The 72089-nt window shown below is 41.1% G+C and overlaps 1 protein-coding gene and 1 long non-coding RNA gene across 3 annotated transcripts; both read left to right on the forward strand.

The window, feature by feature from the left end:
* Positions 1 to 7690: 7690 nt before the first annotated feature.
* Positions 7691 to 47122, forward strand: LOC150046046 (uncharacterized). Of its 2 annotated transcripts, none has more exons than XR_016532672.1 (4): positions 7691 to 7858; positions 8203 to 8317; positions 8967 to 9048; positions 47057 to 47122. It is a non-coding gene; the product is annotated as an uncharacterized LOC150046046 (long non-coding RNA). The 2 variants fall into 2 exon arrangements; XR_016532671.1 differs by lacking the exon at positions 47057 to 47122 and adding an exon at positions 9475 to 9556.
* LOC150046047 (centriolar and ciliogenesis-associated protein HYLS1-like) lies at positions 25354 to 26713 on the forward strand. The gene has a single exon (XM_090318690.1). The coding sequence runs from the start codon at positions 25466 to 25468 to the stop codon at positions 26423 to 26425; it is 960 nt and encodes a 319-aa protein (XP_090174816.1). The 5' UTR covers positions 25354 to 25465; the 3' UTR covers positions 26426 to 26713.
* Positions 47123 to 72089: the final 24967 nt, after the last annotated feature.

The raw sequence follows: 72089 nt of genomic DNA on the forward strand, positions 1-72089 counted from the left end.
CCCTCCCTCCAATACTGCAGCTTCTTCTGGGAAGATGGATGGTCAGCCTGAATGTCAGGGGGCTGGTTAGGAAAATAGCTGGGAAATCAGCAATGGAGTTCTTCATGTTTCTTCTGATAAGCAGAGGCCATCAAGTTCCCAAAGCCCAGCAATGGAGCTGGTGTGCCCAGAGCTGGGGCTCTGGTTTTGGTTCCCTATACCTGTGGGAAAAGTCCAGCATGCTAACCAGCAGCTGATTGGTAGCAGATGAAGAGGAGAGTGGTAAGGGTGGCAGCGAGCGCTTCCTGCAGTTCTCTGTCTCCTGTGTGCCCCACCCAGGCCACTGGAAGACACTTTGACTGTCTCATGGAAAAGGCATAAGAGTGACAAGCCAACTCTGCCTCAGAAACAGGCCAGCAAGCCCAGTGTGATCAGGGGGTCAGGACCACATTGGTGCGAGAGGGAAGGTTGGGAAAGAAGGGTGAGGAGGCTGCTGATGAGGTGCTCCAGATCTGAGCCCAGTCTTCCTGACGACACTCCCAAACTCCTGCATTGCCAGGTCTGATCTCAACCCCACAAGGCCGAGGTTGGGAAAGCCAGGGCCTGGGGGACTCCTGCTGCATCTGAGCCAGCATTATCCCACCTCACCAGGGGAGAGACTGTAGGCTCTCCAAGCTCAAGCCTGCCCTGCCACCTCACCAGCCACAGCCTGAGCCACCAAGCAGCGGGGGAGACAGGAACCACCATGAAAACAAGAGCCACAAGTCCAGCTGTGGGGCCTGTGAACAGCGAGGCTGCCAAACCCAGCCAGCTAGGAGACAGCCTCAAAAAGCCTGCGCCCTCATCTATGCCAAAGCCACAGTCAGCCACAAAGTCACCAGGAACCTCCCCGCCCCCACCAGCTCAGACCCTGTACCCCAAGCCCTGCCAGCACCCGCCTTTGCACTGGCAGGAGACCCATCCTCTTTCTCCACCTTCATCCCCAGCGAGACCAGCAGGTCTCTTTGGAAGATGTGTCAGCTCCTGGAGTATTGACCAGTGGCCCAGGGCTGTTCTGGAGGCCAGCCAGGAATGCTACCCAGTCTGTATGAGCTATGTGGATTCCATCCAGAGGCCATCAACAAACTGAGGAACTATCTCCGGGAATTGCAGATCTGTCCAACCACAGCAGGGAGCTGCCCAGAAGCCGAGGGAGACCTCAGCAAGCTTTTCAACTCTGGGAAGATCAGTGCCATCATGCAGAGGTAACAGAAGCCAGGGGCCATATGCCAGCCAGAGCTTGCCTGAATCCCACAATGGTGGATGACAAAGTCCAGGCTTCCTCAGAGTCTATCTACTACCTATGCTGTACAGCCGTGGTCCTGCATTTCTCCTCCTCCACACTTCCTGTGTTGTATCTGTGGAGTACCAGCTCATTGTGTGGGCTGTGGCATCCATGAAGGGCTCACCAGGCTATATTAGGAGCTCCACATTAAGCTCTCAAGCCATCTGGGAATGGCTTGTCCTTTCCTGTTCCTCTCTGAAGCTTCTCCTTTGGCCTTGCCTTTGTGTCACCAGGTTTTGTGCATGGTGACTCATCCATCTTGTGTTGAAGGTCTAGCATCTTCCACCTTAAAGTTCCACCCTGGGAAGGGTATGTATGGGGCATCATACTGGCTATATTCCTTCCAGTGAAGGACAGCTGTAAATCTCAGTGGTCACTGCATGCTAAAACCAATCAGCGTGCCAGGTATGGTGGCTCACACCTGTAATCCTAGCTACTCAGGAGGCTGAGATGTGAGGATCATGGTTCCAAGCCAGTCCAGGTACTAAAGTCTATGAGACTCTTATCTCCAAGTAATCACTAGCAAAGGGGCAGTGGGGCTGTGGCTCAAGGGCTTGGGCAGTAGCTTTGAGCTGAAGCACTCAGGGACAGTGCCTCGGCCCAGATTTCAAGCCCCATGACACCATCCCCCCCCCCCCAACACACACAAATCCAGCCTAGGGCAGGGGCGCATCTGAATCCTGGATAGAAAGCTTGAGGCCTGGTGGGTGCTGGCTGAGGTCACTTGGGTGCCAGGAACCCTTCCTTGTACACACCTAAGTGCTCAGAAAGGTCTGGATTTTTGACCTGTCTTCTCTCTTCCTATACTGCAAGATAAAGTGGATTTCTGCAATGCCCCAAACTGTTCAGAACATAGCACAAAGGAGGGCTGGATTGCTGGCTCTTGGCCTCTGCCCCTGTGCAGCACATAGGAGGTAGCAGCACTGAGCCTCGTGTTTCTGTGGCGGTCATTAGAGTATGTTGGGAAAACCACCAACACAGGAAGCCCCAGGAAGTATTCAGATAAGCCTTGGTGTATCTGCCTTGGACTGGCCAGGACAAGTGCTGAGGGCAAGACTGACACATGGACCTGTTTGCCTGGAACCGAGAGCAGGACCCCAAGAAGGCAAATGGGCCTAGGAGATGTCCTCCCATTCTCAGGGCCTCTGTGTCACCTCCTCCGGTGGGCCTGTCTTTATGCCAGTTTGCATTTGTACTTTGGTTTTGCACTCTTGGCGGACTGGCTCTTTTATCAATGACATGTAAATGGTGTCCCACTGTGCACTCTTCTGGAATGTGACAATGTCATTTTTTCTTTTCTTGGTGCAGTACAACTTGTTCCTGCATGTGACTTTTTTTAAAATTCAAATCAGTAGTATTTTTAAAATAAATGTTTACAGAATTAAAATTAAAAAAAAAGCTAATAGCTCAATGACCAGTATCTTTTTTTTTTTTTTTTGCCAGTCCTGGGCTTGAGCTCAGGGCCTGAGCACTGTCCTTGGACTTTTCTCAAGGCTAGAGTTCTACCACTTGAGCCTCAGCACCACTTCTGGCTTTTTTTTCTATGTATGTGGTACCAAGGAATCGAACCCGAGCCTTCGTGCATGCTAGGCAAGCACTCTACCACTAGGCCAAACTCCTGGCCCTCAATGACCTGTCTAAAGGCAAGGGTGAAAGGCATGGTGGGATGTTTTGTCTTTTCTCATTCTACCATGAAGTGTAAGAAAGATCAGCCTAACTATCTCATTTCCTTTAAATGGACTAAGGCACTTTCAATGAATGAGTGGAACACCATTTGCTAGCCCTGGTATTTGATACTGGTCAGATCCATTAGACTTGTTGGGTTTAATGTCCTAAATATCACCCCTTTTTCTTCTAGTCTTAAGTATTGTCTTATCTCGTTGGAGGAAGGAACCAGACCTCATTGAATGCATCTGAGATCCCCAGACAAAAGTTTCATCTGTCTCAGGGTTTCTGGGGAAAAGGGGATTCATTAATCTCTCAGTGTATAAAATGAGCAATACTTTTCTTTTTCTCCCCAATTTTCTGCTGTTTCCTTCTGCAAGCTGAAACTATCAGCCATTTTTTTTTCGCCTCAAATCTCTTCTTTTCCTAAGATCAACCGCATTCTGTGGGCCTGACATTAAATCATTAGCCATCAAGGCTCTTTGACCACCTCCCCATTCCCTGCTGTTTTCCTAAGTTTCTTAAGTCTTGATCTCTGCTACTTCTACACAGACACAAAAATCTTGCTAAAGTTTTTTTTTTCTTTAATTTTCTGGAGACATCAGAACATATTTTTACATTGGAGTTACTTCAAGTAGAGACTTTCAGTGAAAGCTGCTTTTACAAAACTTCAGTTACAGGGTTGAAACAGAACTGTTAACTGTTTTGCTGTCTTATTCTTACCGTGATCCATTCAAGTTTCTCAGAATCTCCATCTTTAGTAGTCCTAGTGGAATGTAGATTCCCAGACTTGTGTAAAAACAAGAAAAAAACTATGTAAAGGCACTCTTCTTATAACTTTTTTTTTTTTTTTGGCCAGTCCTGGGCTTGAGCTCAGGGCCTGAGCACTGTCCTTGGACTTTCTCAAGACTAGAGCTCTACCACTTGAGCCTCAGCACCACTTCTGACTTTTTTTTTTCTGTGTATGTGGTACTGAGGATTTGTGCATGCTAGGCAAGCACTCTACCACTAGGCCAAACTCCCGGCCCCTGTAAAGGCACTGTTAAAAAATCTAAGCAGTAATGAAGTTTGTATAATATTTGTGGCCAAATAATGATGTAAAAGAAAAAATAAAACAGTAAGTGGGAGATGAGGAAATATAAAATAGGTTATAAAAATAAAATGTGCTCTAAAAACTTCCCTTTAAACCCCAATTAAAATTCCTGCTATCATACTTTGGAGCTGTAACTTGGATACCAGATATAACTATTTTCTCACATATATCTTCACCTGCGGGACTCTAACAAGTCTGTTCCTTGAGGGGTTATGCATTAGTTGCCCTCCTCTTATTGGGTCAGACGGGACAGTTTGCTCTGTTCTGCCTTAGTTCCCAGTAGAGTTGGCTTTGTTTCTTATTATAAAAATGGTTCAAATGTTCCCCAAATGTAGACTTTCAGGATTTTTCCCTCCCTCCCTCCCTCCCTCCCTCCCTCCCTCCCTTCTCTCTCTCTCTCCTTTCATTTCTTTCTTTCCTTCCTTCCTTCCTTCCTTCCTTCCTTCCTTCCTTCCTTCCTTCCTTCCTTTCTTTCTTTCTTTCTTTCTTTCTTTCTTTCTTTCTTTCTTTCTTTCTTTCTTTCTTTCTTTCTTTCTTTCTTTCTTTCTTTCTTTCTTTGTTGTCAGTCGTGTGGCTTGAACTTGGGGCCTGGGCACTGTCCCTGAACTCTTCAGCTCATGGCTAGTGTTCTACCACTTGAAGCCACAGCTTCACCTCTGGTTTTCTAGTGGTTAAGAGATAAGAGTCTCTTGGGGGTCCCATAACTAGTTTGCATGCCAGAGTCCCATTTGTTTTCGAAATTAACCAGAAAAATCCCTCCACCAACTAAGAATGGCCGTGCACCTTAATGTACTATGTTATCTCTCATCTCCTTTGCTGTCCATTGGTTATCTCATATTGTTACAGTATTTTACCTTGTTATCTGATATATTATATATATGCTTATTTGGTTATTTGAAATAGGTTAAGGAAGGGGGGAAAGCAAGATGAGGGGTGAGGGTGGGGGAGAGAAATAGGGACCAAGACATGAGAAAGGGTATCAATGTATGTGAAGTAATGTGAATATAATGTAACCCTTCTATTAATTACAATAAAAATATATGAAAAAAGAGATGAGTCTCATGGGCTTTTGCTGGTTTTCTAGTGCTTAATTGGAGAGAAGAGTCTCATGGACTTTTATGTCCTGGCTGCAATCCTCAGACCATAGCCTCCTAAGTAGGTAGGATAACAGGTGTGAGCCACCACACTCAGCTTATTCTCCTTTCTATGGACCTCTTCTTTTCTGCTGCTTCTGTATGATTCTTCTGGACAGTTTTGGACTTCTTCCTTCCTTACTGGCTTATTGCTTGGTTTTTCAAGAGTTTCCCTTTGTTCTATCATCAATTCAATTAGAGGGTACTCTTCATGCCATGAGAGATACTCAGAGAGGGAGGATGGCAGATTTAAGGTCTCATTAAAAAAAAATTAGACCCTGTTTTGGTAGTCAGTACTGGCCAAGTCAGTAAGCCCTAATGTGTCTGACATGCCAGCATGCTCTCTTGTGGTTGTACACAGGAGAGGAGGAAAGGTTGGGGTGGAGGGAGGACTTAACATTGCACTCAGAACGAAAGGCACAGGCATAATTGCCTAAGGCAGTATTGTTGCTTGATCCACCAGGCTTTAAAATGATTTGAGGTTACCTGTGTCCAGGTCTTGTTCTCCTTGAAAGAATTAGACCTCTGGAAGGGATTCCAGATGTGCTGGGCCTGCCTGTTCAGGACATTCTAGGTGATGGTCAACTTTCTTCTGTTCCATGCTGCCTTGACGTTTCTACCAAACATCATATAGGAAGAGCCTTTCCATCACTCATCCAAGAGTGGCTCATGATCTCTTTCTAGGGAGATCTCCTGTGTAAGACTCCACGAAGGACAACACATCCTCTATTCTTCCTGAGGAACGAAACTCTTCTTGTTTTACTCCTTTAATCTTTGGACAAATTTTATTCTTCCATACTTACTCAGCCTCCAGAAAGAAATCTTTCATTGATTTGTGGGCTAATGATTCAAGTTCAAATCTGTCTTTCTTGCTCTTCAAAAAATGCAAGTTCTTCTTAGTGAGAGAGAGCACTTTAACTTGATATCACTCAAGGGGCCCAAACAAACAAGCAAATAAACAAACACAATGTCAGCTTGTTTGTCTATTCTTTGTTGCTTCTGTGCTTGTAAGTTGTGTATAACAAGGCTGTAGCTTGGGGAGGGGGCACCATATGATCATGAACTTTCTAGAAAAGACAGAAACGTGTCACCACCACGACAGGGCCATCAGACATTCGGTGATAGCCAACTTGTCCATTGCCATGACAGTGCCAGCAGAGCAGACAAATGGGCAAATGACATCATTCCTGCATCCAGACTCTCAGAACCACACACCACAGAAGTGAATTTCATTTTATGCTAACTCAGAGGAGTCAGCCAGCGTGGACTGAATTTACCGATGAGGCTAGAGAAAGTTCCCATTCAGCTTACTTTGGGAAAAAATGTTGGCAGTGCACATTTTAAATCCAAAGGGGGAAAACCCCTCTGTACAGAAATACCGTCCTCTAGTTGGTAAGGGTGTTGCCAATAGGAACAAGGATTAGCAATTCAGAAAAATGACTTTATGTGTAAACAAGGGTTGAATAACTGAGCAAATAAATGGTAGATAATTAGGACCAGATTTTACATGTTCAGTGGGAGAAGTTGCAAAGAAGTAGAAAAGGGGATTTGAATATGTCCCATGGTGTTGCACTAGAATCAGACATTAACATCTAACGCTTTAATTTTAGATATAAGCATGTGTTTGTAGCACTGTATATACGTTCATTATTAAATTATATCTTCTAAAAGACCTAGAAATAGTGACAATTGTGTGACAGTGAGCACCATCATTTTCCAATCATGGAGACTGATACTTTTTGGGAAACTGGCTAGTTGGAGGACTAGGGTAGTGAAAATGCAAACTCTTTCGACAATAAGCTCATCTTGTCCATGTAAGAAAATAAGGAAGTACTTAAAAAAAGAGAACAATGGGGCTGGTGGAGTGTCACACATATCAAAGGGAAAGAAGAACCAAGAGGAAGAAACTCCCGATGGCCAGAGCTGAGACAATATGAGCCACAAGATAAATAGCTACACGGTCAGGTTATAACACAAACAACAAAATGTCTATGAGCTCATATTGCTAGAACTGAGTGTTAGAATAAAGAGATTTATGAGGAGAAGAGATAAGTCTTACTGGAGAATTCTAAGTAAGCTCCATTTCCTAGAGTGGAGGCCATGCTTAGTCATTCATTCCCAATAGACCCAGAAAATGGAAAGTAGTGCCATGATCCTATAGGGGCCAAGGTTGAAGTAGGTTATGGCCATAGATGAGTTATTGTTGTGTATACCTCAAGCGATGTGAGCAATGTGAAGAAGGCACTTCTCTTCTGTAGTTTTCCTCCCTAATATCCATAATTATCATCCAGTAAAAATGCCTGAGCAGCTCTATCTCTTCACTTGTATCAAGGATGTGAGAAGTGAGACTAGAAATGATTTATAGCCTGGCGGTAGGATGACTAAATGCAATGTGGTCCTTGCAGGGGACATTGAAAGACAGAAAAACATTATGAAAACTGGTGCAATGAGAAAAGAAGCCTGTAGACAACATTTGACATCTGTGATGATAATGCTAGTAATGACAAGTGTACTGTCATTGTGTGACACTGGGAAAGGAAGGGAGGGGGAAAGGAAAGGAGGGAATGTGTAACCCCTGTTCAAATTCTCTATACCTTAAGAGACTTCAAAAGATATTCATCTGCTAGTAAGTAGATTACCTGCTGCCAATTTACTACAGACAAGGTGAGCACATTTCAAATATTTGATATTATTAGATAAAAGTGATTCATCTCTATGCTTAGCAACCCTGTTAACTATTTTACCTGGGAACAACCCAGCAATCTGATGGCACAGAAGATTTTCAAGGTCACTCTCTCATTACAACCTATTGTGAGGAGTCTGCTACTTTGGCAAAACTGTGAGCTGTAATCAACCTCTCTTCTTTATGAACTGATTAGCTTGGGGATTTGTTATAGTAATGGAAAAATAGCATTGTTATTATTATTATTCATCCTGTTTGCATAGTCTGAGCCTACTTCATTTTTGTATAAAATAAAAACCGTGTTGGTGATATTCTGTATTTTCAGAACTGACAGATAGTGCCATGAGTTATAAGAAATAAATGAACATATTATCCTCAACCGAATTATCTGGCAAGCCACAAAAAGTAAGTTGAGGCCACAGGAATCACATAGCACAGAGGTAAGAATATTCAAGGAGTTAAAACAACTCTCACATTTACCTACATGATACAACCAAGGCAGAGACCCTAGACAAATCAAACATAGACTTGGTCATATTAATGGTGATAGAGTGACACTGGCTTGAAATGCACAGACACATATCATGGTAAGATATGTATATATATATATAATATTTGCTATTTTTATCATTTGAAAGTGTACATTCACAATGTTGTGCATCCATCACTAATATGCAGTGGCCGAGGGGAAACCCTGTTTTCAAGGAGCCAGTACTTTCCATCCTTGGTAATTAACTCTTCTGCCTTTCTTGATTTACCTGTTCTGAACATTTCCTTAAATGCATTTATAGTATTTTTTTTGCCAGTCCTGGGCTTGAACTCAGGTCCTGAGCACTGTCCTTGGACTTTCTCAAGGCTAAAGCTCTACCACTTGAGCCTTTGCACCACTTCTGGCTTTTTTTCTGTGTATGTGGTACCGAGGAATCGAACCCGGGTCTCTGTGCATGCTAGGCAAACACTCTACCACTAGGCCAAACTCCCAGCTCCATTTATAATATTTTTAACCAGAGTTTTTTTGTTTTTTTTCTAAATTGTGGCTTTCATCACCGGCCTGGGAAATGTGTTCACATGACATTTTCTTCCTCTCAGTCTACAGGACCAAAATTAAGGGTGGAAGATAAAGAATCATGGCTTTGGCATGTTCCCAGGAGGCTGTAATGTCTGCTGAAGGGTGAGAACATCTAAGCTTGATTTTCTTGTCTTATCTTAATACAGATGATGCACATGGAACATTTATCCTGGGCTCAGCTGGACAATATGACAGAATAATTTATGCTTGACAATCACTGAAGTTGGCTGATTAGGTAACTTCTCCAAAGAACTTCCATATAGTCTTTTCTTGGCATCCACTGGGATTTAGAGGCAGGAATACACATAATACTCAAGTCTGCCAATGCTCAAGTCTTAAGGGGTTCAGTGTTTGCATGAAACCTGTGTTTACCTTCCTGAATACTTCAAATGCTCTCTGGCTGATTGAGAACACCTTTATGTAATGGGAAATAGTAATTATACTGCATCATTTAGAGGGAAACCAATGGCTAAAGTGGCTGCACACAGTACAAATGCAGTTGCAATGTATTACAATATTTTTTTTCAGTGCACAGTTGGTTGAGTTCATGGGTGTGGAATCTGCAAATATGGAGGGCTGACAGTAATTGCTGAGACGTCTTGAAACACTTCTACCAAACTGTTCTTCAAACAGTTTGGACTTCAAAAGTCCAGGGAGATACCTGGACAGCAAATCCTTACCTAACTCCATGGAAAGCTAGACAGACCCACATCCATCTTCCTGGTCATCTAACTAGCTCTACTTTTGGCAGGGAAAGACAATATAGAAGAATCAGGGCTCAACAGAATTTGGGCTTTGAATCAGATCTGGTTTCGTATATGCTTGAACACAAAAGGACATAATAAAGAGCCTAAGCCAACACCTTCCACACTCAGGAGGTTTCTGAGACTGTCTTAACTCCACAGGGAGCCCTGTCACTATCTGAATGTCTGAAGTGCCTTAGTCTGAGTCATCTAGGAGAATGTAAGTTGATGGTTCACGTCCTTGGTTTTAGGAACTACAGGTGATGAATCTCTAAGTCAAGTGGATAGGTTAAGTTCCCTGGGGAGAAAAATAGAGTGACAAGATAAACACAGGATGAGCTTCATAGGACACTGAGAGATGGAACTTTAGGACATCAAACCTCAGTTGTATGATGCAGCCCTTTTACCCTCCCACTAGAGATATTCTGGTATCATCCACTATTTCAGTCTTCTACAATGGATGTTATAACCACCATGTAAGCTTATGACAAATACACAAACCCTGAAACAAGACAAATTCTATCACAACAAAAAGGTTACTCTTGCCCAGAAGTTGGATCCAAATGAACATTTGTGATGTTTCTCCATTGCTCAGCTAAAACTCACCCACAGATCCTGATTTCCTTTCTAGATGTTTATAGGGCTTCAGGCTGTGCATTTTATGGGTGGAGATGATTTTGGAGAAACCCATCCTCACCAAATACACTTTGGTCAAAATGTTAGGGTTTCCTCTAGGATGATTTTACTTTAAAATATTTTGATTTTTAGTTATTTACTACATTGTGGTAGGTATGTGAAGTGTGAAAAGTGGATATGTGGTGTGTGTGAGATGTTGTGGTGTGTGTGGTGTGTCGTGTGGGTGGTATGTGAAGTTTGTGTGTAAGGTGCATGTGATGTGTGGGGCCTGTAATGATCAGAAATGTGAGTGTGTGATGTGTGCATGTGTGTGCATGTGTGTGCATGTGTGTGGTATGTGGGGTATGCAAATGTGGCATGCGTTGTATGTGTTGTGTATGTGTGTGCTATGTGACATATGCATGTACATGTATGGTCATTGGCATGTATGTCTGTAACACGCACATGTGTGATATGTGTTGTGTGTTATGTGTGATGTGTGTGAATGTTCAGTCACACCCACTGCATTTTTTTTCTTTTCTGTTTTTTTAAACCATGAATTTCATTTATTTATTTCTTATTGTGATTAATAGAAGGGTTACATTATATTCACCAGATAAAAGTTGCATAACTTCACAAACATTGATACCTTTCTCATGACATGGTCCCCATTTCCCTCCCACCCTGCCCCTGCATATCTTGATTTCCCCCTTCCATATCCAATTTCAAATAACCAATTAAGCACATATAAAATATATCAGATAACAGGGTGAAATATTGTAACAATATGAGATAACCAAGGGATAGCAGAAGAGATGAGAGATAACATAGCACATTAAGGACAACAATCACTCATTATATGGCTTTTGTTTCCTTATCCTGGAGGTCCTTACATTTAGTGTCATACTATTTGGCCTAATGTCTCTAGATTTTATTCTATTGTAAATCTCTGCTAGGAGAGCCCAAGGTTTCTACTGATTATGACAAATGAGGGAGACTATTGGGCCTATGTTCCTTTGAGTCTGGCTTACTTCACTTAATATGATTTTTTTCTAAGTCTTTTCATTTCCTTACAAATGGGGCAATGTTGTTCTTTCTGACAGCAGCATAGAATTCTATTGTGTATAAATACCACCTCTTTTTGATCCACTCATCAACTGAGGGACATCTGGGTTGGTTCCATGTCTTTGCTATGGTGCTGCAATGAACATCATTATGCCAGTGTATTTAGTATGCCCTCGTTTCTGGACTATTGGGTAAATGCCAAGTAGTGGAATTGCTGGGTCATAGGGGAGTTCTATGTTTAGTCTTTTGAGGAACTGCCATATTGCTTTCCATAGTGGTTGAATGAGTTTGCACTCCCACCAACAGTGTAGTAGTGATCCCTCCTGGCCACATCCCCTCCAGCATCTGTTGTTATTAGTTTTCTTGATCCTGGCCATTTTAACTGGAGTGAGGTGGAATCTTAGAGTTGTTTTGATTTGCATTTCTTTTATGACCAGAGATGTTGAGCATTTCTTCATGTGTCTATAGGCCATTTTTATTTCTTCTTCAGAGAAGACTCTCTTTAAGTCTTTGGCCCATCTTTTAATGGGATGGTTGTTACTTTGGAGATTAGTTTTGGAGTGATTCAAGTTTTTGAGCTGTAGATATAATTTAGATATGAGGCCTTTATCCCTTGTATGGTTAGTGAAGATCTTCTCCCATTCTGTAGGCTTCCTAATTAATTTACTAGCTATGTCCTTTGCCTTACAGAAGCACTGCAGTTTAATGCAGTCCCATTTATCCACCCTTTCTGTGATTTTTTGTGATTCTTGGTCCTTATTAAGAAAGTTTCGACCAGTGCCAAGGAGGCCTAGTGTATCTCCTATTCCTTCTTGTAAAGTTTTCAGTGTGTCGGCTTTTACCTGGAGGTCTTTGATTCATTTGGAGTTAATTTTAGTGCAGGGTGACAAAGAAGGATCCAACTTTAGTTTTCTGCAGGTGCTTAACAAGTTCTGCCAGCACCACTTAATAAAGCTAAAGCCATTCCCTCTAAAATCAGGAATGAGACAAGGATGCCCACTCTCTCTGCTCCTCTTTAACATAGTATTAGAATTCCTAGCCAGAGCAATAAGGCAAGAAGCAAGCATAAAGGGGATTCAAATAGAGAAAGAGGAAGTGAAACTTTCCCTCTTCCCAGATGACATAAACCCTATAGACTCCACTCCCAAGCTCCTTGAGCTGATTCAAAACTTTGGAAAGGTAGCAGGGTATAAAATTAACCCTCAAAAGTCAACTGCCTTCCTCTATGCCAACAGTGAGAGGAACGAGGCAACAATCAGGAAAGCAACTCCTTTTGCAATAGCCTCGAAGAAAATAAAGTACCTAGAAATTATCTTAACTAAGAATGTGAAGGACCTTTTTGATGAAAACTTTAAAACCCTGAAAAAGGAAATTAAAGCAGAACTGAGGAAATGGAAAAACCTCCCATGCTCCTGGATTGGAAGAATCAACATCGTGAAAATGACAATCTTGCCAAGGGCTATCTACAAATTCAACTCAATAACCATCAATATCCCAAAGTCATTCTTTAAAGAAATAGAAGAGGCAATCCAAAATTTCATATGGAATAATAAAAGATCCTGTATAGCAAAACACTTCTTAGCAGAAAGAACAGCGCAGGAGGAATTTCAATACCAAACTTTAGACTCTATTACAGAGCTATAATAATCTTTTTTTTCTTTTTTAAAAAAATCTTTGTCAGTCTTGGGGGCTTGAACTCAGGGCCTGGCCACTAGCCTTGGATACTTTTTCTTCAAGGCTAACACTCTGCCACTTGAGCCACATAGGCACTTCTGGCTTTTTCTTTGTATGTGGTACCAAGGAATCAAACCCAGGACCTTGTGCCTGCTAAGCAAGCACTCAACCACTAGGCTATGCTCCCAGCCCCACTGCAATTTTTCTACTCACCCTTCATATTCCTACTTATTCTTCTCTCTTCATGACTTTTTTATTGATAATTATTTTTTCTCTGCTAGTATCTTCATGAACCTGCTCCATTTTATTCTCATATGTAAGCCTGTCATGTTATTACAATTCATATTTTTTAGTCCAAGATAAATTGTTCAGTGGCTGAACTCTGCTTAACTTCTTGAAAGGAAAATGTCTGCGTGGCATGACTTTTTCCATTGCTCAGTCCAACTATGTATTACCAGAATCAGAAAACTTCTCATTGGAGCAGGCTTGCAATGGTCCTTTCCTAACAAAGCTGCACAGGATACAACTTGGAGCCAGTTAATAGAGGTAGATGGTGCTTTGAGCTGGGTCTTCCCTAAGAAAGTACTGTCTCTGCTGGAATCCCAGTGGCGTTCTTGTTAGCCGGCAGAAAGCAGTTTTCCGGGAATCATTCTAAGGATTCTGAGTCCCTTGGTGTCACGTAGCTATTGCATCTAAGGTCAGCAGTAGTTTGTAAGCATATGTTTAACATTCCAGCCACCATTTATCTTCCTCAGGCTGGCAGGCTCCAATGGTGAGAACAGAATTGTCGGGTGACCTTTCAAATGTATAATTTAGGTTGAGGAAAAATCGCAATAATGAGTCTGGATTCTAAAGCATACATATTAAAGACAGCTATTTATAAACAAACAATAAAACCAATGAATATGAGATTTTTTTTAAGCAGAAGGAAATCACAAACAATGTTATAGTATAGTACTTTTATTTATTAGAAGTTCAAGCTCAGACTCTTAACTGTGTTTACTTCTCATCATTTGTGCAATGCAAGGGCCTGAGCTCAGGGCCTGGGTGCTGTCTCTTGGCTCTTTCACTCAAGGTTAGTGCTCTACCACTTGGGTTGCAGCTCTACTTCCAGATTTGAGGTGGTTAATTGGAAATAGGGAGTCTCATGGTCTTTCCTCCCTGGGCTGACTTTGAACTGTGATCCTCAAATCTCAGCTTCCTGAGTAGCTAGGATTACAGGCATAATCCATGTTGTATTTTAATGTGTAGCTCAAACTGGCATTCTTTGGTCATTCAGTAAATATTTGTGATTTCTTCCTGGGTGTGGGGACACATGCCTTTAATCCTTGCACTTGGGAGGAAGATTTCTAACAGAAGCCGAACTAGGCTACAAAGTGAGAGATTGTCTCAAAAACCAAACTAAACCATATATACATTGTAAACAAATGAAGAAGAGGAGACTCTTGGTGGCTGGTGGTAATAGGACATATCTGAAGTACCGAGTCAGTAGGGCTTGGCTATGAAAACCATGAGACAGTTGCCAATGAATGCCCAGAGGCATCTCTCCCCAAAGCAGCCCTGTGATTGTCACAGACAAGCACAGCTGTCATGTTTCATTCTGAGTATGGAAATCATCGGGTACAATTCAAAAGAACAACAGATTATAGCTCTTGCCAGAACCCTGGGTACACATGAATTGGGAATTGCCCCACTCTTAACGATGGCTGGTGTTGGTTAAGTGGATCTGGATCTGTCCTGTGCTGAGGCTGTCATTTTGTTGAATGCCTCAGGCTCCCCATTCGGTGTAGTCAATAGCTCCTTGCTTCTCATACAGCCCTGAGCCTGGGTTTGCCTCTGTTTAAGGAGCCAGCAGCTTGATTTCATAAGCGACACTCACCTGGTCACCCTCATGGTCTACAGCTATGACCTGCATGTGCTTGGGGGTAGGATTTTACACTCTACACATCTTCATTTTGGTACAAGACAATGAGGTTATCAGTCTGGGTTTTTGCAATGAAAATGAGTTCATGCCAGGTTGCTTGAGCAAAGTGAAGGATCTCAGATGGCATGGCAGTTCTGCCTGCTAATGGGATGTGGTACTATTTGACATGAACGCAGACAATTCTGAAGTAAGTGTTAACACCCCGTGGATACTTCGAGTAATTTCTGATGATTTCTAAGTTCATTTGGGGGGTGTGGGGAAACTCTTGTTTCTTTAGAGTTTTCCTTGGACTTGTAGGCTGTTTTTGTAGGGCATTTAAACCTCTTTTTTTTCTTCCTTTTCTGGTTTGTGTTTAACCTATGTATATTCCTGGCCATTAGCATCCTGGCTAACAGGTAGGAAAACCAGTCTGGGGGGAAAAGAATACTTTATGGACACTTTTTCTGGGAATATTGCTTTTATTGGTTTGTTTATACCAGTCCTGGGACTTGAACTCTGGGCCTGAGCTCTGTCCCAGAACTCTCTTTTGCTCAAGGCAAGAATTCTGCCACTTAAGCTGCAGTGCCACTTCTGGCTTTTTGAATAGATTATTGGAGATTAGAGTCTGACGGTGTTTCTTGCCCTGGCTGGCTGCACCCAGCAGGTACTGCTTGAATTTAGTACTTGCTAGACAAGCACCTTATCATTTTAGCCCCACCTCTAGTCCTTTCTAGTTTTTAGTTTTCTGAAAAGAAAAAGATATGGTCCTATACCTTTTTGTCCAATCTATCTTCAGACAATTTATCCCTCTTGCCTTTACATACCTGGGATTTTTAGGCATATACCACCATAAATAGATTGTTCTTTAACATAGGGTCTCGCTAACTTTTCTTCCCCCATGTTGGTCTCAAACTTCAATCCTTTCATCTCTGTCTCTCAAGTAGTTAAAATTACAGGTGTGGGTAATCATATCCAGGCTATTATTGTGAAGGTTCATCTTGTGAAAGATTTCAAGGAGGAGATGTTAAAATGACTGGTGATGGAGGGACAACGGTGAATAAATGCTGTAGTGATTGTTATGGGGTCAAGAGGAAGGGATCCACACCCCTCCAGGTGGGGATTCCACGTCCCACCAGAGTCCACCACACAGAGACAGCCTCATATACAAAGGTGAATTTATTGGGGAAGTAGATGGAGAACTGACCGGCCAGGGACACAGTGCAGACTCGGGAGCGGACACTGTGACCTGGAGCAGTGCTCACGCAGGGTTTTTAAGGGCAAAACCCATGCGGTCCAACCTGGCTGGATACAGGTGGTTGATGGGATTGTTACATACACAGAAGGGTCACATAGCCAGCTGCAGCCACACGCAGGTAGCCAATAGGGTTACATCCTAGTGTTTGAATTTACCTATCACCTTAGTTGGAATTGGTGCGCAAATTGGAAAGGTCTCCACACAAAGCCGACCCCCTCCCCACCAAAGCGGACATCCCTCCTCATGGGGGTGGGGAGAAGGTCAAGGTTGCCCCTCCCTAGAAGGGCAAAGGCGACAGGGCTGTACCAGATATCCCTTCTCATGGGGGGGGGGTTGGGGAGGTCAAGGGTGTCTGGGCTGTACCATTGTCAACCTTCCAGAATGGGGTGGGGAACTCTTAGGGCATTCAGGATGGCGCCAGTTCCTGCTCCCCTTCACATGATATTCACCAGACACAATGTTGAAAATGAAACAACTTGGGGAGGGAGGTCTGGAGGGAAAACTGGGAGAAAATGAGGAACAGGTGACATTGTTTAAAAAGACTTACTCATTATCTGACTGTACATTACCTTTACAATAACGATAAAATATACTAATAAAGTAAAATGAGGTTTGAGGGTTTAGTGGACTTAAACTGGTTATAACTTTCTATGCCTTGCTAGGAACAAAAATCATTTGGTTTCTGATATCCAGTGACAAGTAATTCGTTTTCAGATTCTCATAGTTTGTTTTGTAGATATTTGGGCTGAGAGCAAATCTTATCCTTTATGTTTGCATGCAAGTGTGTGTGTGTGTGTGTGTGTGTGTGTGTGTGTGTGTGCGAGAGAGAGAGAGAGAGAGAGAGAGAGAGAGAGAGAGAGAGAGAGAGAGAGAGAGAGAGAGAGAGAGAGGGAGGAGAGTGTCTTGAGGCTTGAACTCAGGGCAAGGGTGCTATCCCTGAGTTTTTTTGCTCAAGGCTAGCTCTCTTCCACTTGAGACACATCTCTACCTACACCATTTTTTGCAGTTAATTGGGGAAAGGAGTCTTACAAATTTTCCTGGCTAGGTTGACCTCAAACCATGGCCCTCAGATCTCAGCCTTCTGAGGAGCTCGGTTTACAGATGTGAATCACCAGCACTCAGCATCCTTTGTGTTTTAAAACACTGTTCGTTGTAATTAACTGCACATAAAAGAGCAGGATGTGCTTTTTACCTATTTTTTTGTATGTTTTTACCTATTAAGAAATTAGTTTTAATGAGTTAGGCATAGTAGGTCATGGTTGTAATCCCAGCTAACCAACATGCTGAAAAGAGGCCAGCTCAAGCAATAAAATGCTGGGCCTGTATTCCTCACCTGTCTTCCTAATTACAAAAGAAATGTCAATAGGATCCTTGTTCAGGTTGACTTGTGAATAAATATAAGCCCCTGTTCCAAATTAATGGAATTTAAAGGGCTAGCATCCTAGCTTGCGTGTTAGAGTGCTTGCTGAGGCCTTGAGTTCAATCTTCGGAACCACCGTCAATTAACAGCAAAATTAGTACAATGTGATTTTTATTTCCCCTGAAACAAAAATATGATGACATTTCTGAAAATCAAAGTTCTCACTTTTTTCTTTTCCAAGACAAATTATGTTTAGAAATAGGTAGTGTCTAAACACACACACACACACACACACACACACACACACACACTGTCATTTTGAAGTGAAAGCTGGAGATATTTGGAAATCAAGAACTTTGCTGTATTCGGAGAGTATGAGCTTTTAGAAACGTCTTGAGAATGTTTTGAAATGCTGAACCTACTTGACTTAGAAAATTCAGGGACTAAATTTGTGTTTGGGTATCACCCTTCCCTTTCTATATTGGGGACAGTGGGAGAGGACCAGCCTCCCTCCTGAATCTGTGGGAGTCAGGCAGGCACCAAGCTTAGTTTCCATAGCCCCAGGACAAGGCAAGTGAGAGCACTGTGCCTCTGCATGTGCCCCAGAATGCAGTGTGGAAAATCAGATGTTGCCCTGTCCTCGTCCACTCAGGAATATATATGCCCTCAGGGAACATTGTCTGCCTTGGAGACTAAGCCCCAAGAGACTATTTAAAATGCCTAAAATAACCCACATATCAGTGATGCCTCTAATCCTAGCTACTCATGAAGCTAGATCTGAAGATCTAAGGTTCACAACCAGCCTGGGCAGGAAAGTCCATGGTATTTTTATCTCCAATTAACTAGCAAAAAGCCAGAAGTGATCACGTGATTCGCCGCCCTCGAGTGGGAATTGCTGAGATGGTACCTAAACCCTAAATTTAATCTCCAGTACATACACACAGACACACACAGACACACAGACACAACAGAACCTTAAAATATACCCACAAAGTCACATGCAATAAAGATAATGTGAGTGTGAACTCTTCTCTCACGTGTTTCCCTGTCCTTGCACACTACTTGGGGTTTTTCATGGGTATATAGTGAGTCTTTCCAATCTATGTTAAGAATTTGGGTTATCATATACTACCTTGTATTATAGAAGTGGCCAAGAATCCCCTAAAGGTCTGAAGTGAACATGATTCTCCCACATCCAGGGTTTTACCTGGGGGAAAGGTAAATCAGTATAGTTTGGTTGTAGTTTTGAAGTCCCAGCAGGATTGGGTATAAATGTTTTGTGACACTCTGGGCCAGGTCTGCTATTAGGCACTGGACTGAGACCCAATGTGGGTTGTTTCTATTTCAGTTTGAGCCAGCTCTTGCATTTGTCAAAGAGAAAACTATTCATATTTTTTCATGACTGCTAGCAGTAGAGAACAGATCCTGAGAGTTTTAAGGCTGGAGATCTAAGAGCCTATGTGAGAGCCAGCTAGACGCCCAGTCAGGAAAAACTCACTCTCTGCCAATCTAGGTTTATTTTTTATCTGTGTTTTATTTTAATTTGCTTAATGGACTTTAGCTAAAGATTTCCCCCAAGGTCTGAGGAAAGTCAAGTCTAATAACGCTCCCATGACTTAACTTAGCAAAGTTCAGCCTGCCTGCCTGCCTTCCCCCTCCCTCCCTCCCTCCCTCCCTCCCTCCCTCCCTTCCTTCCCTCCTTCCTTCCTCTCCACTTTCCTCTCTTTCTCTTTAATTTTTAAATTTTCTTTTTAGTTCCTTCCCCCTCCCCCCCCCGGGGGGTTTGAACTCAGGGTCTAGGCACTGTCCTTGAACAGTTTGCTCTATCACTTTGGACTGCAGTGTCACTTCCAGTTTTTCAGGTGGTTAATTGGAGATAAGAGTCTTTCAGACTTTCCATGGAGGATGGCTTCAAACTGCTATCTTGAGTAGCTAGGATTACAAAGAATGAAAAAGAAAGGAAAGAAAGAAAGGAAGGAAGGAAGAAAGACAGAAAGAAAGAAAGAAAAGAAGGGAGATAGGAAGAAAGAAAGAAAGAAAAAGAAAGAGAGGAAGAGAGGGAGGGAAAAGGGGCAAAGAGAGGGACAGGGAGTAGGGAGGGATGGGAGAGAGGGAAAGAAGGGGGGAGAGAGAGGGTGAGAGAATGGTCACATCACATGGCTATCAAGACACTTCCAACTTACCTTGCCCTGCTTGTTTCTGCCAGCTAAAGAAGCTGAAACTCCGCTGCTTCCATTCACTCTAGTGTCTCAGTGGATTATAAATGAGACTCTGAGGTGTCTGCTTCCATCAGAAGTTAGTGTTGTCATTGCCAATTAAATACTAAGAAGAAAATCAGAAGCAAATTTTGTGAAACTGGAAATGCACTTGTCATCCTCATTCTTAAAGAGGGGTTTCACTCTCTGGAAGACGGACATCTCAAATCTGACATTTCTTTACTGCTGATTTTGAATTTCAAAGAGGAACTCAAATCCATTTGCCTTCCAAATAGAACATTTCTGCCCCAAACATCCAAGAGTCTCCATTCCTTACGTTTCTCAGAAAACATGCTTTGCTTTTCTTCATATTTCCTGTAAAACTGGTAGATTGTACCCTAGCTCCAAGGAGTTTGTAAGAAGCTTAAAATTATTTTTTAAATCTCATTTTCTTGCAAATGTTTCCCAATCGTTTCTGGTGGAACTGGATATTTTGAAATATCCCTTTGAATACAAAGTACATTGTTAATTTCTATTGCTCTCTAGAGGAGAGGACTAATGAACTGGCCATCGTGTTCGTGCCCACTAGAATAGAAAGAGCAGTAACATCATGTTCTTTTCCCTACACTAGGTGTCCTTAAATTTGGAGGACATTCATTCATTCTTTTTTCTTTCTTTGTTCTTGTGGGGCTTGAACTCTGGGTCCAGGTGCTGTTCCTGAGCTCTTCACCTCAAGGCTCAAGGCTAGTTCTCTACTACTTTGAGCCACAGCACCACTTCTGGTTTTCTGGTGGTTAATTGGAGATGAGTCTCATGGACTTTAATGCCCGGGGTGGCTTTGAACCTAAAATCCTCAGATCTCAGCTTCCTGAGTAGCTAGGATTCCAGGCCTGAGCCGCCGTACCTAGCCACGTTCATCATTTCTAAGAATCAGAGAAAGAATGCATTTAGGAAAGACTATATATTCAGCTTTCTGAATGTTGAATCAGCTGCCACTTCCTGGAGGTGTTTCTTCCACAGGTGGTTTCTGCCATATTGGCTTCCAGTGGCTTCATAGCATCCTTGCTCCTTCTGCTTTCATGTTCTGCTCTAGGATCCTGTGAACTTTGGTGTTGTTCAAACTAATTTGAGTGCTCTGCTCCAAGGTCTGCTCTCTGTTCTCCATGATCAAGTTGGCACTATTTTCCTCGACTAAGTCCTTTCCAAATAAGGTGTCTACATTGTAAAATAAGACCTGTGCGCTTTAAACGTAAAGGGAAAATGGTATTGAGAATTACAGGCCTGCACTGAAGTGGGAGAGATTTTGATTATAAAAGAAATCAAATTGCTTTACATAAAGAAAGGAAAATATCCAAGGACAGGTCTGATGGTTAAGACCAACACTGAAATCAAATTTTCCTTCATCTTGATTGGAATCCAGACTAACTGTTTATCCTAGCTGATTTGCGCAGTGGGTTGAGTATTAACAGCATGGTACAGTGGTCAAAGCAGATGCAGTAAGCCCAGCACTTGTGGACAAACATCCCCTTGAAGTGAATTTTTCCTATTTTTTTTTTTGGCCAGTCCTGGGCTTGAACTCAGGGCCTGAGCACTGTCCTTAGGCTTTCTCAAGGCTGAAGCACTACCACTTGAGCCACAGCACCACTTCTGGCTTTTTTTTTTTCTATGTATGTGGTACCAAGGAATTGAACCCGGGTCTCTGTGCATACTAGGCAAGCACTCTACCACTAGGCCAAACCCCTGGCCCAATTTTTCCTATTTTTATAGACCAACATTTTCAACTTTCTGTTTTACAGGGTGACCTCTGTTGTTTTCAGTACAGAAGTAGAAGCTTCATGCCCAGCAGTGTCTAAATGGTCACACATGATAGCAAGAGATTTGGGAGCAGTGGAGAAAGAAAGATGGTCACCAACAGACATTTCTTTCTATCCCTGATTCTTGTTCTCCCTAATGTAATTTTTGTACCAGCTTTGTACAGAGACTGATTAGCAAGAAAGCCCTATTTAAAAAGTGGTATTAAAGCAGTTTGGAACAAAAAAGGATAAACCCATGAAATTATTATTTTCAAGTGTCATTAAGGAGACCGTGACTGTGCAGGTCATACAGAAAGTTCTAGAAAATTGTAGAATTTTTCATTCTGATTAAGGAAGTTTGGAAGATATTTCTTTTAGAAGTCAATAGAGAGGTCCCTCAGCCCTGAATTTCTCATTCCTTAAATGGCTCTCAAACTCTCCTACTTTATTTTATAAAAAAGAAAAAAATGTATTTTCTGGCACCTGTTATAAATCTCATTGTATGTAACTGAAGTTGAAAGGCTTCTTTTGTGGGAAATCTGTGAGTTTCCTGTTGTCTTGGTGTTTGTGAGGAAGAACTTTGTAGTATTCCCAGGCAGAAAGTCACAATTTGCATTTTGGAAATATAAACAAAATGATAATGGAGCCCAGGACTAGAGAACAAAATCAACACACACACACACACACACACACACACACACACACACACACACACACACACAGAAGGGAGTCAGGCTACATATTACACTTGGATTAATTCAACCATTTCTAATCCTTGATCGGGCCTTTGGAAATGGATTACTTGAGAGGCTGCAAGTCCTTGCCTTTCACCAGTGGATTGTATTTACTGTGCACTGCTGGTTGTGTTAAATAGAGCAAGGCAAACAGCTTCATCTCCTTCACTGCTCTGGAGATAACATGTTTCCTTCCATCAAACTACCTTGTATAACTTTGTGGGCTAAGAGAGGAACAAGAAAACTCACTGCAGTTGGAAAACCAGGCAACCACGTGTGCATCTTGTATCTAGAAGTGATGGCTTTGTTCTAATTAAGCTGCTTGTGCATATATCAATAGAAGCAAGGACAAGAACTATTTTATTTTTGGGGTGATGTACAGAGGGGTTACAGTTACATTGATTAGGTAGTGGGTACATTGCTTCTTTAACATTGTTACCCCTTCCCATGTGTGTCTCCCACTTTCCTTCCCCCATCCTCTCGCACTTATCTTGTTTTTCCCTTACTTGCCAATTTTCAAATACAGCAAACCAACATATATACAATAGAGCAAGTACCAACGTCAGATACAGTAACAACATGAGATAAACCTTAAGGGGAAAAGAAGAAAAGAGAAATATCACATTAAGGACAACAATCACAAAGATAAACTCCTTATTTCCATATCCTGGAGTTCATTTCGCTAGCCTCATCCTACGTGGACATACGTATGTAGCTTTTGAGCTATTGTGATCCTCTGTTAGGAGAAGCCTAAACATATCCTAATTGTTACAAATGAGGGAAACCATCAAGCCTATGTTTCTTTGGGTCTGGCTGACTTCACTTAATCTTGGGTATTTTCTTAAGAATCATATAAGAACTGAGTGCTCTTGACTCACACCTGAGATTTAAGGAACACAGTTCAAAGCCAGCCTAGGCAGGAAACTCCATAAAACTCTTATCTCAATTAAACACCAAAAAGGTTGGAAGTAGAGTTGTGGCTCAAGTGATAAAGCTCTAGCTTTGAGCACCATAGCTCGGGGACAGCACCCAGACCCTTGAGTTCAAGCAACTTTGTTGTACAACTATTTAAAGATTGAACATAAATAAATAAAAACAGAATCTTCTTGGTGTCATTTCTTGATTCTGCAACTCACGTTGGTTAGTGAGAAGCTGACCCAAGGAAGGAGCTAGAAGAGCTAACTCTCCACCACACAAGTTGTCTGGCCTGTGTCTTGACATCCATCTCTCTGGTAGGGGCTGGTATCCCCCATCCTGACCCTGACCCAGTACACTGTGGTCTATCAACTTCAGGATGTCTTAGTCACCTTTGAACCACAACACAACTTACTGTCCCTCTCTGGGAACTGCTCTGGGAGCTCCTGGCTGCTAGACACCCTAAGTAGGCCTCTGCTCCTGCGAGGAACCCCTCTTCCTGAGCCTGTTATTAGGGAGCCCTTCAGTGAAGGTCATTCTGCAGAAAAGCCCAGAACTGAGAACAGAATCCAGTCCACAGGGGAGACTGAAGACCAATGTCACAAAGGCAGGGTGCTAGGAGATGGATAGACACCAGAGACAGAACTCCAGAGGCAGCAAGGCTGAGATGGGAGCACATGGGGTTTCTTCAGTGTCTGAATGATAAGGAGATAAAGATCCAGGGGTCATGGTTGGTCTGTCTGTCTCTCCTGTTGCTATGTTTTTTTTTCCTTTGTCCCTTCCATTTCTGTGGCTTTTGCTCAGGACAGTCAGTTACTATTCAGTATCTTGGCTAAGTCTTGGATAACTGCTGCAGTAAGGTTAGATCTTACAAAGAGGAGAGGCCCCAAAGCTGAGAAGGGTGCATGTGTGGGTGTCTCGGGACCATTCTTAGAAACTCTTCCATGCACTTCCATCTCCAGCTTCTTGAAGATAGCCTGGAGCCATCTCAGATGCTATTCTTTGTCTTCTTCTCATGTTCTTCTTCCATCTTCATCTTTTTCTTCATTTCTGAAATGTTTATGTCTTTCTGTTTTGTGATGGTGGGGATTCTTCCTGCCTGGAAACACAGAGGCGGAAAAGAAAAGGTTGTGGCAACTGGGGGTGTGGGTTAAAAATGAGGGTGTCACAAGAATGGGAGTTCCATACAGCAGACACCTTGAGCAGCTCAACAAGGAGTGAATAAGTTGAATGTCTGAGAAGCATCAGATGGGAGGCCCAGAGGCAGGTGGACTGGGCTAGGCTGGGCTGGTTGGAGAGGAAGGACAGTGCATGGTGGCAAGTTTTCCAGCAATGCCTGCACATGGCATCCAGAAAGAGGAAATTAGGGCAGCCCTCTGGGGCTTCCAGCTCCCTTCTGGAGCCACCATATCTTGAAAGGGTCAGTGGCAGAAATGGGGTCAGCGGACAGTGTGTGGTGAGTTGTCCTGGACCTACCACGGCTTCTGATGACATTGCCTTTGCTCTCTTCCCTTGCTAATTTTTTTTTGCTAAGTTTGCCAAATAAACAGGTTTAAAAACATTGTATCCTAGGTAAGATTTCCTGGTAGGAAATCTTCATATTTGGCAAAACTAGCCACAAGCAAAAATTGAGGACAGCTCTCGTATGGAAGCTCTTGTTTATTGGTACTCAGATTAAGGTACTGGAGAGGGATCTGAGGGAGAAGGGTAGAAGAAGGCAGAAAAGTCCACAAGACTCCATTTCTGAAAAAAACCAGCAAACAAAGCAGGGGTAGGGGCGTGATTCAAGTGGTAGTGCATCAGCTGAGCAAGGAAGCCAAACAATGTAAGGTTTTAGAATATATATATATATATATGCCAATATACATATATCTTAGAAAAATATAGTAGTGTAAATATTAGAAATAATAGAAATTTTGCACCTATTCTACATTCTTCTCAGCAGTGTGTGAATCTATGTTTTTCTTAATCTGACTATTAATGTTAATTTAAATCTCTATCCATTTGGCGCCTGCGCAGCCAAAGGACCCTAACGGAAGCCCTTGGCGCTCGGCGGACCGTGCAGGCTGTGGGACTCGAGTGGCAAGCGGAGTGCGGGGACCAGGGTTTATTTATCCAGAACAACAACCAAAAAAAACCCCTCAATATTAATGCCAATCAAGGTACTATGAAATAAGAGGTGGCACAATAGAAGTGGGCCTAACTGAAGATTATACTTTACATTGGAAGTAGAACCTGGTTGGAGACAAACTGTACTTTAAGTTTTGATGGCAGAAAAAAGGCAGATCTACAGTGTAAAGGAAGCAATGGAGCAACTCACAGGGACTGATGGACAGAAATGGGCCCATGTGGGCCCAGAAGAACGAATGTTAGCAGCTGCGACAGCTTTTACCCCTATCTGTGCAGGACAGGGTGAGGGAGATATTAAGAGAGAAGCTCAGTCTGCCCAGTATGGTCCTTCCAGTAAAGCTGGGGTAACCTCAGTTAAGAGACCTGCTTTTCCTGGCCAACCGCAGGACCAACACACAGAAAGTCAGGTCACTTCAGACACAGTCTCAGAGGCCACCCCAAAGCTCCGAAAGGCAGCCATGAAGAGAAAGGTGCTACTTAGAAAACCAGGAGGGGAGGTCCAAGGGACAGATGAGTCCATTGTCAGTGAATCACAAAGTGATTCTGTGCCAGGCAGGTGCATAGACAGTGATCTGGATCGCTGGGACTTAAGACAAAAGTTGATGAATCTGCAGTTTCAGGAAGACAGGGAATCTGAAGATAGTACTTCACAAAAACTTAATCTACCAGATGAGTATGAAGGAATTTCCCAGGAACAGCTCATGTGCTATTTACAAAGAGTGGGAATGAGCCCTCCAGCTTATGAACAAGACCTGATTGCTGCCAGCAGACCTAAGTCTTTTATTCTCCCAAAGCTGGACCAGTTAAGCCGAAACCGGGGCAAGATAGACCGTGTAGCTCGATATTCTGAGTACAAAAGGGACTGGGACTCAATGCGGTTACCTGGGAAAGACCATAGGAAGGAGCTTCGCTGGGGTGTCCGAGAACAGATGCTTTCCCGAGCAAAATCGCAATCCAAGCCTCAACATGCATACGTTCCAAACAATTACTTAGTACCAACTGAGAAGAAAAGATCTGCACTTCGTTGGGGTGTGCGTTGTGATCTTGCAAAAGGTGTTATGCCCAGGAAACTTCCCTTCCCTCTTTCTCCTTCTTAAGTCTTTACCTGTCTCTGTCCACAGGATTGACTGGAATAGCCTGGTTCTTAATATCTCTTCAATTGAAACAAAACCACAGAAATATATATATATATATATATATATGTATACATATATAGGCTTCATCCACCATTGGCCTTTCTTAGCTGTATTATCACATAGATACGCGACACCATTTGTGAATTTCCATCCTCACATGCAACAATTGCAAGAGAATCATGCCAGAGAAAGAAAAGCTTCCCTGGCATTTGTATTTTGTCTAGTTCATAAGTACAATTTCTGTTGATAACCTTTATGTCATGGGCCAATGAGAACTGGGTTTCAACGTGTTTTTACGGTTGGTGGGCAGTAAGCTCATCCATTAAAGAGTTTTGCAAGTTAAAAGAAAATGCCTGTCAATTGAAGAATGTTGGGTTTTTTTTTGATTCCTGAGATTTTCTGTGGGCTTATTGTTTGTGTGCGCCTTATGCACTGCGTAGACACCTCCTCCTTCCATTTCACTGTGTGCTGTAGATACAGATGGGAACAGATGCTTATTTCACACCCGTTGATCTTTTCTTCTATGGCTTCTATTTCTGTCATGTTCCAGAAGGCCCAACTTCTCATAAAACAACTATATAGGTCATTAGCTACATTTTCTTCTTTTATGGTTTTATGTTGAGCATTTCTATTTTAGTCTATCTGCAGTTTCTTCTGTTATAAGTCATAAAGTTAATCTCTAACTTCGTATGTGTGGGAAAGGGGTTGTTCATTACACGGTGCTAGGCTCAAGGCCCTTTATAGGCTAGACCAGCACTCTGCAACTGAGCTACTATCCAGCCTTAAGCTTGGGATTTTCCAAGTCGTTGACCATGCATAATTTAGTTCTCTATGCCCAATACATGTCTACCATACATATACAAGTTAGTAAAAATCTATCTGGTCCTCTATTAGACTTATTACCTTTATTACATAATAATGTTGAACTTTGGGGGCCTTCTAAGTATTCTATCCCAGTCTGAAGCAAGTGATGTATTTGTTTCATTTCTTTAACACGTTGATTTTGTTGTGATCCAAAATATGCTACAGAATGAGTTTAAATTTTTTTTATCGTCTACATACTGTCCCTCATCGGTCTGGGTGTGTGTCTGAAGGATGGTAAGTTTAGGAAAGTTGCTTTGGAGTGGTGTGGGAACTGTGAGGAGCCCACTGACATATCATGGCTGTGAAGGTCAAGGGGACCACAGGCTCTGGAGCCTTTCCTGGACTCATGGCTATGGAGCATTTTTACCAAGTTGATACCTAAGGTGAAATCGTGGATGGTTTCAGGGAAGGTTGACCTAGAGAGTCATTAAAGTATGTGGTAAAATTGACAGTCGATCAGTAAGAACTAATGAATTCCTTCATTCCTTCTTCTGCAAATGCCATCAAAGATCTTGACTGCACAGAGGCATAGAGACACAGGCAGGACTGCACAAGACACCGAAAGTCACACACTGATGTCAGCCGCGGTCAGGCCCTAGTTCCCCCAGGATTCTTTTGCTTTAGATGAATCTCTATTTTTAGTCCAGGATGAAGGGTATTTATAGTTGCAGTTTTTCAGAGCTCAGACACAGTGCCAGGTATGTGGTTTGAACAATGGAGGACTTGCCTGATGAAGTGCCATGCCTTCTCAGGGTCCCCTGAGGCGATTTCCCTCTCACGACAAGCTCCTGGTGGCTTCCCAGATCCATTCCATCATTTTGATCCATGTGCCAAATTCCTGGGCTTGACACATGTAAAGAGATAATTCACAGGATCCCCGGCTTGTTTTGACTCTGTTTTGAAAGAAGTGCAATAAAACTTTACAGTATGACCAGTATGACTCAATGTTGTTTCTGGATTTGAAAATATTGTGGTTAGATGTGCTAATAATTTGCTTCGGAGCTGCTTTTACCAGGCAAGCCAGAGCCCTTCTTGCCAGCACATTGAAGCAAGGCTGGCAACGCATTCCCAGAGATACCCTCCTTATGCCAATGCATGCCAAGACCCAGGGAAAGTGGGTTTAGGAGTCACAACCAGGCATAGCCCCCATCTTTAGGTTCTAAACTGAAATAAGAACACTAGGTATTCTTCTGTTCTTGTTGGAAGCCATGGAAAATGCATTTTGGTGTTCTTTTTTTTTTTTTTTTGAAAAGCATCTGGTAGGATTAGAGTTTTCCAGAAATATTTAAATATCTTGCTCTTTCTCCTCAGCCATTACTTAGTATTCAATCCCTTCCTCCCTCTCTCTCTCTCTCTTTTTTTTTTTAAAGACCTCTTTTACCCCAATGGCATGCAGGGTCAAAGAGACTTAAGTTAATTGCAAGAAAATAATCTCCTTGTTTTGACAAGAAAAATCTTGGCTTCTCTGTGAGCTTTATTTTCTACAAATGATTTAGTATTCATCTCACAGAGAAAGGACCATTATAGATTGTAGGAGTCATCTTATCTCTTAAATAAAAGCTTTTATTTATGGAGTCAGCCCTGTGGCATATCTGAACTCTGCTGTTTAATTTCTTTCTCTGACTCTTCCTCCTTCTCTTCCTCTGTCTTTCTCCCTCCTTTCCTCCCTCCTCCCTCCTTTCCTTTCTTTTTTTCTTCCATCCATCCTTCCTTCTTTTTTCCTTCCTCTCTCTCTCCCTTCCTTCCTTCCTTTTCTTTTTCTCTTTTTCTTCTCCTATTTTCTCCTCTTTCTCTTCCTCTCCTTCTTTGTTTTTCCTCATATTTAAGTTCAGAGAGGAAGAATTTCCTTCAGAGCTTTAAGGATATTTGTGCAACTTGATCAGAGGCTGGTGATAGGCACAAAAAGCTGAAAATAATACTGGTGAAAGTTCCTTACCTGAAATCCTTGGCTAAGATACCACACAAGGGTCACTTATCATCCTGAGTGTTCTGTATGGTACTTCGTTGGAAATCTTTTTACTGAAATTGTTATCTTCTTTGAGTCTCTACGGCCCAGGATGGACACCTGATAGTGGGTAGTCTTAGAATGGTAGCAGTTGAATTGATGTCTTTGTGTCTGGTGTGATCTGCCCCCAGTGGGTCACAGGCACAATTTCACTAAGTGGTTTTGGGTATCTTCATGTATTGCCTTCAATCGTCTGTGGATATGCTTTTTGCTGGCAAGCTTCAGTGGGTGTGATTTATGGTATTGGGACTAAGAATCAACTTTAAGGCCTGTTACAAGGCTAGGTCGATGGTACAGTGGGGGCAACTCTGTAAACAGACATAGGGTTTCCCATTGGGGAAATTTCCTTGGCTAATAGAGAGTGGGGTCAAATGAAAAGGGTTGAGCTGCATTTGTTATGAATTCTGAATCCTTCATTGAAAACTGAAAAATCCACAACACACACACACACACACACATACACACACACACACACACACACACACGAAGGCAGTGAGTGTTTTGACAGGGTGGAGAATGAATGCATTCTAAATGGAGTATCACAGACTTTCCCAAAGTGACTGGGTGGGTATTTCATCTTTATGACCTCCACATTTTCACCCGAGAAATGCAATAAAATTTACTTCTCTACTAATTATCTATATCTATGAATATACTTAGACTCTTCTCCTTAACAGCTATTGTTGGATCTTACATCATGATTTTAATCTTATTCTCTTTATTGCAATAGCATATGTTTGTTTAACTGAAATTTCTTTCCTTTTCTGTTTTCTTGTTTTTGTGCTAGTACTGTGGATTACACTCAGAGCCTTAGTGTTTTCCACTCAAAGCTGGTGCCCTACCAACTTGAGCCACAGCTCCCATTCTGGTATTTGCTCATTCACTGGGGATGAGTGCTGATTTTTCTGCATAAAATGTCTTTGAGCTGCCATCTTCAGATCTCAGCTTCCTGAGTAGCTAAGATTACAGCCATGAGACACTAATGCCTAGCTTGTTTGCTGAAATTTCTGATGTTTCTATTTAACACACACACACACACCATTGAAATTCAATATGGTTCTGCCTGGCATCTAGAAATAGAGCCACATTATGATGGTATAAATGAGGTTAGGAAGCCCATCTGCATATCCAGAGTATGTTCATTATAATAAGTGCCTGTATAAAACGTCTTCTGTTTTTGTTTTGTTTTGTTTTGTTTTGTTTTTTAATTATGCTGGGCTTTTAGATGGCCCGGAACTGTTCACTGTTGAGACTTTCATTCTCCAGGTATTAAAGAGCTCATTGTCTTAGAGCGAGACCAATGGCTCTGAGCCTCCGTCTGTGCTGAGGAGCTGAGAAACTAGTACACCCTTGAGCTGGTGACTACCCTTCCTAGGCAGGAGACAACTTGCCCCTGAGCCATCTTGCTCTGTGGTTTGCCCCACAGCCTCTGATACTATCAGGATTCTTGTCAGAGTCTGTCTGGGTGATGGATGATTAATGAGCTGTAACTACAACTACCTTTGACAAGAAACAGTGCTGCCAGAGTTGAGGGAGGGGGGCTTGAATGGAGGATGAAGGGAACTGGTTTTATGTAGATTCTCATCCCCGTAAAAATATCTCAGGAAGTTCCCTTCGATGCAGCCAGTCTAACTGCGTGGATTTGAAATTTTCCGAGATAAAACATCTTTTTGTTTATATTTTTAACCATGGACAAGTTTTAAAGAGACTTTTAAAGGAGAAAGGCATAATTTTTTTTGTTTTCTTACACTTCTTCTCTTCCTCTTTCATCTCCTTTTTTTCTTTACCTTCCAATTTCTCATCTTCCTTTTTGATTTCCTTTTGCACTCAAGATTTCCATAGCACATGAGGCTTTTTTTTTGTTATTTTTGTTTATTAATCTTTTGTTTTGGGTTTTCTTTCTTTCTTTCTTTCCTTCTTTCTTTTTTTCTTTCTTTCCTTCTTTTCTTTTCTTTCTTTCTTTTTTTTTTGTAATTGCAGATGGTGTACTAGGATCCTGTATAAAAGAACATTCTCATGCATTTCTAACAACGGTGTCAGAAATGGTGAAAGAGGAAGCCTAGAAAAATGAAGCTTGCTTTGAAGAAGCTAATTGCAGAGATTTATTTGCTTTTTAACTTCTCCAGTGTTGGGCCCAGACAGCACATCGTTTGTTCCAATAGAGGGCTCTTCCCTATCCAATCAGATGGCAGCTCTCTTCCTTGCTGAAATTCAAGCTGGTGATATTTCTCTGCCAACATGAGCAATTACATTAGCCTTTTAATATGGACTTTTGTCCACTAAACGACTGACATAAAAGCTCTTGCGTTTGGAACAGGTTGTAAATAATCTGCCTGCCTGAGTATTTAACCTGCTGGCTGTAATTTTTCCTCAAGCGTTCAGCCTATCTACTTAAGTAGTAAGTCCAAATTATGTGCTGTATGTCCAGTTCAAGCCAAGGTTTGGCAGTGGTAATGTCTGCCTCAGATGATAACTCCAGGTGATCCCATTCCATCCCCTCTCCCCACTGTGGAGATGGTAGCATCCAGGGCAGCCAGGTGCCTTCCCCCACCCTCTCTCCTTTTCTGACATTTGCAGTGGCCATTCCTTGGCTCAGACAGACAGGGGAGGGGGCAAAGCCTGGGAAAGGGCTGATTTGCAAGGGGGCTGGGAATTCTTGTGCTTTGGCATGAACTACAAGGAGGCATTGGCATGAGCCAGAGCCAAGGTGTGATTACCACTTCCAGAGACTCTTGCCAAGAACTGATGAGAGCCAGGAGCAGCTGACTGGGACCTTGCCGTGACCTTTGACTGCACCCAGGAAAAGGAGTCATCTGTCTCTTATGTTCAGCAGATGAGAGTGGATTTCCCTCTGCTTCTCTCTCCCCACCCCCTCAACCTACCCCTGAAATGGCAAACTCACTCTCAGGATGGAAAAACCAAAGCACCACTTGAGCTGCATCTCTGTTGCATTGTAATCAGCTGCCAGATCAATAAACTGCGCCCTGAGCCTGGATTCCTCCAGACGGCGTCTGCTATAGATTCTTCCACTGGTCTCAGGCACATTGGCAGAGGCAGGCCCAGACTTGCAGCCAGCTTTTGCAGCCCAGCTCAGTCAGCCAAGCTCCAGGCCAGGCTATCCTTTTGATGGGTCAAAACCTCAAAAAAGTACATAGGGACATCTTGTTACCATCCACAAACAGAGGCAAGAAGGTTAGAAACACTAAGCAATCTTCCAAACAGGGAGGGGAGCCCCGGGCCACCATAGAAGTGAGACAGGGCCACCATCTTACATATCTACCATTCAAGCAGAGTTCTTCTACTACTGAGAAATACCCAGGATGCCCTGGCATGCATTTACTTGGCCCCTCCTCCATGTTTGATTCATAAAATGTGTTTATTAACATGTCTGGTAGGATAGTTGGCTACCCTGAGAGACATCATGACCCAGTACCCCATTTATTATGAGGGGGTTCATGTCTTATCCAGTGGCAAAGTCTTCCCTGATGACCTTAGCATTGATGCTATGCCTGGCTGTGCAGGGTGCCATATTTACTCCATTTCCTTATTTCTGAGCACCGTTCCCCCAACTTCAAGTACTTGGGCTCTTTATTTTGGCGTGATTCCTTTCCGGAGTCTCCCAACCTCTTCCACTCCTTCTCTTCTTTCCAAAACTACTATTAAACGGCTGTCCAATTGGCACAAATTTACCAGCCTCCCCTCCCCTCTGTTCCAATGCTCTCGCCTTATCTTGATTCTAATTGAAACCTCAAATTGAAATGTCCCCAGGACATGAGAATGGGATGGAATGTGGCGTGCATGCTGGAGTTAGCAGCCAAACTCCTAAAGATAATTAGCACTGATCTATGCACAACTTCTATCACTCTTGCTTTCTGGAGCCTTTGTCCTGAGTCTAAACTGGAGGAAGTTGAAAGAAACTCGTTTGCATTTTTTTTTGTTTCTCAGTTCATTCACTTATCATTAGATATGTTCTCACTACATAGTTCAGGCTGGTCTTGAACTTCAGATCCTCCTGCATCTGCCACCTCAATGCTGAGATTGCAGGTGTGGTTATTGTACCTGGCTGTTTTCGTATCGTCATTAAAAAAAATCACCACTTTGAAGCGATTTCTGCAAATGAAACACCATTCATGGTTCCGTATAGAAACTCACAGGTACTATATGTCTTCCCTCATTGAGAATTATTCACTAGACTCATTAGCACAGGGGATTCAGTATTTGAGTTTCTGTGATATTCTCACAGTAGTCACCATAGAATGGACACTTAGAGACAAATTCCATTTTGTAGCAGGAATCTTCTGATGGCCTCCTTGGAGAAATTGACTTGGAATCCAGGGTCTCCACTTACATCAAAGGGAACCCTGTGAGCAGAGGAACCTAGAACACATGTCTAATCCTTGCCTCCCCTAGGTCATGGGTCTGTATAGCCTTTCTATGAGGAGCAGTTGAGGATGATAAGAAACCATCTCCACTTTCCAATCAGGACTGTGGGCATAGATACCCTACCTCACCCTCACTGGACAGATTCATGTGGTCTATCTTTCAGAGCAATACCCTGACAAGTTCCCAATTTCACCTCTTTCTATCCTCCTTCTCTAGAGAAATGATTTTTAAAATGGCTTCTGAGAACTACGACCATATATTGGCCTTCATGATTAGACTGTATTTTGCTTACAAAGTCTCAGGGATGCATTTATATGATGAGTATCTTTTTGTCCCTGGAGGGAGCCAACCATCTTTGGAGGGAGGGACTGTGTATCTGTGGGTGTCAAGACACCCAGATAGATTTATCAGGAAACCATTAGCTCCAAGGGCTTCTGGCAGCAAGTTAAAGTTAGCTTCTGGTGCCAATAAAAGAAAATCAACAGCAACCCTAAAACTCCACTAGTAATATGGTGCTACATCCTTCATTCATCCAAACTAAAGTTTCTCATCCTCAATTTTATTGGCATCTTGGTCTGGTTAGATTTGCTGGGTGAGAGAGTAGAGGCTGTCCTGAGCATTGCAGATTTTGGAGTATCTGTACCTTCTGTCACTCGATCCCAGTCTTAACAACCCAAAGTACCTCTAGCCATTTCCAAATGTGCCCTCTGGGCTCACTGCATCTTCTTTAATTGAGAAGGGGTCTGTTTTTTAGAGTAAGGATTCATGTTTAGTCCTTTAGCCAATACTGTAAGGTCATGTCCATTTGTTTAGAGCACGCAGCACGTTTCATTCCCAAGGAATCTAATGAAAGAAATGACAATAGGTCAGTGTTGAGAATGCATCAAGTATTGATCACCACTCCCTAGTCTAAGCATAATGATTGGAGCATTTCATTAAAGGCTTATGGGTAAAAATAGAATGCCATCACACACTTTTCTATTGGATTATTTGCTGTTTTTTTTTGTATGTGTGTGTTTTCTTGTTTTAGTGTTCTGTGTTCTTTTTCTTTCTCCATTTTTTCTTTGCTATTCAAGGCTTTTCTTCATATTCTCTCTTTACATCATTAGTTTCATTCCTAGATATACTGAAGATGGCTTTTCAAATCATTCAAACCCTCCATTCCCAGAACACTTCCCTGGCAGCCCGCATGCGCAGGCGCAGGAGCAGTCCAGTCTGCTACTTGGCTCTCGCCGTTGATGGAACTTTTGATTGCCAGGCGTGTAGATGGTCAGGAGCTAGAGTTGGCAGAAAAAATGACTGTTTTTAGTGGTTTCTCTCTCCCCTGAATTACTTTTCTTTTAGAAATAACTTTTTAAGCATAAGCCCTACATTTTGTGCCAAGCCACAAAGTTGAATTTTAGCATTTTGGGGTAGGCTAGTTTAATTTATTTTTACCTTGTCTTCTTTAGTGGGCAGTCAGGAGTGCAGCACGGGGAACTTGGCATTGTGCTTTCATGATAGAGGTGAGTACAAAGAAATAAAATAGGTTAAAGTCTTTTTTGTCAAACCCAAGGCATAGTTTTCTTTACAGCACTCATGTTTATTTCAAACGGATGCTATCCCTCAAAATATATTTTAAATCATGAGTCTGTCCATAAGCTAACATAGGGAAAAGTGTAACTATCACATTGTGTGTGTGTGTGTGTGTGTGTGTGTGTGTGTGTGTGTGTGTGTGTGTAAACCAGTACTGGGGCTTGAACTCAGGGACTGAGTGTTGTCCTTTAGCTTTGTCACTCAAGGCTAACATACTCCACTTCTTGAGTTACAGCTCCATTCCAGATATTTTTTTTTAAAGTTTGGTGGTGTTTAAGTGGAGTTAGAGTCTCACAGATTTTCCTGCCTGGGCTGTCTTTGAACTGTGATCCTTAGATCTCAATCTCTTGAGTAGTTTGGATTACAGAAGTGAGCCACCAATACACAATTATCTTACCATTTTAAAAGTAAAACCCTAATATCTTCCTTGGTCACTTTTTGTACAAATACAATGATATAAATATATATATATTTAAAAAACGAGGTTTTAAAAGATCACTACAAGCGACTTAAAGAGATGAAGCAGTCTATGAAAATAATCACTTGGGGCCGGGAGTTTGGCCTAGCGGTTGAAGTGCTTGCCTAGCATGCATGAAGACCCGGGTTCGATTCCTCGGTACCACATACATAGAAAAAAGCCAGAAGTGGTGCTGAGGCTCAAGTGGTAGAGCTCTAGCCTTGAGAAAGTCCAAGGACAGTGCTCAGGCCCTGAGCTCAAGCCCAGGACTGGCAAAAAAAAAAAAAAAAAAAGAAAATAATCACTCAAGGTCCAAGAACACCATAACTAAATGCATATTTACAAATTTTATTTTAAATTACAAATCTATGGTCTTATAGATGAATTTCAAAAACCTTACAGAATCTCTTGCTATCATAGGGTCATAAGCTAGTCATTTGGTTTCTGTGTTTGTGTGTGTGTGCGCATGTTCACACTCATATGCATACACACATGCATTCGTATTGGGCTGTAACTCAGGCATTATTCCTGAACTTATTTGCTCAAGGCTGCAATTCTACCACTTGAACTGCTACTCTATTTCCGACTTGTTGCTGGTTGAAAGTCTCACAGACTTTCCTACATGAGCTGGCTTCGAACCATGATCTTCAGATCTCAGTCCCTTGATTAGGTAGTATTACAGATGTGAACAACTGGCTCCTGGCTCCAGTGAATTTCTGCCTTTCACTATTGTACTTAAAGAGAGAATCCAGAAGCAAGTCCCAAGAGAAATTGCACTGAAGAATGGTTAAGTAGATTCTCTCAGATGAAACGAGATGTCTGGAATAACATTTACATCAACACCACAGGACACTTATGGCCTTCTGGTAATCAGGAGTGACATGGAAGGATGAGTAAATTTGGGGCCATTTGACTTCTATTACTCTAGGTCCTTGTACTGCTGTCCAGGCTGTAAAGTGAACATTATGATGGAGAGAGTCCTGGAGTTATGTGGAAACAAAGGCAGCCTGGATTGTGTGAATAATTCCCTTCAGATAAGATCCCATTGACAAAGGCCGATGGTAGCCAGGGTTCTAAAGCCTGCATGGCTGGAAAACTTCCTTGTTTGAGTTTGCAGTGTCTTTGGGTTTGAAAACTACACAAGATATCTAGCTGTGAGACTTTTGTCACCATCGATTCTGATCCTGAGCGCCGTGGATCTCACAGACCGAGCTTTTAATTCTGAGTCTGCCTCTTAGCTACATATTGTTCTCAGCAGTAAAACCCAAAGAATGCTAGGGAATATTTAACAAAACTTCTAGGCAGATCCAATGTCTGAAAAGTACTGAACAGTACCACTGTTTTCTTTTGTATTTGTTTGGGACAGAATCTCTCTAGGCTGGCCTAGAACTCTCTATCCTGCCCAACTTCCTGAATGCTGAGATTACAGGCATGCCCCACCACACCCTGCAGCATTACTGTTCAAAAGAGCAACGCTTTATTATTTGTACAGGAGGATCTGCTCTTAGTGCTGTTCCCCTACTAGTTGACTTTTTCCAAGATTCTTTCAAAAGTGCATTTATTCTAATAACCTCTGTGGAACTGACAAGACCAGGGCACACAGACTACATAGCTCATGGCTTTACAGATCCAATACAGAACAGATATGGCTATCCCTGGGACTAATCCACGAATTACCAGCCTTGCCTGCAGTTAACATGGCACTGCACGAACAAAGGCAAGAGACTCGTGTGAAAATCATGCCTGAAAATCTGTTCTTTCTGTCTTCCTTAGAGGACTGTCTCTGCTGTCTGGCTATTAAATATCACAAGGGGGTTCTCAGGGAAGTAGAAGGAAGAGGTCAGCAGGGTTGGGGAGGCAGAGAATGGAAAGAAGAGACATGAAAGTGCCTTATCAACGTGTCTCATCCAGGCAGCCAGGAGATTGGCTGGAGCCATGAAACAATATTTATCTTGCATGCCACTGACCAAGTTCATTTTCCTTTGATCTATTTCTCCTCTGCAGAACTTGTCTTTATTCTTTTTTTTTTAAAGTTTTAATTCCTTCTGCCTAGAGGGCAACAAACAAGTAAGGCACTTAGTGGTGAATTTAAAAAAAAAATTAAAAAGATGAAATATGCCCACAATACTCTGAATCTCTCCATCCTTATTCCCAGATTTCTTCTTTAAATTTACTTTTTCACACTAAGCCCAGCTTGAGGCATCTCATAGGGTCCCAGTTAGTCTCCTCTCAAATCAGGAATGCATATACTAAACACACAAGGACAATCTAAATTCAGACTATGGTTCTTATTTAAAGCACTTGGTCAGATGTATGCATAAAGTCCCAGCAGTAGAGAGGCTGAGGAAGGTGGACTCGGAGCTTCTGGACAGCCTGGGCTACACACGTGGTTTTACTGTGGGCCACTGAGATGATGCACAAATCATATGATTTTGTCTCAAAAATAGTATTAAGAATACTATTAAGAATAGTATTAAGTTATGAAACCCAGTGCAAGAAAGCATCATCTCTCCATGGAATCAACATTAAATAGCCTAATATAAGAAGCAATAATCTGAACCTTTTGGGAATGTAGGTATGATAACACAAATGGGACATTTTCATACCATAAAACTTTCTTAATTAATAAAATTATTTAAAATATGATGTAGAATTGACATTGTGCTGCATGAGTAAGGCACATGCAAAACATAAATGAATTTCATCTTAAAAAAATTGTATTTTAGGGGCCGGGAGTTTGGCCTAATGGTAGAGTGCTTGCCTAGCATGCACAAAGATCCAGGCTCGATTCCTCGGTACCACATACATAGAAAAAAATATTGTGAATAGTGCAGAGATGAACATAGCTGAGCAGGTTTCCTTATCATATCTTGGGTTATGATGTTCAGGGTAGATGCCCAGAAGTGGTATGGCAGGATCGTAGGGAAGGTCTGTTTTCAGTTCTTTAAGAAACCTCCACACTGCTTTCCAGAGTGACTGAACTAGTTTACAATCCCACCAGCAGTGCAGCAGCGTTCCTTTTTCTCAACCCTGCCAGCATCTGTCATTGTCTGAGTTCAAATCTTGGCCATTCTTGTTGGGGTAAGGTGGTATCTTTTTGTTGTTTTTATTTGCATTTCCTTTATGACCATGGATGATGAACATTTTCTTACATGCTTTTCTGTCATTTTAATCTCTTCTTCTGGTAAGTCTCTCTTTAGTTCCCTTGCCCATTTAGTGAATGGTTTGTTGGGTTTGGGGGGGGATTAGTTTCTTGAGTTCCCTGTAGATACTGGATATTAAGCATTTGTCAGATGTATTGTTGGTGAATATCTTTTCCCAGTTGGTTGGTTGTCTCTCTACTTTTGTGGCTATGCATTTATCTATGCAGAAACTTTTTATTTTTAGGTACTTCCATTTATCAAGTCTCTCTCCTATCTGTTGTGACCTTGGGATTCCGTTCAGGAATCTTTTGCCTGTGCCTATGGGTTCCAGTGTCTCTCCTACTCATGTAGCAGTTTCACGGTTTCCGGTCTGACATTGAGGTCTTGGATTCACTTTGAGTTAATGCTTGTGCATGGCGAAAGGCTAAGGTCAATTTTTAGTTTTCTGCATGTGGCTGCCCAGTTTTGCCAGCACCAATAATTGATAGACTGTCTTTGTTCCACTGTATATCTTTGGCTCCTTTGTCAAATACAAGTTGACTATAGGTATGAGGTTCTATTTCTGGATCTTCTATTCTGTTCCATTGATATTCAAGTTTATTTTTGTGCCAATACCATGCTGTTTTTGTTATTATGGCTCTATAGTAGAGTTTGATGTCTGGTATTGTAATACTACCAGCATTGCTCTTTTTGCCTAGAATTGTTTTGGCTATTCTGGGTCTTTTCTTGTTCCATATGAACCTTTGGACTGTATCTTCTATTTCAGTAAAGAATGTCTTTGGGATTTTGATGGGGATTGCATTGAATTTATATATCAATTTTGACAGTATAGCCATTTTCACTATGTTGGTTCTCCCTAATCATGAGCATTTCCTAGTGTCCTCTTTAATTTCTTTTGTTACGCTTTTATAGTTTTCATTGAATAATTCCTTTACATCTGTGGTTAAGTTTATTCCTAAGTATTTTATTCTTTTGGGGGCTAGTGCGAATGGGACCATTTTCTTGATTTGGCCTTCTGTTTGTGCATTGTTGGTGTGCAAGAAGGCTACTGACTTCTGAAGGCTAATTTTGTATCCTGCCACTTTGCTAAAGTAGTTTATTAATTCTAGGAGTTTGAGAGTGGAGCTTATTGGGTCACTCAAGTAGAAAAAATATTCCAATTTTTAAAAAAATTTATTGAAGAATTGATTGATTTTTACATAATATTTCAAATGTCATGTTTAACAAACAAGTATTCAAGAGGGGAATCTCTATATACAATCACTGGCACATAGATTTTAGAACACAATTAAAATTAAGCTGAGGGTTTATATGTCATAGATACATACTAAAATTTGTAATAAAACATTATGTCTTTAGAGTACATATTAAAAACATTTTAAAATTTGGTGGGGCTGGTAGCTCACATCTATAATCCCAGATATTCAGGAGGGTAAGATCTAAGGAATGCAATTCAAAGCCATTTGGAACAAGAAAGTCTATGAGACTCTTATTGCCAATTAACTCCCTAAAAGAAGATAGAAGTGGAGCTGTGGCTCAAGTGATAGAACACTAGTCTTGAGCAAAAAGCTAAGGGACAGTGCCTAGGTTCTGAGTTCATGGTCCCAGTACTTGCACAACCAAACCAATCTATACCAAATTTTTTTTAAATCCCAAATTTTTATTTATCCTAAGTTCTTAGAATAATGGTTACTTCATCTATATGATTCTTACGTGAAGTACAATTATTTTAAATACAATACTCTACTAGTTATACGATTTACATTCTTCTGGGTGATTTTTGGTACTACACTGTTGGATTTCAGTGTGTTGTATACCCATCTTCAGCACAATTCCAGTAGCTGATTCCCCTGAATTGGCCAGGAGTTGTAACTGAACAAATGAACCTTCTGTGATTACAACCACTTCTTTCCCAAACTCACATAGCTAGGGTTTCTCAGATAAAAGTCAAGCAAATCTGTCTGTCACCTAGGTGTACACAGGTCATGAATGCTTTTTATTTTTAGGTTCCTTCAGAGATTTTTTTTTATCTCAAGAAAATGTTTTTGCTTTTCAATTCTCTAAAGGTGTTTCTTGATATTTTAGACATGGGAAAGTAGTAGAGATAGGATTTGAAAGAAAGAAAACAAAAATGTAAAGAGGATTCCTCAGCCAGTCCCTCCAAATGAGGTCATTTATGTCATGAGGAAAATGCCCAGAGGGATTGAAAGGAACATAAGGGATTCTCTGTGGGTTTAGATCACCAGCAGACTGAATCTGTTTGTTTAAAACAGGCCTAAAGCCCCTCAGAAACACAGCTCTGAATTCCTGGAGTGCTTAGACAGAAGCTGGAGATCGTCACAAACAATCTCAGAGGGACAGACTACAAGCTGGATTATAGCCAGGGCACCTGCTCGTTTGAAAATGTTTCATCTTTTTTTTTTCCTTTTTGTGCCAGTCCTGGGATCTTGAACTCATGGTCACTGCCCTTGAGTTTCTTTAATCAAGGCTAACACTCTATTACTTGGGCCACAGCTCCATTTCTTTTTGTGCTGGTTAATTGAAGAGTCTCATAGACTTTTCTGTCCAGTCTAGCTTTGAACCTCAGTCCTCAGATGTCAGTCTCCTGAGTAGCTAGGATTACAGGTGCGAGCCACCAGTGAGTGACTAGTAAATGGCCCATTTTGATGTTGCTCTGTGTATATTGTAGCTCTAACAGATGGGTCAGTGGTCAGAGCAGTGTGTCCTTTCTGGTTCAGCCACTGATTAGAATGCTGTGATTGAGTGGTAATATTATGAGAGAAACAAAGTAATGGAGCTGGAATTTGGCCCCTACTCCTAGAACAAGATCAACAAGATTACTCTAGCCCACTGTGCCTTTGACTTTTTTGTACTTGCAAAACAGATATCCCAAGACATATATCCCTTGGGCTCCTTGAGCACACGAATGAGAAAGTAGCAAGTTCAAACTAATGTGACACCTGGTCCAGGTTGTATTGGCTGCTGCCTTTCTTGGGATCCCTCTCTGGGATTCAATATTCTGCTAATATTGGGCACCTACATTTCAACCCGCTTATTAAATTTGTATCTTCTAGACTGGAGTCTATCAACTTTTAATGGTCACAAAAAGGAGCCTCATATAAACTGGCCTCTGGTGTCATACTATGGTCCACTGAGACAATGCGCAGATAATGTCCTGTCCACCTAAATGACCCTTCTGGAAGGAGCCTTGTAATCCAATTGTATCCCCACTCTGCCCTCTCTCTCAGTAGGAAGTAGCCTGGCTCAATCATTGCTCCTGTTCACTAACTGCAGTCAGGGTTCCCGTCCAAGAGAGAGGAAGGAGGGAAAGAAAGGGTAGGTAGGTAGGGATAAAAAAAAAGTGACCGACATAACATGTAGCAAATAATATATGACCTATCATGGCACTTCTTATTCCAATAGCACCTTAGGTTTCTGCACAAATGCTTCCTTTTCACATAATTACCACGGTTTCTGATCAATTGATAGAGCCAGGGTACAGGTGAATGAGCCATCAAACTATCAGCACAAAGCCAATGGGAAGAGATTCAGCAGGATTCCCAGACTTTAAAAAACACCAGGCAAGAGGACTCCACTGAATTCCTCTTTGGAATTCTCCACTTAGAGTCCCTTTCTTTATGTTCCTTGAGCCTTCAAATAAATTCTCCATCTGCCTTGAGAGAAAGAGGAAGAAAAGGAGGAGGAGGAGGAGGTGGAGGAGGAAGAAGAGGAGGAGGAGGAGGAGGACGAAGAGGAGGAGGAAAAGAAGAAGACAACTACAATGAAGAGAGGAGGAGAGGAGGCATGTAAATCACTTTGTATAGTACTGGCAAGTGGAGAGGCACAGAATAAATCCATTATGATCATGGCTGTTACAATAATTTCTACTACATTTGTCAACAAGCAGATACTACAAATGTTCTTGGCATCTAGTATTTTCTGCAGACATACGTTTTTAAGTCAGTTTGATTGTGCTAAGTAGATGCAGAGAGCTCTGTCTTCAACTTCATCTGCAAGCTTTCTCTGGGCTCTTGAAACAAGATCTTTGCCAAGCACTTTCTTGGAAGGTAAAAATCTCACAAGGATGAATCAACAGACATGCTCATGGCTGACCATTGCTCAAGCCAGAACCTTCACTTCATGCCTCTATTTAAGATCAGCAGCTCTAAATCGTTGCATGGGACTGTCTTAGCTGCCTCAAAAAGTCAGCGACATTTACTTAGGTGTGAGTGAATTGCTCTCTGCCAGATTAGACAAAGGAATATTGGGCTCTCTACAAATGTTGGAAGAGAGCACTGTTTTCTTGTGAGTCTTTGTAGCACTGAGCACAAACCATGTATGAGCCCTGCTGACAAAGTGGAGTAGGTTCTGAGAATGGAAACAACTTTGGTTATCCCATCAAATCCCTAGAGAAGCAGGAATCAGGCATAATCGATGGTGGCAGCCTGAAAATGGAGCTTCCTGTTGTCTTCCCACTGCTGCTTTCCAGGGGGAATCTAAAGAGGGCATGAGCGAAAAGAGGAAACTTCCAGCAACCAGTTGCTGGTGATGGGCTCAAAATCTGATAGACCTAACTAAAACATGAGACCATCAGACAGCTCGAGAGAGAACTGGAGAGTCTTTGGGATGCAAACTCATGGATGAACTCATGTTGTGAGCTTAACCAACGTCAGTGTGGTACTGATGCTATATGTCCAGGCTGGGAGGAAGAGGTCTCATCCATAGAGTGAGAGTGGAAAGCAGGACCGTCCTTTCAGTAAATGTAGTTAAGCTAAAAAAAATAAATTCCTTCCTTCGGGTTATATTGAGGCCTAGACCTTTTGCTGACATCTGGCCCAGTAATTTGCTTCCCTCTTTGCTGGCATTCACGCTGGTGAAGTCAGCAACATAAAGGTGCTTTGGAAAAAGCAAAACAAAATTAAAAAGGAAATACCAGAGAAGTTACAGCATGAAGCCTAAGATTTCTAAAACTAGCTCTAAAAACTTTCTTGGTTATACTGGTGACCTAGACCTGAAGTTTCTTTTCATTTGTGTTGGTTTGTTTGTTTTCTTCATAGTATTATGGGTTTTAAGATGGGACCTAGTAACTAAGATTCTAAATTGGAGATAAATTAGGCATACTGGGAAGTCAGCTGAGAGTCTCCCTTCTCTGCAGGAATGTGGGGAAACTGCATGCAGACTTGGAGCAAAAGGTGTCAGACAATTGGCTTTCAAGCTCCAATCTGCTGCTTATTAGCAAATTGACTTGAGTAAATTTTACTGATGCTGCTGTGACTCAGCTCCCTCCTGGGGAGAGTGATCTAGTACTTTGCTTTCCTTAATGCTCAAGAGCTCAGGCTCTGAGTTCGATTTGTGGTTCTAGCTCCATTGCTTATAGCTGGGTGATGCCTAGAGCTTCAGTTTATGGCCATAATAATCCTCATAATTAAGGGTTGCTACTGGATTCATTGTGATTGTACTCATAACATGCCCCAACATATGAGGGGAAGATGGCAGACATTATTAGCTTTCTGTTGTTATTATTGTTTTGTTGTTGTGGCTTCTTTTTTTTTCCAGTTCTGAGTTCTAGACTTGAGTTTTCACATTTCCTAGGTAGGAGCTCTTCCACTTGAGCCCTTATTCTTTCTTACTTTAGTTATTGTTCAGATAGGGTTTTTCTCTCTGCTTTGTTTTCATTTTTGCCTGGAGCCAAACAAACAGACCCTGATTCTTCTATCTCCATCTCCTGAGTAGCTGGGATCTCCCATGTGTATACTCAGCTTGGTTTTAGGGCTCATTAGCTTTTTTGCCTAGGCTTTTCTCAAACTGTGATCCTCTTATTTTTGCCCCTGGAAAGGCTGAGATTACAGAGAGATGACATTATGCTCTGCCCAGATGTTAGCTCTATATTATGCATTACACACATATAACATATAATAGTGCTGAGGACATTGACCTCTGCCATCTCCTGCCCATAGTCTCCTCCAGTATAATTAAAATCTCTAGCTTCTCTTCAAGCTGGCAGAATCACCACTGCTTATTTCATCACTAGGAATTCTTCCTACTTTTTTTTTTTGTCTGTCATGGAGCTTGAACTCAGGGCCTGGGTGCTGTCCTTGAGCTCTTCAGCCCAAGGCTACCACCCTACGCCTTGAGCCACAGCCCCACTTCCCATTTTTCTAGTGGTTAATTGGAGATAAGAGTCTGATGTTCTTTAGTGCCCGGCTGGCTTTGAACCACAATTCTCAGATCTCAGCTTCCTGAGTAGCTATGATTATAGGCATGAGCCACCGTGCCTGGCTTCTTACTTTCTTACACATCAGTTAAGACCAATCCAAAAGCATTTATCTAGAAAGTACATAGGAATGGACATTAGTGATGATTTATTTGGGTGAAGAAACCAAATCTCTGGGAACAAATGCTATGTCCACTGCTGATGTAGTCAGCAAATTACTGTTGTGTCCTGGGCTATTTCGAGGTCTACGCAGTGCCTCTTTCCTGCTGGATGGGAAATCTGACGGAATTGTGTCATGCTACGGTTGTTAAAACAAACCCCAAACCATGTGACTGAATTTAAGGACAAATAGCCAGACTCATTTATTTATTATAACTCACTCCACATCGTAAGAATTACGTTTAGGATTTTGAAATTAGGTCAGACAGTAATGTATCTCCTTCATTATAAACATCCATGGAAGATTTATTGTTTTCAATCAAGTTTGATTGTATTTTGAAAATACTATCTTAGAATGCCTACAACACTTCCATCAGGAAGCTCTGTTTCTATGAATGCTGGTAGAAGTTTGCATTGGATATCTTTGTGTATTAGTGTCCATGGTGATAATTAAGAAATGGCCAAGCTCTGGTGGCTCACTTAGGAGAATGAGATCTGAGGATTGCCATTAGAAGCCAGCTCAGGCAGGAAATCCTGTGAGGCTTGTATCTACAATTAACCACCAAAAAAAAATTGGAAGTGGGGTTGTGGCTCAAGTGGTAGAGTACAAAAGCTCAGGAATAGCACCCAAGCTCTGAGTTTAAGCCCAGGACTAGCACAAAACCAAAACAAACCAAACAAACAAGTAAACAAAACAAAACTAGAATGAATGGGCAACTGGTCAACTTGTTCAATGGCTTTAAGAGCTTTTCTGATAGTAAGTGGAAGTCAACTTTTCTGGTAGTGTTCTGAAACTACCTTAACCTTGATCTTATCATGTGATCGTATTCCATCCAGGCAGACACCGCCATTCCAAGAACCAAGGTCCTTCTCATGTTCTCTGATGTAGACCCAAGCACATTCATGCTTCTCTTTCAGGACATGTCCATGACGCAGAGCACTTAGTGTTGGAATGAATGCCTCTCTCTGCATCTAGTTGCGTTCTGGAGCCCAAATGGCTGACTGAGAGCTCTGAGTCAGCATGTCGTGTGCACAGTGCTCCTGCTCCTGTCTATTCTGGGGTGCTTCATTGAGGTAGGAGACTTACCTTGGCTGAGTTCTGATATCCTAGGTTAGTGCTTCATTCTCCCAAATGAGAAATCATATATTCATGACAAATTATTCAAACAGTATGGAAAAATGCATTTTTCAAAAACTTCTAACGTACTTACTTGAATTTTAGTGATATCCACTGTTAACAGGTTGAATATAAATTTTTGTGGGCTGAAATTTATTTATCTAAACCATTTTTGCTACTACTACATGTTAACGCTTGAGTCATGCCTCTGATGGCTTTTCAGTGTGCACACACAACTCAACAAAAGTGAAAGTTTGCTGATTATCTTTTGTAGTAGTTTTTTCCTCTTGAAAAATGGGAACCTAAGATAATGTTATTACTTTAAAATATTGTGTGTGTGTGTGTGTGTGTGTGTGTAATACCCTCTCTCAGTTATTTCTAGATATTTTACTTTAATTAATAATGTTCTGATTGATGACTATCCTTCTAAATACATTCCTGTAATTTTTCTCAGGTCAAAGAGCCACACATTTAAACTAGATACATTAGCAAATTACCCTCTGGAATGTCTCTAGAAATTTCTACTGTCACTAAAAATTCATTCAAGACACAATCATAGGATTTTTCCTTCTAAAAATTACACTATGATATTAGGAAAGGAATAGGTGAAAGAAGAGATGTAGTTTTTTCCATATAGGTCTCTAATTCTTCATTCTTCATTCTTCTCACTTTCAGTTTGGAAATCTGGCATGACTTTGCTGAAGACAAAATGAATTATCACTATATGAATTATGACCATCTAATTCTTTACCATGGATGAGTAAAAACTGAAAGATACTGTTAGAGCATAAAATAATCAAAATAAAGAAAAATATGGAAAAAGAAAAAGGGAGATTTCACGTAAGAGCATTTTCTTTTGTTTTGGGATGCTCTGGAGGCAGGAACTTCACTGTGGCATCAATATACATGTTCAAACAATGTTTTATTATATCTTGGAGGTTCTGGATGACACTGTAATAACCTAGTCTGCTTTCCATAATGTGATACTATAGTGACACACAAACATTTATTGTTGTGGGTAATACCAGAGAATTCTTTTGAGAATCTTAATAAGGATCATAAAATGTACGATTCTAGAAATAGAAAGTTTTCATCAATAAATGAGGAGCTCAAGTACAATCAGAGTTTCTCTTCTCAAAATTAAGTTCAAAAGTTTTTATGTTTATTCTTCACTTATGAATGCAAGAAATTTAGGATAATAGTAATAAAAATGATACCTAAATTTTTTCTAGTATTTTTATTTTCAAAGCCATATTAATATGGATTCAAGAATCTGAAAGGACAGTACTCTTGGCCATTTGTGGGATAAAAGAGTTGGGGACTCCTTTAAAGGGTAAAGTGATTGGTTGGGGTTTATGTATACCCAGAGACAGAGGCGATGCTTTGTGACTTCCAGACAGATAATGAGAACAAAGAGGTGTTTCCCTGCCTTAAAGGCTCTTAAGATCACATGGGAGAGCTCCATTAGAAGCAGTTCATAATTCCTTGAATTCAGACATGTCCTGCACATAATCACATCCTGGAGTTCTAATCCCTGAATGCTGCATGCCCTATGAATCAGGGCAAATGTACAAAGATAACTCTGTTCTCTCATGGCCAGGAACACAGACAGAAACTCCAGTAGATATTCTGTCCTTATCAGCAAGGGGAAGTGCAGGTCTGAAGCTGTTTTAATACTTTCAACAGCTCTTTCCTCATGCATTTGAGGTAGATGAGGTCACATGATAATCCAGAGGCCCTTCTATTCTTAGAGCTCAATCACCTGCTACCACACACATGCCCTGCCTCTCAAAGCTTCCTCCCCTCACATACACCCTTAGGCCTTGTCACCTAGACACCTGTTCTCTATCCCTCTATCCAGATTTCAAGGAGCAAATTCCAGAGATCTATAGCGAGTTCAGCAAAATGTCTCTACAAGCTCAACCAACATATTTTAAGTTCTATTTTCCAGGCAATGTGCTTTGCCTCTGAACAGTCTCTTTTGTCAAGACAGTCAGATTGGGGGACACGTATGCAAATGTGTACGTAGATTTAATGCTGACATTTCAGGCTTTACCATACTGGTATTCAGAATCTCAGTGCTCATTGGTTTTCCTTAGGGATATGGAAATTCGTGCAACATTCCTAACTCAGTACTTTGAACTTTGTTTAGTTAAGGACAGATGATCTGAACTGCCTATATCTCCACCCATGAATCAATATGTGTTTGAGGACGACCAATGTGAGTGCAGGAAGATGCATTAAAGCCTATTGCACAAATACTTCTGGGAGATAGCACATACCCATATCAGGGCAATGATTTTCAAAAGGAATCTCAGATTTGAGATTTATTGAGAGGAGGAGGGTTGGTTAGTAATGTAGTGACACCAAGTGAGCAGGGGGCGTGTGGGGGAAGGGGAGGTCTACCTGTAACCAGGTAGATTCTGGTGCTTGCCCTTGAGAGCCAACATGCAGAGTGAGTAGAAGTCAAGGGGATACTCTGCAGACACATTCAGCCTGCTAATCAACATTCACATGTAGAAATCAGAGGACAGTTGTATATATGATTCTGAAGTTCAAGTGGTGAGGTATAGCACAGAAAGCCATATCCCACTGAATTTACATATGAGAGCCTGGAAAAGTACATGAGCTCAGCCAAGGAAAGTTGGAGAAAGATAGGACCAATGACCCCAAATCCTAGAGAATACTATGTTGGGGAGAAAGAAGAACCCACACAGTAATGAAAGAAGAGACAAAGTTCAGAAGGTGTACAGGGAAGCCAAAAAGGGCTTCTGGAAGCAGGAAACAACCAATCGGGATCAAATGGATGGATATTCATTAATAGGACACACTTGTATGAGAATCACCCATGTCCTTAGGGAAAGGGCCATGCTGTGAGTATCTGCATGGTGAGCAGGAAAGAGTGGCTTGAGGAGTGAGTGAAAAATGCCAGGAGGGAAATAGAAACTCTCCTTTTGTGAAATTGTGTGAGAGGAGTTGTCAGAAGGAAAATCAGGGGTGCCATGAATGCGATAACTTATGGAGAATCTGATAGGGGCTATTTGATAGGTCACGGAGAAACTCAAGGAGGTTGGAAGATGGAATGGAGAAAGAGAGATGGAAAATACAGAAAGAGAAAGGCTGAGTCCTTTGGAAGCGGTGTTGGAGGATTGGGGTCCAAGGCTCAGGATCTTGTTTAGCTCTGAATAATAGCATTTTCAGTTACGGGAAGTAGGCCAGGTGAGGATACTTGTAAACAGAGGGCCAGAGACCTCCCACTTGAAGTCCTGTTTCCCTCTAAAGTGGGACACAGTAAAGTGTGTCCTTCTCTGGAGCAGTGGACCTATAGGATCAGAACTTGTGTCTACCATCGTACAAAAGTGAGCTCTGACTCTGAAGAATTTGAGAAGAAAAGATCTGGAATATTCCTAAAGAATGCTGTGAACAAAATTGAGCAAAGACAAGCCACCTAAAGGATTGGTGTGCTCTAAGACCAAGACTCACGGTCTGTGATCCAGCTGACCCCAAGGCCTTCAGAGAGAGACTGGATGCTCCTGGATTTTTGGACTAGAGAGCTTGTAGACAGTCACATTAGAAACAGAGAGGAACAAGGAAATTCAGAATCCTTGTGAACACTTGTGCATAAAGAAGAGCATGGCTGCCAAATACCTGTGGCTCACACTTGTATAAACTATGTACTTAGGCTGTTGATATCTAGAGGATCTTGGTTTGAGAGCAGCCTGAACAGAACAGTTTTCTAGACTTTATCTCCAAAATTACCATCACAAAGCCAGGCTGGAGGTATGACTCAAGTGATAGAGCACCACTTAAGCAAGTCTGACGCTTGAGTTCAAGTCCCCAGACTTGAGACAGGGAGGAGGGACGACGGAAGCAGAGAATAAAATACAGTGCATGATTGCCTTTGCTTATGGGGTAAAAGTATAAATAATCAGTGAGCCAATGTTTGTTTTTGTTTTGATTTTTTCATGCTAGTCAAGCAGAGTTAGAAGTCGCTCTTGTCGTATGTTGGAATTGAGAATTAAAATTCTGTCATCTATCCTCTAATAATCTGCATTAAAGGACATTCTTTGCCCTCTTGAATAACAAGTCCCAGTGTCTTACAGTCCCCAAGGAATTTCATCGTAATGCCAGACATCAAAAGAACAATGTTGAGAAATTACATTATAGAGTTCAAAAAGAAAAAGAGAAAGAGAAGGATTCATTTCTTTTTTTTTCCCTTTATTGCTTTCAAAATTCCCCCTGCAATTCCCCCTGTAAAATTCCTCCTCCAATTGGACATGCTATTCTCCACTGCCCTGGGGCACGTCAGAAAAGCATTAAGTGGTTTTGATGTGCTCAGTATCATGCTATACTACTGACCAGTTTTCTCCTCAGACCCGACTCTGTCTTTGAGGCTTGCAGAATTCATCTTCCTTGGTGTACTGTCTTTGCACACAAACTCCTGTAAATATGTGGTAGAGTGTATATATATTCCACATGATAGTTAAATTTTATCTTTATATCTATACATGTATATATATATTTATATAATGATTTGGAAGCACTAAGAAGATTATTGTCAATAAAATCTAGTTTCCATTAGCAAAGTCAATATTGCTAAGTGGGAATAAAGCTCTAGAAGTGAGGCTAGTATCAGAATACAAATATAGTATACAGTTTGAACTACCAGTAGTTATGACATTTCTATAGTAATTATCAAAATCTGGGCCAGGAGTGTAGCCTACTGATAAATGATTGCCTAGCATGCACAAATCCCTGGGTTCAATTCCTCAGTACCACATATACAGAAAAAGCCAGAAGTGATGCTGTGGCTCAAAGGGCAGAGCACTATCTTTGAGCAAAAGTGCTAAGGACAGGGCCCAGGCCTTGGGTTCAAGTCCCAGGACTGACAAAAATTATCAAAATCTGTAATGATTTTTTTCTTCTCATCTAGGAAGATTCTGAAAAGCCACTTATCTTTGTACCACTTCAACTTCCCCTCGGTAATAGTATACTACTCAAATGAAGCTGTGTCTCAGAACTTGAGAAAAATACAAAGATGTGACATGCAGATTATTTCTTTTGCTATCTCCAGGAAGAGAAGTATATTGCTTCTAGTAGATCACTTTGAAGTATAAGACTTGATAGATATGTTTTTGAGAAGCCTGGGATTGGTTCTTACAGCAGAATCTTGACCCTTCTTTTCTGTAGTATTAAAACTACAAAGAACTGGGCCCTGGTGACTCATACCTATAATCCTACCCACTCAGGAGGACGAGAGCTGAGGATCAGGATTTGAAGACAAGCCTAAGTAGGAAAGCCTGTGGGACTCACCTCCAATTAAGCACCACAAAAAGTCCAAAATGAAGCTATGGTTCAAATGGGCACAAAAGCTCAGGAATAGCAGCCAGGTCCTAGGTTCAAGTTCCAGAACCAGCCTACACAAACAATCAATGAAGAATATGCTTCATTCTGGATAAACACAGAACAGACTCGTCTCCCTGAACCTCCAAGAAAGTAATGCCTCCTACTCATCTATCAGGAGACAGAGCAATTGTCTGTACAATTGTACTGGTGAGGGTTCACTGTGGCTTCTTTAGTTCTCAATATGTTGCTGGTAATCACGTAGCATTAACAGAACTAAGAGTCTGACTTTCCAAATGTGTTAGGAACAAGTCAGACATGCTAGAATTCTTGTTCTTCCTGAGGGACATTATTCATTATGATGTTTTTATTTGCTTGGTTCCCCCGTGATATCCACTGGGAGGCAAGACTGGCGACAAGCATTCAGTGAGCAGAGCTTCTCCCTGGGAACTGCAGACACCCTGGGAAGGATAATTCTATTCTCAGGTTAGCAGGTCAACTTTAGCATCAGCCATTCAGTCATTCATTTCTGAGATACAAGTTGAGCACCAGAAAGAGCAAGGAAGAGTTATCCCCCTTGGCTTAGCCTCATCTTCCAGCCCTGCATTTTCAAGATGGAAGTGCATGTTCACTGAACACATATTTATTAAGTACCAACTCTGTGTGGAGTGCTAGGTGACACAGTAGTGAGAAAGTGGTTCGAATCCTCCTCCCCATTCTTAAAAAGCTTATGCTTATAGAAAGCTCCATGATTTCCCATTAGTTCCTTATGTTTCTGCTCTTTAGAAAGGAAAAGAGTTTATCATGGTTTGTGTAGTCACTTTGGTGGATAATGTAATTTTGTTTTACTTTTTTCCTCTTCATACTTTCTAACACATCTTTGTGAGAGGGTTAAGGGAATTAATTCAGTGATTGAATTTTTGATCTGAAGTAGCAAGCACACACATCTGATGATTAATTTTGGATTTGGGGCTAAAATGTTCATTTTGAAGACAGCTCGAAAATGGCTCATTATTAGATTAAATTGGTTCCAATTCGATCAGCCATCTCTTGACATAAAGAAGAAAAATCTATATTCTTTAAAATGCCACAATTTCTAGGAAACTGACTCCATAATCCTAAATTAAAAGCAGGTTTCCACAAGCTGGATTCATATTCTCTTGAGCCTTTGGTATTATGTTCGGTCTGTTTAGTTAGTTCAATAATGGTAAGAAAAGAAGACAGAATAGATTATGCTAAATAAAGAGATACTTAAGAGAATAATTATGGCATTAGGCTAGACCAGAAGGTGAGGGTTATAAGTAAGAAAATACTTGCTTTTGAAACAAAGTGCTATGCTTCTATTTGACACACCTTTTCCTGGAGAAATGGAATATTTTACCTTATTTCTATAGGCAAGAGAAAGGGAACTCTTAAGAGAGTGTTGGGTGAGACTTTTATGGGTTCTGAAATACCTTGTATGAAATCTCTTTTTAAATGAAGGTGTTAAAATTCCAGTGACATAGACTAGTCAATGAGTGACACAGGTGTGAGATGATTGCAAAATGTCTAGAAGTTCACCTTCTATGGGTCACGACGTGAATCATCTTCCCGATAATTCAGTGGATCTTTGAGTTGAGAAAAAAGAATAGCATGGGAAGGAACCTTTAGGCAAATGAATTCTAGGAACATTTTATTTTATTGAAAGACATAAGAAAAAGAGACGCTGTTGGTCACTCTGGAAGCAGCTGTATGTAGTATGGAATGGAATGATGACTCACTAGAGAGTTTTTAATGGTCAGAACTTCCACTAAGGGAAGGGAATGTTGATAGAGTCAGAGAGGGAGGGAGGAGGGAGGGAGAGGGAAAGAGAGAAAGAGAGAAAGAGAGAGAGAGAGAGAGAGAGAGAGAGAGAGAGAGAGAGAGAGAGAGAGAGAGAGAGAGGCAAACACTTTGCCACTGAGCTACCTCCCAGCCCCTAAGAGAGAATTCTTCTACTTAGTATTTTGTAGCCCATGTGTAAATGTTATTGTCTCTAACTTTCCACTCCAGTTCATAAGACATCATACTGATCAGTTTCATGATGATCAATTCTATATTTCCAAACCATCAACTGAACTCTTGATAACACCGATCTCTTGAGACAGTCAGGAAAACCCCCATTCACAGAGATGTGCAAGACAGCATTGATTTGCTAATTGAGTGCCATGACTTAGTGATGTGCAGTTGACTTATTAGATGTCAGAAAAAGCAGGTGTGAGCCATTCTACACATGTTCCTGTCCAGAGGCATAAAACTCAGGAAATGTGTTGTAGTACCTAGTTTTAGAGATGAGCTGATGGGCCTTGCAAGCTTATGGATCTAAGTTTACAAGAGGGGGGGAATGTTATGATTAAAATATGAATGAACTGACTTCAAGAACCCACACTTACAACTCTCTGAATTCTGCCTCTAAAATCTCCAGGATACACCCAAAGTGGTATTTCAAATGATCTCATTCATCGTCCAGGAGAAATCAATGAGACAGCTCAGAAAAAATAACCAGAGAATGAAGGAGTAAAACCAACATGAGCCTACATCCTGCATCTGGTTTGAGGTATTGTTGAATCACAGACAGCTCATTGGCTTGTCTTCTTGACTTCTATTTTGCTTTCCCTAACTTCTATATAGTCATGGTTTCTATACTGGGTGTCGAGCTGTTGTCGCAAATGATTATGAATTCAAGTAGAGTGTCTTTGCTTATAGCTTGTTCTCTGCTCTTTCCAGAGCAGATGCAAGCACTTTTCCTCAGGGTCTCTGCTACCCTGTAGTTTGATTCCACTCTGGCACCCTGTCACATGGATGTATTTGGTATTCATCTCCACCTGAAGGAAATTTTCCTTTGGTCTTCAATCTTCCTAGTTAAATTGTACCCCTCTTGGCAAGGTCTCTCGTTGAAGTCATTCTCCTAGAAAGAACTTCTCATTTACCTGCCCTGCTGCCTTAACAATTTATTGCCAAAAATAGAGAAAATGATTTCAGTCTTCCCTGAATTTTTAAACGATCTGTCCTTTAACTTTCTTATGACTCTTTCCCACAAGATGTTATCTATACTTATTCCTTTCTTCTGTGCTTCAGTGCTAAGTTGCTTACAGTTAGAATCTATGCATCAATTGTCATGGAAACTTCCTGAGTGACTGTTCATATCTATTTTTCTCTCTAAATACGACCCAGAATGTGATGAGTGAAAAATGAATGAATGTACAAACTGAAGGAAGATTTGAGCTGAAGCACACCCTCTGCCTTTGGGGATGGAACCTAATTTTCTGTCTTATATATCTACTGGCCTTGATTGCTTGTTAGATATATTGGTTTCTTATGTTATGCAAGTACTATGATTTCAGGGAAAAGAGACACATGACTCAATGAAACATACCCACCATCCCTGAAAACTGTATGGAGTGGATCTTTTGCTCAGTAGAAGAAAGACCATTGTTGTTTTATCCTTCAGAACTCAGATATCGATTAGGTGGTTAGATGTTTTTCATAGCAAAGACCAATTTTTGTCTTTTCGGTATAGTAGAGACTTTTTTGGAGGGGGTCATGGGAAGGGGATGTTATTAAAATTCACAGTAGAAAACTCACTTTGATGGTTTTGCTTTGAAGAAGAAAGCCGTTATTTTACCATTAAAAAATATCTCCCTCTTTTGCCTATAAAACATAAATGGAAGCCAGGAGCTGGTAGCTCGTGCATATAACCCTAGCTACCCTCAGGAGGCTGAGATCTGAGATGCATGGTTTGAAGCTAGCCTGGGGAGGAAAGTCTGTGACACTCTTATCTCCAACAAAATACTCTAAAAGGCCAGAAGTGGGTTGTTGCTCACTTGGTAGAGTGCAAACTTTGAGCCAAAGAAGCTCAGGGACAACTCCCGGGCCCTGAGTTCAAGCCCAGGACTGGCACACATACACACAAATTTGTTTTTGTTTTTGCTTTTTGGTTCCAAATGCAAAATACTAACCCTGCCTTATCCTCACCAATAGATTAATAGATAACATTTTGCTGAAGCAGGAAACATTCCATTCAGGGCTGTTTGAGCCAACTAGAGCGCTAGACCTCAGGTGAACTTGAACTTGAGTTGGTCTGGAGTCACCTTCTACTGCACTGGTATGAAATTCACTTCTTCTTGCCATGTGCTTGTCGTTTGGTGTTTACAAGTGGCTGATTCCTGTGCATACAAGGAAATCAAATAAGACAATAGAAAGGAGAGGGGTCTTTCTTCTCCAGGAAGCCCAGAGGTAAGCCAATTTCCTGGCCACTATGGCCATTTTGGGGTTCAATATCAGGTTCCACAGCACTGGGGTTTGGGATCCAGTATGTTAATTCTAAATCATCAACAGCATATTGCCAATCTGTAAACCCTCAACTGCTGTAGAGATTCTCAATTTTCCCCTTGGGTGTCTAGGCAACAGAAGTGTTGTGAATAGCCTGCTTACTCGATTTGGTGACAGTTTTTCAGTCATGTGACTGTTTCTTTGGTCATCAACTTCTTCAATTAATTCATATCTTCTTAGGCCATAGACTATAGGAAATGATTCAAAGACATAAATATTTTGTCACTTGGGGTGACTTTATAAAAAGAAGACAAGAATAAACAATAAATGATAATGAATGAATCATAAAAATTATCCATTTGTCTCCATTAGTCATGTAAACAAAGAAATTAAAAATATGACTTAGAAGTGACCTGTAATTGAGAAAAGGATGAGATTGTCAGAGGAGGCATTTTAAAGGGATGTTTTCAGAGCTAGGACCATGTCAGGAGAGGAGTACACACTATTGCTGGGGATAGATTGTGGAAGGATACAAATGGAAGCAAGTGGAAGTCTTAGAGGCTTAGTGCAATCAGTGCAGTTAGTGAGACTGGAAGATAACGTGGTTGAAGAAGTGGAGATGGTTGACAAAGACAAGAGTAGATAAGGTGATAATTCACACATACCTAAGGATGTTTTCATGAGTTGAGAGGTGCCAATCAAAATTTTCTTATTATTCATCTTCATCTCTAACACAACATTAATCTCTTATTTGTATGTTCAGTAGACTGAATCCAAAACATACAGAAAATTTAAATACTTTTCTTCACTTACTGATCTTACCTGTTACTTTAGGTCACCTTTCTAGCAGGTACTGGAAGGATGGAGAAAAGGAAAGCTCTGATTCAAAAAGTCAGTCTCAAAAAACATGGCACTGGATGGCTTTCTTTTTCTCTCTATCTCTGCATATATATATATAATACATATATAGAGACATACATGCACACACATATGATTATAATCCTAGTGACCTAAGAGGCTGAGATATGAGGCTCATACTTCAAAGCCAACCTGGATAGGTAAGGTTTCTGAGACTCTTTACCTCCAATTAACTACAAGAAAGAAAGAAAGACAAAGGAAGAGAGAGAAAGGAAGAGAGAGAAAGAAAGAAAAAAGGGAGAAACAAAGGAAGAAAGAGTGAGAAAGAAAGGTAGGAAGGAAAGAAAGAGAAAAAAGAAAAAATAAGTAGAACTGTGACTCAAGTGGTAGAGCAATAACCTTAAGGAATTACAGGCTCAGGAATAGCACCTAGGCTGAGTTCAAGCCCCAGGACCAGCACACAAACAAGTCAATTTATAGAGGGATTCAAATCATGTATTTCTTTAGAAAAATGAATCCATAGTCCAACAAAATGAATACCAGGATACCGGCACTTGAAAGGAATAGGAGGCAGGTCAAGAGGAGGTGAATCAGACAAATGAAAAGAAGAAGTGGGGGCGGGGGAGAATGCAGACATAATATTCAATGCAACTAGTGAAACCAGTACAATTGAGATGAGGGGCTAGGCCTGGAGGGATGGAGAGACTGATGAAAGGGATGACACCATCAGTCACAAGGGGATTGGTTGACTTGAAACCCCTTTGGGGAACTACTTAACTAAAACTATAACCTAAAAAGAATCACTTTAGACTTTGATTCAGAGGCAGAAGAAAGATAAGCAGGACAGGTGATCCTGGAGCTGAGAGCATCCATAGATCCAGAGGGCGGAAGGGTGGAGCATCTCTAAGAGGTGAGAGTTGGTGCGGAGGACTGAGCAAAGGAAGCTCATTGATTTGACACTAGACAGCTCCTCAGTGATGGGGCTATGTCCCTGCTTGTAGAATTGTATTGAGGCAAAGATGGCAGTATGCTGAGGAAGTCTTAGAATGAAGGCAGGAAGATACTTTTGTTTTTCTCTTTGGTAAATGGTTTTTTTTTTGCGTTTCTATTTTTCATACATTTTTTATTGTAATGAATAGAAGGGTTACATTATATTCACCAGCTAGAAGGTGCATTACTTCACAAACATGGATACCCTTTCTCATGTCTTGGTTCCCATTTCCCTCCCCCCACCCTGCTTATCTTGATTTGGTAAACATTTTTTTTTTAAAAAAATGAGGATGCAAGGCAGGGAAGAAGAAATATGAATTTAAGGAACATGGTTGTTTTCAGATGAAAGACAGCACATCATGCATGCAATGAGTAGACCAGGAAGAGCTCAAGGTAAGAAATAGCATTCGATGCTAATGCAGAAAGGACAGAGGTGAGTCACTCTGTCACCTCTTCATCCTCCTGATTCCCAAGGTCCTGGGTTTCTGTTTCTGACTGATACTTTCAATATATGACCTGCTTTCTCACTCATTTCAGAGACTCTAATTTCTCCAGGAAGGTCATTATGTCTCTACTCTTCTACACCCTTCATTCTCTCTCTTTCAAAGTCTATTTTGAAATCAACTTGGCTAACTATCCTCCACACATTGCAAGACTCTCGCCCTGTTGAGCCAAATCTCTGTAGCTTGGGTGGGTTGTGAAGTCCTGTTCTTTGTGAACCAAAGATTCTGTGGCTGATAATGGAAGCCACATAACATGAAAATCATTCCAATGCTTTATTCTCTTCTCTTTGCTTAAAAATCAACTCCTAACGCCACTTTTTTGTGATTAACTTAACTTTGTAACTTACACACATTATTTAGTATGTTATAAACATTCTCCTACTCATTAGCCATCTGATGTTTTGAGTTTGGATCATACTAGTTTTTTTTTTTATCAGTATCTTATTCAGTTTCGGCAGGTCATTCAAGTTAAAGTAAACTTTCAAATTTTTCCTTATGTTAATAATATTATTAATCTATTTATGAATTTCTGAGTATACCCATAACACAATTTCCTAGTAGTAGACTTTGAGGGCTAGAGAATAAGAACTCAAGAAAACAATTCTCAATAGAACATAAATTGCGCATCAGTGAATTTACTTCTTTTTTGTTCCTTCTGTTGTTCAAATGGTTCTGCCTTCCTTGAGGCGTCAGCCTGGCATGTCTGCCTAGAAACAAAAACATGGCATTTGTAGATTTAAAAACTTGCATCTTTGAATTTCCAGTTAGACTTGAATTTGGTTCAAACTGGCTATTCTTTCCTCTTATAGAAAAAGGAAGAAAGAAGTAAAGAAAGAAAGAACAAAAGAGAGAAAGGAAGATTATGAGCCATCTCGAACATTTAAATGACATTTCCCTTAAAGTACCTGAGGGATAACAAAGCAGAAATATATTTGGAATGTGTCTGGAGGTTTTGCGGAAGTAATAATGACTTGAGATGGTCTTAGGAAATATCTGCGTGGCATTAGGTGACACACCAAGAATGACTAGTAGATGTAGGAGAAGAAGGACAGTTGATGAGAAGTTCAGAGACTTGACCCTGTAGCTGCGGCTGAGTGACAACAGCCATGATCTTAGCAGTTCGTGTGAAGACCCTTTGAGTAGGAGATGCCTAGAAGAGAGGTCAGAGAGTTGGCAGGAGACTGTTCAGAGCCCAGCATGTGACACAGAGCATGGAGCTCCTTCAAATGCCAATCCATACACTCATGATGGGTACTGACTAGAAGGGAAAACCAGGTAGAATCCTGACTCACCCCCAGAAGCAGTATTCAGTTGTCCATTACTGCTGCTGGGCCTTTAGCTGCTAGGTTAACCAAAGAAAAATGGCTTTGGTTGTTAAATACTTTCACAAATAAAAAAAGAAAATAACAACCAAAAAATATACGCTAAAACCAACACCCTCTACCCTCCACACATATACCAATGTTAATGCAATTACTTTCTCAGAAACCCTAGAAAATTCCAGCAAGCTAAACCACCAAGCACAATGCTTTAGGCAAGACCTCTTGCAAGAGAGTTGTTTAGAGTATTAATGAAGTTAATGTCTTAAGCTGCTTAAAATTATATTGGTATTGAAATTTGGTCCCCAATGTAAGCACATCCAGAGGTGGTTAGATCACTGGTGTGTTCATACACTGATGAGTTCCTTGGTGAATGGGAGAGGGTAGAAATGTAGAAGATGGGGCTTAGTTGGAGGAAGGTGAGTACAAAAGGCATGCTTTTGAAGGTGTTATCTTGTTTCTTGTCCTTTCTCTCTCTCTGTCATGAAGTGAGAAGTTCTGCTTCTCTATGCTTCCTGTTTCTCCCATCATGCTCTGCTTCACCCCAGGACCAGAGTCAACTTTTGGACTGAAACCTCTGCAACTGTGACTCAAAATAAACATTTCTTTCTTTCATTTTATTTTCGCAAGTATCTTGTCATAGTAACAGAAGGCTGGCTAACACATGGTATATATTTGTTGCTTACTTTACTTATTGTTATTAGTGAGATTTGAGTAACAAGCATGACAACAGTAATACTAATTATGACATTTATTGGGTGCTTAAGATGCCATGCTAAGGCCTGTATGTTTTTATCTTCTTTACTAATCTCACAGATTTTGAGACCCCTTTTATTAATGTAACTACTGAGACCAGAAGAGATTAAACAACCTGCCCAAGGCTACACAGACTGGAAATACACAGCCTGAATTAAAACTTGGGTGGTTTGGCTCCAGAGCCCTGTTCGTGAATCAAGTAATATTGTTTTCTCTTGCAAAGAAAACAAACACTATATGAAAGATTAAGGTGCTGTGGAAGCCAAATCTTCTAGCATGTCTGGAGAAACAAGGTAGGAAAGTGCTGGACTTATCTCTCTAGGTGGTGGGGTGCGGTGATGTTAATCACATAATTTCCAATAAATAGGCCTCTGTCAAGCATTATGTAGAAACCCTGTCAATTGAATTAAGCTATTCCACATTATTTTTTTAAATTAAAATATTGTGGCATTCTTTTTTCTTTTTTCTTTTGCCAGTCTTGGGGCTTGAACTCAGGGCCTGGAAATTGTCCTTGAGCTTTTCAAGGCTAGCACTCACCCCTTGAGCCCCAGTACCACTCCTGCCTTTTTTTGTGTGTGTATGTGGTACTGAGAAATCAAACCCAGAGCTTTATGCATGCCAGGCCAGCATTCTTCTATGAGGACATGCTCACAGGCCCTCTTAAAAACTTCATGTATTTATATGTGCATATATGTTGATACATCTACATAAGTTATCCAGGCAGGTTCATTTACCTGCTACTCTACTTGAAAGTAAATTGCACATGTTACAATAAATTTTATTAAATCTTCAGCCTCTACTCCTAAAAGTGAGGGCATTTTTTTGCTAGGTACCTGTAGCTTACAACTGTAATCCCAGCCAATTAGTGGACTGAGATCTGAGGATCAAGGTTTGAAGCCAGCCTAGGCAGAAAAGTCTGTGAGACTGTTTTCTACAATTAATGAGTTAAAAGCCAGAAGCAGAAGTGTGGATCAAATAGTAGAGTGCCAGTATTTAGCCAAAAACCTAGGGGCGAGGCTATGGCCTGTTACACACACACACACACACACACACACACACACACACAGAAACAAAGGCACTTTCCAAAATATTCACAATGTTATTACCTCTAGAAATTTAGTGCTGAATCAGCAATTTCCTCTGATCTGTAGTTGAAACTTTAAAGCTTTTCTAAAATCTAGAAGCTAGCAAAAATTGTAGAATTGATTCGTGAGACATTTTATAATTTGGATATGATATGACTGATTTATTTATTTAGGTGCACTTCCTAGGGCTTGAAATTCGGTGCCTCGATGCTCAAGGCTAGCTCTCTGCCTCTTGAGCCATAGCTCCACTTCTAGCTATTTTGGTGGTAAATTGAAAACAAGAGTCTAATAGACTTTCTTGCCTGAACTGACATCATAGCATGATTCTCAGATATCAGCTTCCAGAGTAGTTAAGATTATAGGTGTGAGCCACTGGTGCCAAGCTTGTATAATTCGTTCAATAAGTATTATAAAAACGCAATGTGGACCTTTGACTTTTCCCTCATGATTCAATTCAGCTAACATATTTGGGGCAAAGAATACTAATGTGATGAACACTCGATTTTTCCCAGTTTATCAAGTTGGAAAAGAAAATCATAACATATATTTTATTACCATGATTACGTAGTTTCTAAGAAGTTTCTCAATTATAAAGCCCCCCGCATTGTCTATAAATAATCAGCCTTGTGGGATAGCATTTTGAAACCTTGTGAGTCTCTTCTCTTTTTAACAACTTTCATTCAGTGACTTTTATTATGAATCCTCCTTGCCAGTATGTATGCTCAAATGCCCCACCTGCATTTGGCTTTTTGACAATTGTTTGCAATTAAGAATAACACACACACACACACACACACACACACACACACACACACAAACACACACACACACACACACCCAAACCTAGTATAAATTTGGGTGCTAGTGGCTCTCGACTGTAATCTTAGCTACTCAAGAGACTGAAATCTGAGGATCAGTGCTCATAGCCATTCCAAGGAGGAGAGTCCATGAGACTCTTATCTCTGATTAACTACCAGAAAGCTTTTAGTGGCACTGTGGCTCTAAGTGGTAGAATGCTAGCCTTGAGCAGAAGAACTCAGGGACAATGCTCAGGCCCTAAGTTCAAGGCCCAGGCTCAACCAATATTGATGATGACAATGATGATGATGATGATGATGATGATGATGATGATGATGATGACGACGACAATAATAAGTTAGTATCTATCCCAGCCCCCTTCTATTGGTTCTGTGTATCTGTTGGAAAACAAAACTGAAACCTTGCAATGAAAAAATCCACAAGGCCAAGACAGGTGGAAGGGTATCAATGTATGTGAATTAATGCACCTTCTGTCTGGCAAATATCATGTAACCCTTCCATTAATTCCAATAAAAAATATATGAAAAAAAAGAAAAATACACAAGGCTTTCAAACCACCTTCAAGGTCAACAGTTCCATGCCATGCTTAAGTAGACACAATGATGTTTTTAGTAATGAAATACTTTCCTGTGTATTTATGTTACTTCCCCCTCCAAAAAAAAAACTCTGTCATAGTGGACAGAGAATGTGCTAATGATTAGCCAAAGAAGATAACTGCTCTAACATAAATATATCATTATTCTAACTCCTCCCTGAACTTCATCTGAAACTTAATGTTAACAATTGCAGATAAGGAGAAAATGAGTCACATAGTTTTGTAAAATCATTTGGTACACATTCTCAGTTCATTACCTCACTCTTATTTTTAATTTATTATTAATTTTATTGGTGGGAAAGGGGCTGGTACTGGGGCTTGAACTGAGAATCTGGGCACTGTCCATTTTTTTTTCTTTTGCCCAAGGCTGGCATGTTACCACTTGATCCATAGCTCCAATTTTAGTTTTTGGTGATTACTTTGAGATACAGGTCTCACAGACTTTCCTGCCTGGGTTGGCTTTGAGTCTCAATTCTCAGTTCATAACCTTCTGAATATCTAAGATTACAGGTATGAGTCTCCAGTGCCCAGCTCATTGCCTAACTTCTGCAAACACAGACATGGAATTATTCTTTAATATTGATGACTGGAATTATTCTGAAGGTAGGAAAAACAACTTATTTCTCAGATTATAAATGTGAGAATTTTGGAAAGCTTAAAGAAAAAGTAGAACATACAAATCGTCAAAGAAGTTCAGCATTAAGATTCTTCAGAGTTGGACCTATCTCTAATGGAAAAGACAATAATTCTCTGATAAGATTCAAATCCTGGGATTCAATCTTTAGTGAAGTTCTTTTTGGAAAATGTTCTTAAGTAGCTGAGTTTCTTATGAACCATTCATTCCAAAAAAGACAGCCCAGTTCCAGGACCTTTCAAAAAGTAAAATTTCACTCAGATATTATTTTCCTCTTTCTATAGTTCTCAAACCTTGTCCAAAGTTGTCCCTGGTAGAAAGTATGTCAGACTCCATCTCCAAAAATAATTAGCATGGAATCTGGCAGAAGGAATAATTCAAGTATTAAAACAGCCAACAGCAAATCTCAAGCACAGTCAAGTTCAGACCTCATTTTCACACACACACACACACACACACACACACACACACACACACACACAATGTGTCCAAAGGTTAGCAAAATCTACCCTGAAAGCCTTCTGGAAAGAGATTTGTCAGAATTCTTCAGAGAAATAAAGCCCACAGGTTAGATAATCTACTTTCAGATGCATAGATAGACTTGGATAAATAGATTCAAATTAGATTTAGAAATAGTTGGATATAGATACAAAGAGATTTGTCATAATTCATTGGCTTATGCAATGATCAAGGCTGATCATTTCAAAGGTCCAAAAATGACAGGCTATAGACTCAGGAGAGCCAGTGGTGTAGTTCTAGTTCAAGTGGGAAGCTTCAGGGTGAAGCAACATCAGGTTTCAGATCCAGGATGTAGGGAAGAAGAAGTTCCCTTTTCAGTTCCATTGATAATCAGCCTTCAATGCATTGGAGGGGGCCTGCTCACAATTAAAGAGAGCTGTTTGCTTTACTCAGTGTTAATCTTATGGAGAAATGCCTCTTAGACAAACCAAGACACACTTAGAGCAGTGGGTGAGATGTTTGGACACATCCAGCCCCCGTCATGCTGCCATAGCTCCATTTCTGGCTTGTTGCTAGTTAATTGGAGGCAAGAGTCTCATGGACTTTTCTGCTTGGGCTGGCTTCAAATCACAGCCCTCAGATCTCAGCCTCCTGAGTGTCTAGGATTATAGATGTGAGCTACTGGTACCCGGTTTGACAGATTGTCTCTTGTCTCCAGAATCTCTGCAAAATCTAGTGTCAGACCTGTAATGTGTTGAGCAGGTTTGCAATTCTTTAGGTTTTGTTCCACAGGTAATCATATGAGATCACTTCCAACAAGTTATAGGAAAGCTATGTTCATAAAAACAGTAATTGCCATAATCTAATGTTATGCATAATTAAATAAAATATAAATAGATATTAAAAACTTGTTACTACTTGGAAGAGCAGGAATTATTTTTCAGTTTTGCAATCACATTCAACTTCATTCTAGAAGAGTCAGTTGATTTCTAGTATGAAGACAGACTTGGGTAAATTTGCTTATTACATATGGGGTCTTTCTATAATACACTTTTGTCACCAGAAGGGTTGCAGCAAGTCAAAATGATATTTGTTTTTAAGGAATCTGAGCAACTTGAAGTTCCCTAGAAGAAGAAAAAAGAGAGAAAGTCTTTACAAGTTTAAACTTTACAGTCAGCAAAAATACTTGTTCACATGCCAAAAGATTCCAGTCACAATGGCACCATTAATATCACAAAAAAGCATCTGTCCAGATAAATCTACTAATTTGCTCATCTTTATTTCTTCTGAGCTGAAATCCTACTCAACCTAAGATTGGAGACTTTTCTTCTTGTCCTTTCCAAACAAGTCATAAAACTGTGAGGATTTTAATGATGATGTGAATGAAAATAAACATCTATCTAGAGTTTACAGAGTGCTAGTGTTTACAGTTTTGAAAATAGTACAAACTAATATTGCTATTAACGTGCTCTAGAAGCCTACATAAATAGTGTGTCAATTAGCATTTCCTGTATGACAAACTACCTCACAATCGAATGGCATAAAACCATCACTCTTAATTTTTGAGGACAAAGAACTGCTGCTCAGTAAGCTGGCTTGAGCTTGGCTGTGTCTGAGAAACTTTTTATCTTGACTGAACTCATCTGTACTATGCTGTCAGATGTTTCCTATCTGTGTGTTTGACTGGGCCAGGACAGTTTCACTGAGATGGTAGCCATCCCCTGTGATTGCTCTTACTTCCTGAGCAAACTGACCTGGGCTTATTCACATGGTAGCTGGACTGGTTCCTGAAAGAAAATAGAAACAGCAATCAGGTTTTCTTTCTTTCTTTCTTTCTTTCTTTCTTTCTTTCTTTCTTTCTTTCTTTCTTTCTTTCTTTCTTTCTTTTTCCTTCCTTCCTTCCTTCCTTCCTTCCTTCCTTCCTTCCTCCTTTCTTCTTTCCTTCTTTCTTTCTTTCTTTCTTTCTTTCTTTCTTTCTTTCTTTCTTCTTTCTTTCTTTCTTTCTTTCTTTCTTTCTTTCTTTCTTTCTTTCTTTCTTTTTCCTTCCTTCCTTCCTTCCTTCCTTCCTTCCTTCCTTCCTTCCTTCCTTCCTTCCTTCCTCCTTTCTTCTTTCCTTCTTTCTTTCTTTCTTCTTTCTTTCTTTCTTTTCTTTCTTTCTTTCTTTCTTTCTTTCTTTCTTTCTTTCTTTCTTTCTTTCTTTCTTTTTCCTTCCTTCCTTCCTTCTTTCTCTCTCTCTCTCTCTCTCTCTCTTTCTTTCCTTTCTTCCTTCCTTCCTCGCTCCCTCCCTCCCCCCCACCCTCTCTCTTTTTCTTTCTTCTGTCATTCATGGGAACTTGAACTCTGGGCCTGGGATCTGCCCCTCAGTTCTTCAGCTCAAGGCTAGTGTTCTACCACTTAAGCCACAGCACCACTTCTGGTTTTCTGGTGGTTAATTGGAGATAAGAGTCTCATGGACTTTTGTTCCTGGCTTTGAACCACCATCCTCAGATCGCAGCCCTGAGTAGCTAGTATTACAGGTGTGAGCCACTAGCACCTGGCTAAGCAATCAAGTTTTCTTGAAGCCAGTGCTCAGAACTGGAACCCATGTGGTTACTGTCTCCATGCACTGAGAAAAGAAAGTTCCTGGGCCAGATGAAAGGGATGAAAAAGAGACTTCAGTTCTCGAAGGAAGAGACCCCAAATTTTGTTCATACCAAAGAAAAGATTGTAGACATAGTCTCGTTTTGTGAATACAGGAGAGAAGAATGTAGATACTTTTTCTTTTCTTTCATTCTTTCTTTCATTTTTTTTTGTCATTTGTAGAGTTTGAACTCAGGGCCTGGGTGCTATCCCTGAGCTTTTGTGCTCACAGCTAGCACGCTACCACTTGAGTCACAGCTTATTTTCAGATTTTGGGTGGTAGTTAATTAAAAATAAACATCTCAGGGACTTTCTTGCCCAAGCTGGCTTCAAACCTGGATCCTAAGATCCTGAGTAGCTAGGATTATAGATGTAAGCCACCAGTGCATGGTAATTGGATATTTTCTTGATCCATCACTAGTAACTACTATTACTACCGTTATTTATGAAGAAAGAAACTGAGGTTGAGAGATGATCTAAAATGTATTGAAAGTCATACAGCTGCCTCCTCTTTTCACTTCTGCCTTTAGCCACAATAATTTCCTGCCTCTATATAAAAAAAAAGAGTATAGCCTAGCTACACTCCTAGCTACTCAGGAGGCTGAGATTTAAGGATCCTGGTTAATGCCAGCCTAGACATTACAGTTCATGAGACTCTTATCTCCAGTTCACTACCAGAAAACCTGAAGTAGAGCTGCAACAGCTCAAAGTGATAGACCATTAGTTTTGAGCAAAAATGCTCAGAGACAGTGCCCAGACCCTGAGTTCAAGCGCCACATTGAGCAATAAGGAATTTAAATAAACTGAAACTAAACTTTAATGTGACTTTGTACCAGATGTGGTAGTATACTCATATGCCTATGATTTTCATGAGGCAAAACAAAGGACTAGAGACATAACTCAAGAAGTAGAGCACCAAGCTTGAGGTCTTCAGTTCAATCCCTAGTATTACCTGCAACAAAGTCAATTTGCAAGGCATAGTCAATCACAAAGAAAACAGTAGTGCAGTAAGGTGTAAGAAGAGTTAGTCCAACCGTTTGTACTGTTTTGAAAACAAAACATAAAGTGGATTTTTCTGTTAACTTTTAGGGGGAAAAGGGGGTGCAGAGGGCTGAGCTTAGTGGTACAGTGCTTGCCTAGTATGCATGAGACCCTGGGCTCAATTCCTTCCACATAAACAAAACGTTAATAAAATTAATAAAAGAAAAAGGGAAAACGAAGAAGCAAGGTCTGCCTATTAACCTTCTCTCCTATATTACAAGGAAGTCCTATGACTCTCCTTTGGAAGGGAAAACAGAACACTATTTTTCTAAGCCTTTCTAGAAGCTGGCAACACTTTTTGGATTGGACCTGGAACTGGATGCTCTACCCCGCCTGAAACTCAGCCTGGTGTCAGCAGAACACATTAAATCTGTATCCTTCTTGGAGTCACAACTAGCTAAGTAGTTTTGTGGTCATTTAAACAAAGAAACGCTTAGCTAAAGGCAAGTTTTGACCCTGAGTCTTGAGAGTACAGAACAAGGAGAGTGAGTCATTAGAAGAAAATCTTCTGTAGGTTATTTGATCATAATGCCTAACATGTCCACATTGTTATAAGAGCGGTGTACTTAATCACAGGTGAGTGAGCAGGCAATACCCCAGATGGTTAAGTGGTTATGTTGGATAAGGTTATAAATACTGTTTCTTTTCTTTCCTACAGTTTAATTTAATGGGCTGGCCATGGTGCTCATCCTTGCTCTTTACTGTTTTCCTTCTAGTCCACTCAGCGCCTGTGTTCTCCGTGATGCTCGAGATGCAGATACAGTTCTGGTATTTTTCTGGAGTCATGTACCTATTGTTTGAATTCTTCTCAGGCAGCCAAATTCCTTCCTTCCTTTTCCTTTCCCTTCCCATTCCCTCCCCTCCCTTCTCCTCTCCCCTTCCTTCATTGCCTCTCTTCTCCTCTCTCTCCTCCCCTGCTTCCCTCCCTCCCTCCTCCCCCTCCTCCCTCCTTCCCTCTCTTCCTTATTGCCTCTCTTCTCCCCTCCCTCCCTCTTTTCCTTCCTTCCCTTCTTCCTTCTTCTCTCATTCTGTCTCTGTCAGTCTTCTGTCTTTCTTTCTTTCTTTCTGTCTGTCTTTCTTTCTTTCTGTCTGTCTTTTTTTCTTTCTTTCTTTCTGTCTGTCTTTCTTTCTTTCTTTCTTTCTGTCTGTCTGTCTGTCTGTCTGTCTGTCTGTCTTTTCTTTTTTCTCTTTCATTTTTCTGTGTAGGACCTAGGTCTTGAACTCATGACCTTATACTTTCACTCAGCTTTTTCAGTTCAGACTGGTGCTCTGCCACTTGAGTCGCATTTCCACTTCTGCCTTTTTTGCTAGTTAACTGGAAATTAAGAGTCACTAGGATTTGTATTTGGGGGCTTGTTTTGAGCCATGATCTACAGCTCTCAGCATCCTGAGCAGCTAGGATTACAGGTATGAGCCACCGATGCCTGGAAAGCCCAATTCCCCTCAATTTTCACATCCGCACACACACACACTTCTTAAGTAACTGTAACTACTAGAAAAGTCTTGCTTGTGTAGATATGAGATCCAATTCACCTTATGGACTGATGGCTGTGTCCTGAAGAAGCAGATCAGCCATAGCAGATGCATTTGTTGGACTGATCTTCAATGCCACTGTGACCCCAATAGTTTTACCCCTTCCTGTTTCCCTCAACTTATTTCTAGATCTGTATCCTTTCTGTTCATACCTTTTAGGTCACTTTAGCTTGTCAAACTTACCTCAAACTTTCACACTGAAAACTATTACTTTAATTGGACAACCATGCCCGTAAACACATGCCTTATGATCATTTTAAAATTACATTCTCTATAGGGTTGATTTGAATGAAAAATATATTGCTAGAGTGTGTGGGAGGGAGGACTAGGAATAGAATTTCAGGACCTCAGCTACAAAGCTATTTCCTTCAGAAGCTTTTTCCACAACAAAAAGGTCTTTGTAAGGTTATTTTTATTTTTGCAACCTTGAAACTAAAGCACGAGTCTAATCAAACCAGGAGTATGTGAGACAAAATGTGGAGTAAATGCTGAATAGCATAAAAGCTTAGATAAAAATCACCAAGTTCCCAGCAGGAAAGTAAATGGCAGGCAGTGTTGACAACCTCGGGTGGAAATCAAAGCGGAACAGTGACTCCTGGTCAGAGGCTGTGTGTCCTGGGCCATCTGCCTTGCAGGAAATAACCTTCCTAGAATAGGCCACGGTCTTCACTAGCTTGTAAGTCACAGAAAGCAAAAAAAAATGTGCCATATTGAACCCATTTTTTTGATCCATTGTACATGATGGAGACTTGCTTTGTAGGAAAAGTCATGTTTGTGAGCTCTGATTTGAACCCAAAGACCTGGAACCCATCACGACTTTCCATAGAAATCCCTTTGTTTTAGTGATGCTTCATTTCTTTCCAAGTATGCTTGCCATGTCATGGTCTAAAGGCAGCAACTTCAAGATGCCGTTTGGTATTGCATACATTAATCTCAGCATTCAGGAGGAATAGAGAGGAGAAAACCTTGTCTCAAAAAGCCAAAAGAAAAAAAAGGAATAACATATACATGCAGAACTTCCTGTGTGACCCACTCTGAACCTTCACACACGTTCTATCTACCTTGAAGCACACCACCTCCATCCCTACTGATGTTTAAAGTATGCTGTGGAAACCACAACGAAATTCATTTTTTCCTGTGAGGTTAGAAAGTACAGTAGCTGGAAGTTATTTCTCTGAATGATTGGGTTCATTGTACAATTGGCCAAAGGAAGCTAGGGTCTCTAACCACAGCCTGAAAAAGGAATAAAGGAATAGCTTTCTATGCTCACAAACCACCCTAAGTGGAGCAAGTATGCATGGATCCGGCACAGCTGCCAATTGCCTTTCCCTTGGCTTTAGAAGCAGCTTTCAAAAGGTTCTTCTGCCCTTGGGAAGTAGTGATCGCTGGGATTAAGTATCTCACTAATTCAGAACGGCAAAGGCAGAGGATGATTTGGGGAAAGAATCTTGGGCTATGAAATGCCACCTCCCTCTCATTTGCTGGAGAAAGTTCTGTCCACTTCCTGCGTCTCCTCTCCTCCCATCCTTGTTTTCCCTCTGGGATAACCATTTTCATGGGCCAAAACCACATTAGCTATAAAGATGAAAATCCTCTGAAATGAAGTGTTGCTTTCATATCTCCAGTCAACACATCACTCCCTCCCCCCCCACACACATTCCTCCCTGATTCTTGCAGCAAAAGGGGTCTTCACTGCCCTGGTTTTGGATGTGAAAAAGATATCTCCTCATCCTCACCACCACAATTCCTCTCATGGGACAAACGGAAAGGTGGGAGGGGGGGGCGAATTCATTTCAAAGCCAAAGCCAAAGATGTAGCCCTTAAAGGGTGTCACTTAATCTGTGATGGCACATAGCAGACTGTTTAATGTTTACTGGATGCTGGTCAGAGATAGGATGGCAAGCCAGGGAAAAGGAAATGGTAATCCTGAGAACCAAGCAATGGGGGATGAGGGAGAGGGGGCTTTCTCTCCCACACTAATATCATCCCGCTTTCATTGTATTAATCGTGGGAGTGATGAAAGCTGCCCTCATAGCTTCAAAGCAAGCCTTGGCAATATTTTACAGATGACAAGTTGCAGCAGAGAGATGCAAAGGGGTTCTTTCCCCTGGATTCAAGCTGTGTGCTTTATTTACAGAGGCCCCTCTGGACTCCTGGGTCTTGGTCCCTGAGGTGATTCGATATAGGAAGACTGGAGCCCAAGTTTTAGCTCTTACTTGTGGAAAATGAATGTATTGGCCTAGAACCCCAGATAACATACATTGAGGGCTCCAGTTTTTCAGCTTTGTGCATTCATTCATGACTTCCAGGATTCATTCAATGCTCTTTGAGCCTGCACCTGTGAAGGCAAAGAGACTGGATTTTTATTTGACTGTAAACTATATCTGGGTTTTTTTTTATTGTAAACTGTATTCTTTCCTGGTATTTGGTGACTATTTTTACTCCGATACAAATTCTTATGCAGACAACTATGAAAGTTGCTCATCTGAACAAGGGTCTACACTGCCCAGTGCTGATGTGAAAGTGACATCTCAGCTGGTTGCTGGTTGTTCATGACTGAGAGGCTGAGATTTGAGGATTGAGGGTTGAAGCCAGACTGCGCAAGAAAGCCCATGAGATTCTTTTCTTCAATTAACTGCCAAAAAGCCAGAACTGGAGCTATGGCTCAAGTGGCAAAGTGCTAGCTTTGAGCAAAAAGACTCTGGGGGCAGTGCTCTGAATTCAAAGCCCAAGGAAAAGAAAGAGGGAGGGGAGATCCTCATCTTATCCTTCTCTCTGGGGTGCTATCTCAGCACTCTGGAGACTGAAGCAGGGAGATCATGAGTTCTGACACCCGGGTGGGCTATAGGTAGAGTGAAACCTTA

This window comes from Megascapheus bottae, chromosome 26 (genome assembly GCF_031878675.1).
Source record: "Megascapheus bottae isolate mThoBot1 chromosome 26, mThoBot2.hap1, whole genome shotgun sequence".
In the NCBI taxonomy this organism is placed as follows: domain Eukaryota; kingdom Metazoa; phylum Chordata; class Mammalia; order Rodentia; family Geomyidae; genus Megascapheus; species Megascapheus bottae.

Bases quoted from the DNA above. Each gene is read 5' to 3' on its own strand.
- LOC150046047 (XM_090318690.1), top strand. From the start codon at position 25,466: ATGGCAGAAAAAAGGCAGATCTACAGTGTAAAGGAAGCAATGGAGCAA.